Consider the following 72,089-nt stretch of genomic DNA (forward strand, 5'->3'; position numbering starts at 1 on the left):
AATGCAAAATTATAAGGATGTAGATGGTGACATTATAAAATTAAAATTGTTTCCTTTCTCCTTAAGAGGAAGAGCTAAAGATTGGTTGCTATCTCTGCCTAGAAATAGTATTGATTCATGGGCTAAATGTAAGGATGCTTTTATTGGTAGATATTATCCTCCCGCTAAAATTATATCTTTGAGAAGTAGCATAATGAATTTTAAGAAATTAGATAATGAACATGTTGCTCAAGCATGGGAGAGAATGAAATCTTTGGTGAAGAATTGCCCTACCCATGGACTGACTACTTGGATGATCATCCAAACCTTTTATGCAGGATTGAATTTTTCTTCGCGGAACCTATTGGATTCAGTTCCTGGAGGTACTTTTATGTCCATTACTTTGGGGGCGGCAACAAAACTTCTTGATGATATGATGATAAATTACTCCGAATGGCACACGGAAAGAGCTCCACAAGGTAAGAAGGTAAATTCGTTGAAGAAACCTCCTCCTTGAGTGATAAGATTGATGCTATTATGTCTATGCTTGTGAATGGTAGATCTAATGTTGATCCTAATAATGTTACTTTAGCTTCATTGGTTGCTCAAGAAGAACATGTTGATGTGAACTTCATTAAAAGTAATAATTTCAACAACAATGCTTATAGGAATAATTCTGGTAACAACTATAGGCCATATCCTAATAATGGTAATGGTTATGGTAATTCTTATGGTAGATCTATTTCGCCTAATGAGGAAAAGATGTTAGAAATTGAAAGAGCTACTAAGAGCTTTATGCAATCACAATATGAGCAAAATCAATTGTTTACTAAAACTATGAATGAACAATCTGCCTTGTTGAAAAATATAGGAAATCAACTTGAAAATTTAAATATGGAGATTTCTGGTTTGCAAACTAAGCTTTCAAATGCTGAAAACCGAATCTCATACATGTCTGCATCACAATCTTCTTTAATTAATAAAATGGCTGCTAAACCTGAGGATAATGATAATAAAATTGTTACTACAGCAAACGCCATCCAAGTTCGAATTAATGAGAATATTAGATTGATGGCTGAATTGCATGCTAGGTGGGAAAGAGAGGAAAACGAAGAACTAGCTAAAGAGAATAATGTAGCTAAAGTTTGGACTATTACCACCACTAGTAATGATAATGCTTCACATGTTGCTACACCCCCTACTATCGATGGTAAAATAATTGGTGTTGGCAACGTTTCTACTCCTAGTGCAAAGCGTGCAAAACTGCCTGAAACTGCTAAAACTGCTGAAACTGTTTGTGATAAAACTGCTGAAATTTTTCAAAATATTGGGGACAATGATCCCATTGCTGTAGATCATAATGGTTTAGATTTTGATGATTGTCACATCTCTGAAGTTATAAAGTTCTTAGAAAAACTTGCTAAAAGTCCCAATGCTAGTGCTATAAATTTGGCCTTTACGAAACATATTACAAATACTCTCATAAAAACTAGAGAGGAGAAACTAAAACTTGAAACGTCTATTCCTAGGAAGTTAGAAGATGGTTGGGAGCCCATCATTAAGATGAGGGTCAATGATTTTGATTGTAATGCTTTATGTGATCTTGGTGCAAGTATTTCTGTTATGCCTAAGAAAATCTATGATATGCTTGACTTGCCTCCATTAAAAAATTGTTATTTGGATGTTAATCTTGCTGATAATGCTATAAAGAAACCTTTAGGGAGGATTGATAATGTTCGCATTATGGTTAACAATAACCTTGTCCCCGTTGATTTTGTTGTCTTGGATATTGAATGCAACGCATCTTGTCCCATTATATTGGGAAGACCTTTTCTTCGAACTGTTGGTGCTACCATTGATATGAAGGAAGGTAATATTAAATATCAATTTCCTCTTAAGAAAGGTATGGAACACTTCCCTAGAAAGAGAATGAAGTTACCTTATGATTCTATTATTAGAACAAATTATGATGTTGATGCTTCGTCTCTTGATAATACTTGATCCACACTTTCTGCGCCTAGCTGAAAGGCGTTAAAAAAAAGCGCTTATGGGAGACAACCCATCATTTTACTTCTGTACCTTTATTTTATATTTGAGTCTTGGAAGTTGTTACTAATGTAGCAACCTCTCCTTATGTTTATTTTATTGCATTGTTGTGCCAAGTAAAGTCTTTGATAGTAAAGTCAATACTAGATTTGGATTACTGCGCAGAAACAGATTTCTTGATGTCACGAAATTGAGCAGCTCCTGCTGTAGAAAATTTAGAAACATCTGCCAATTTACGTGCGTGATCCTCAGATATGTACGCAACTTTCATTAAATTTGGGAATTTTCATCTGAGCAAGTTAAGTGCCCCTGAAAAATTCGTCTTTACTGGACTGTTCTGTTTTGACAGATTCTGCCTTTTATTTCGCATTGCCTGTTTTGCTATGTTTGATGGATTTCTTTGTTCCATTAACTTTCAGTAGCTTTGTGCAACGTCCAGAAGTGTTAAGAATGATTATGTCACCTCTGAATATATGAGTTTTCGATTATGCACTAACCCTCTAATGAGTTTGTTTTGAGTTTGGTGTGGAGGAAGTTTTCAAGGGTCAAGAGAGGAGGATGATACAATATGATCAAGAAGAGTGAAAAGTCTAAGCTTGGGGATGCCCCCGTGGTTCATCCCTGCATATTTTATGAAGACTCAAGCATCTAAGCTTGGGGATGCCCAAGACATCCCTTCTTCATCGACAACTTATCAGGTCACCTCTAGTGAAACTATATTTTTATTCCGTCACATCTTATGTGCTTTACTTGGAGCGTCTGTTTGTTTTTATTTTTGTTTTTGTTTGAATAAAATCGGATCCTAGCATTCTTTGTTTGGGAGAGAGACACGCTCCGCTGTTTCTTATGAACTCATATGTTCTTAGCTTTACTTTTAATGTTCATGGCGAAGGTTGAAACTGCTTCGTTCATTGTTATATGGTTGGAAACAGAAAATGCTGCATGTGGTAAATGGTATAATGTCTTGAATAATTTGATACTTGGTAATTGTTGTGCTCATATAGATCATGTTTAAGCTCTTGCATCACGTACTTTGTACCCATTAATGAAGAACTACATAGAGCTTGTTATAATTGTGTTTGCATGATTGGTCTATAGAGTCTAGATATTTTCTGGTTAAGGTGTTTGAAAAACAAGTAGACAATGTAAAGTCTTATAATGCTTGCAATATGTTCATATGTAAGCTTTGCTGCACCGTTTTATACTTGAGTTTGCTTCAAACAACCTTGCTAGCCTAGCCTTGTATTGAGAGGAATCCTTCTCGTGCATCCAAATCCTTGAGCCAAAAACTATGCCATTTGTGTCCACCATACCTACCTACTACATGGTATTTCTCTGTCCTTCCAAAGTACATTACTTGAGTGCTACCTTTAAAATTTCATTCCTTGTCTTTGCAATATATAGCTCATGGGAAAATAGCCTTAAAAACTATTGTGGTGAAGAGTATGTAGCTATGTATCTTATTTATTAATAAGTTGCTTGTTGAGCGGTAACCATGTTTCTGGGGACGCCATCAACTATCACCTTTGTTGAATATCATGTGAGTTGCTATGCATGTTCGTCTTGTCTGAAGTAAGGGCGATTTTCATGATCAAATGGTTTGAGTATGCATATTGTTAGAGAAGAACATTGGGCCGCTAACTAAAGCCATGATCCATGGTGGAAGTTTCAGTTTGGACAATTAATCCTCAATCTCTTATGAGAATACTATTTGTTGTTGAATTCTTATGCATTGAAGAGGAGTCCATTATCTGTTGTCTATGTTGTCCCGGTATGGATGTCTAAGTTGAGAATAATCAAACGAGAAATCAAATGCGATCTTTCTCATTAGACCTTTGTACAGGCGGCATAGAGGTACCCCTTTGTGACACTTGGTTGAAAAATATGTTATGCAATGATAATCCATGTTAATCCAAGCTAATTAGGACAAGGTGCGAGCACTATTGGTATACTATGCATGAGGCTTGCAACTTATAGGATATCTTATACATAACACATATGATTTATTACTACCGTTGACAAAATTGTTTCTTGTTTTCAAAATGAAAAGCTCTAGTTCCCTCTGCGAAGGGCCTATCTTCTACTTTATGTTGAGTCAGGTCACCTATTCGTTCTATCTCAGAAGCAAACACTTGTATCAACTGTGTGCATTGATTCTTACATGTTTACCTATTGCACTTGTTATATTACTTTGTGTTGACAATTATCCATGAGATATACATGTTGAAGTTGAAAGCAACCGCTGAAACTTATATCTTCCTTTGTGTTGCTTCAAAGCTTTCTACTAAGAACTTATTGCTTTATGAGTTAACTCTTATGCAAGTCTTATTGATGCTTGTCTTGAAAGTATTATTCATGAAAAGTCTTTGCTATATGATTCAGTTGTTTGCTCATTGTCTTCACCATTGCTTCGAATCGCTGCATTCATCTCATATGCTTTACAATAGTATTGATCAAGATTATGATAGCATGTCACTTCAGAAATTATCCTTGTTATCGTTTACCTACTTGAGGGCGAGTAGGAACTAAGCTTGGGGATGCTTGATACGTCTCAAACGTATCTATAATTTCTTATGTTCCATGCTACTTTTATGATGATACTCACATGTTTTATACACACTTTATGTCATATTTATGCATTTTCCGGCACTAACCTATTGACGAGATGCCGAAGAGCCGATTGCTATTTTCTGCTCGTTTTTGGTTTCGAAATCCTACAAAGGAAATATTCTCGGAATTGGACGAAATCAACGCCCAGGGTCTTATTTTTCCACGAAGCTTCCAGAAGACCGAAAGGATTACGAAGTGGGGCGACGAGGCGCCGCCACGCAAGGGCCCGCACCTCCCTAGTGTGTGGGCCCCTCGTGACGCCCCCGACTCTGCCCTTCCGCCTACTTAAAGCCTTCGTCGCGGAAACCCCAGTACCGAGAGCCACGATACGGAAAACCTTCCAGAGACGCCGCCGCCTCCAATCCCATCTCGGGGGATTCAGGAGATCGCCTCCGGCACCCTGCCGGAGAGGGGAATCATCTCCCGGAGGTCTCTTCATCACCATGATCGCCTCCGGATCGATGTGTGAGTAGTTCACCCCTGGACTATGGGTCCATAGCCGTAGCTAGATGGTTGTCTTCTCCTCATTGTGCTATCATGTTAGATCTTGTGAGCTGCCTATCATGATCAAGATCATCTATTTGTAATGCTACATGTTGTGTTTGTTGGGATCCGATGAATATTGAATACTATGTCAAGTTGATTATCAATCTATCATATATGTTGTTTATGTTCTTGCATGCTCTTCGTTGCTAGTAGAGGCTCGGCCAAGTTGATACTTGTGACTCCAAGAGGGAGTATTTATGCTCGATAGTGGGTTCATGCCTCTATTGAATCCGGGACGTGTGACAGAAAGTTCAAAGGTTGTGGATGTGCTCTGTTGCCACTAGGGATAAAACATCGATGCTTTGTCTAAGGATATTTGTGTTGATTACATTACGCACCATACTTAATGCAATTGTTTGTTGTTTGCAACTTAATACTTGGAAGGGGTTCGGATGATAACCCTAAGGTGGACTTTTTAGGCATAGATGCATGTTTGGATAGCGGTCTATGTACTTTGTCGTAATGCCCTGATTAAATCTCATAGTACTCATCATGATATATGTATGTGCATTGTTATGCCTTCTTTATTTGTCAATTGCCCAACTTGTAATTTGTTCACCCAACATGCCATTTATCTTATGGGAGAGACACCACTAGTGAATTGTGGATCCCGGTCCATTCTTTACATCTGAAATACAATCTACTGCAATACTTGTTCTTTACTGTTCTTCGCAAACAAACACCATCTTCCACACTATACATCTAATCCTTTGTTTACAGCAAGCCGGTGAGATTGACAACATGTTACGTTGGGGCAAAGTACTTTGATTGTGTTGTGCAGGTTCCACGTTGGCGCCGGAATCCCTGGTGTTGCGCTGCACTACACTCCGCCACCAACAACCTTCACGTGCTCCTTGACTCCTACTGGTTCGATAACCTTGGTTTCTTACTGAGGGAAAACTTGCTGCTGTACGCATCACACCTTCCTCTTGGGGTTCCCAACGGACGTGTGTCTTGCACGCTATCAACAGGGTCCGTGAACATGTTTTCGATACGGCTTAAGTACTCAGGAATACTCATACCAGCTGCATCTGCCTCATCTTTGTATAGTTTTACCATCTCCGGATAAAGGCACTGCAGGACATCGGGATACACTTGGAGCGGGGGGCACGAGTTTTTCTGGGCTCCAAGCTGGGGAACTGGTTTCCCTTCTTCCTTACTTTTTTGCCACCGCACTCTTGCTACCACATTTGAATTGCGAATAGACCGGTCATAGTTCGACGAAAGACTTGGCTCAGGTTGATGAAGGCTCTTCAGCAGTTTTGACTTCTTTTCCTTGGATATAGCTGGCTCGGGCTGATGCTGGGGCTTTTTCTTGCCAAACATGGATTTCATGTGTTGTTCCTCTGCGATCTTGTCATTTTCCTCATCTGTATAGTCATAAGGTCTCTTGGGAGGAACCTTAGGCACTCTTGGGAGGGGCTCTTGTTTGCGTTTCGGTGATCGGTTACGACTCAATGCCGTAGCGGTCCGCCTTTTGCTCTTAGACTGAGTGGTGGGCTGCGGAGAAGGCTCACGCGGTGGCGGAGAAGGCTCACGCGGCGGCGGAGAAGGCTCACGCGTTGGTGGAGAAGGCTCACGCGCCGGCGGAGAAGGCTAGCGCACTGGAGACGGCTGCATCGGTGGAGAATGTTGGCTGGGTGGAGACCTTGTTGGCGCCTTCCAACCCGGAATCACAATGAATTCCTTTCGCCATAGAACTATAGTGTTCTTGGCTTCTCCCAGCTCTAGCAAATCCCCTTCACCGGCAGGGTGGTCAAGCCTCAGTGGCCCATACCCATCCATAACTTGATCCACCCCGGCAACAGCGTAGCCAGGTGGAACCGGGTTGAAGTGGTATCTTTGATCAGGTACTGGCGGTAAAACATAGCCGATCGCCTCCTTGAGTGTTAAGTAGCCCATCGTTTTGAAATGTAGCTCACAAGGTGTCGACTCTGTGATATAATCCACAGGGTAGAGAGGAGCCATCTGCGGATCCACAGGGGAGGGAGGAGCCATCTGCGGATCCACAGGGGAGGGAGGAGCCATCTCGCGGATCCACATCCGCATCATCACCCGGCAGCTCCGTGGAAGCCACGCCGCTTTCCGCTGAGATCCCTGGCCGGTAGCATCGAATGCAACTTCTTCTATCTGCTGATTAGCTTGAGGTTGGGTGACTGAGCCTGACATTATCATCCTCACTTGCTCCTCTAGCTTAGCAACGCGATCTTGAACCACATCTTTTTTCCTCTAACGGCTTCTATCGGGATATTTCTTCGTTTCTGCAGGAAACCCAATACACCACGGCTTGCCACCTGGTATGGTTCGTGTTCGTCCTGGGTGCTCAGGATTCCCAAGGGCGCGTGTGAGCTGGTCCTTCTCTCTTTCGGGACGGAACTTCCCCTCTTCAACTTCCTTTGCAACAGTTCTAAAGGCTTCGATAGGAAATGGGTTTTCCTGATGTCTTCGTGTATATATACAGTTCCCTTGTGCATCGAACGTGCCCCCATGCGCGTAAAACCAATCCCTTGACCGCTGGTTCCATTTTCGTACATCTGGCTCGATCCCCTTTGCAATTAGGTCATTCTCCCATTTTTCCCACTTAGGTCTGCCAGCCTTGTAGCCTCCTCGCCCCATGGTATGGAAGTACATCTTACTAGCAGCATTTTTCGCATTGGTGACTGACCTTGTCTTTGCCCTCTCCGATGTCTTGTACTTCACAAATGCCTCCCAGTGGTCTTTTATCTTCTCATCGGGGCCGTTGAAATCCGGAGTCTTCTTTTTCTTGACAAAGAAGTTGTCCAATTTATTCTTGTAGTCGTTGAACTGCAGTGCCATCTTCTTAAGAGCCCACTTCTTGACTCTTTGTTGTACGCTATTCAACTCGGGATCCTCAGGGTCTGGCCTGTCATTCTCACTATCAGAGTCAGCTGGCTCCTGAAATTTTAAATTTACCAGGAGTTTCCTAAACATCAGATTTTTGGATCTCGTATCGACATAAGTAACTCCTTCGTCCGCCTTTGCAGGTTTCTTCCATTCTTGAGTGGTGATCGGGATGGTGTCCCTAACAATAACTCCGCATTGACTTACAAACTTTTTTGCGTGATCCTTGGGAGAAATCGGTTCGCCATCTATAGCGATTTCCGTGATGGTGCACCTTTCATGGTCTTCCATCTTTCTGGTCGCGCCTCGTTTAGTTCTACCGGTAGAGTGTGTTGATCGGGAGGTCTAAAAGAAGAAACAACGTTAAAATATGTATATGCACAAATCTGTAGGCTTGGTTAATTAATATATATACACCTCGGCGCCGTGAGCTTCCCCCTCGTAGTCGTCACCTTCTCCCTCACCGGAGCCGTATCCACGATGGTCTTGCTCATCTTCCTCATCGGAGCCGTCTCCTCGGGTTCGCTCGTCTCCCTCGCCGGATTGGTTTAGGTAAATAGAGGTGATATCGTCATCATCACGGATAATCTCCTCGACGAGGTATTATTTTTCTAGGTGTCTTTCCATAGTTTCTGCAAAGACTTACAAGTTATTCTAATGCTATAAACACAACGAAGCAAGTTTCTGCAAAGACTTACAAGTTTCTGCAAAGACTTACAAGTAATTAAGAATAATGCTCAATACATGATCAAAATATTAGAGTTACACATATATATAGGTACTAATTAAGGATAATGCTCAATACATATATAGTTCTTAACTAAGGATCGATTATATAGTGCTGAAAGCAGATAGTGCAGTTACATGCATACATAGATCAGGTTCATGTTTATTTAAACCTAATACATCAATCACTACTACAACCTCTCAACCGCGCCGACCGGGTCCTATAACGCACCGACCGGGTCCTGAGCCGCGCTGGGTGAACCCCCAAAGCCACGGAACAGTAACGGAAGCATAGCTAACATTGATCCCTGCATAACTGACCATCCGGTCCTATACATGGTGTCTAACGCATACATGTAACGGTGAATGTGCTCGTCCTCTGCTGCAATGCGCTGAGCTACCTCCTCCGGCGGGGTCGGCTCCCTCTGAAACGACCGTGGCCCATAAGACCTCCACCAGAGAATATCCGGGTGAACGACGGGACCCGGATTCCGCAACAAGGTGCGCGCCCCGGAAGGTAACACCTCCCAGTGCCACCGCGGCGGAGCCCAGTCCCGAACTTCCCCCATCTGCTGCATCTCCTCTAAAATTGTCATAGCTCCAGGACGCGGAGGGCGCGGCATCGTATGCAAACTAACAAATACATTATAACAAATATTACTAGAGTACTTTTTTCTAACACATACTAATTTATAAAATAAATCTAACTAAAATTTCTAAATTTCACTACTAAAATTTTGCTAACTCTAAAATTTTCTAAATTTCACTACTATTTCACTAGTAAAATTTTCCTAACTCTAAAATTTTCTAAATTTTACTACTATTTCACTACCAAAATTTTGCTAACTCTAAAATTTTGCTAACTCCAAATTTTATTAAATAAATCTAACTAAAATTTCTAAATTTCACTACTATTTCACTATTAATTTTTCTAACTAATATTTTCTAACTACAATTTTCTAAATAAATCTAACTAAGATTTATCTAACTAAAATTTATCTAACAAAAATTTATTAAATAAATCTAACTAAAATTTCTAAATTTCACTACTATTTCTCTACTAAATTTTCTAACTAAAATTTTCTAAATAAATCTAACTAAAATTTATCTCACTTAAATTTCTAAATTTTCTAACTAATTAAAACAAAAAAACTAAAAAAAATGGAGAAGAGGGCGGCCGGGGCTCACCTAGCTGGCTGCTGGCCGGAGAAGAAGGGCGGCGGCGTGGGCGGAGGCGACGGCGCGGGCGGTGGCGGCGGTGCGGGCGGTGGTGCGGGCGGTGGCGAGGCGGCGGGGCGGCGGCGCGTCGGCCGGCGGAGGCGAGGCGGCGGGCGTCGCGGGCGGGGCGGTGGCGCGTTCAACGGCGGCGGCCGGCGTGAGGGCGGCTCGCGCGAAAATTGGGCAGAGCTTCGCTGCGATTTTGCTCCTCGCGCGAATGGAGAAGAAGTGGTGGGCGCGGGGCAGTTATAGGACCTTTCGCACCGGTTCGTGGCTGGAACCGGTGCAAAAAGTCCATTTTTTGGTTGCATTTTGCATTTTTCCCGCCTTTTTTTTGGGTGTTTCGCGTGTGATAGGTTCCCGCCACGACGCCGCGTGTGGTAGGTTCCCGTCACACGACTCCGCGCGAGATATTTTCCCGCCACGCGACGATGCCGCGCGGGATATTTTCCCGCCACGATGCCGCGCGAGATATTTTCCCTCTATAAATAGTACATCCCTGTCTCTCCCACTTCACTCATCACCGAACCCTAGCAAATTTCACAATGCCCCCAAAGCCGCACCCACCGTCGGTGGAGGTGGACCCGCAGCTCGCGGAGATAGAGGAGTGGGAGGAGCTGCAGCTGCGGCAGGAGGCGGCAGCCAGGAGGGCAGCAGCGGATTAGGTAGACCCGCAGCTCGCAGAGATAGAGGAGTGGGAGGAGGCGACGCTAGCGGCTACCATAGAAGCATTTGAGAGGCAGAGTCTCCAGGAGCTGCATAAGCGGCCGCGTGTGGCGGATCTGGATAGTGAGGAGATGCATAAGCGTCGTCGTGAGGAGGAGCTGCGACAGGAGGCGGCAGCCAGTAGGGCAGCAGCGGATGCGCGGAAGAACTAGTAGAAGTTGTTATTTTAGTTTAAATTTAGTTAATGTTAAATTTCAATAAAGCCGTGTTATCGTTGTTTTAGTTTAAGTTTAGTTAACGTATCTTGTTAAATTTCAATAAAGTCGTTGTCGTCTTATCCCGGTTAATGGCTGGAACTGGTGCTAAAGATGGTTGATTAGTTTATATACCCCTTTTATCCCGGTTACTGGCTGGAACCGGTGCTAAAGATGGTGGATTAGTTTATATATCCTTTTATCCCGGTTCCTGGCTGGAACCAGTGCTAAAGATGGGGGGGGGGCTAAATCTGGGGGAGGCTTATCTGGTGTTTGCCTTATCTGGGGTGGTTTCATCTGGGAGAGGGGATTATCTGGAGGCACACACCGCTATATATAGCCCCTCCGGGGAGAGTAGAGAGAATAAAGAGAGAAGAGGCAACGACCAAGAAGGAAAGAGCCTCTCCGGTGAAGTTTCTCGAAGATGTCTTAGATGGCCGGCCGTCTTAGACATCTTCGGAAGCTTCGCCCGAGAACTCTTCCCGCAAGCAAGCTAGGAGTCCCGCTCGCAAGCTGCTAGTATACACCCAACAAACAGTAGCTCAGCGTAAGGAGGGGAGAGCATAGAGAGCTTCCAGGGAGCTGGTATATAACCCGACGACGGCCGTCATATTATGTGTCATACTTGCAAGGAAAAATAATAAACTTGGATAATTGCACGCATCACAAAAAATCCTTCACAATATGGGCTATCGTGTTCGAGGTTTAATGGCATTTAGGGAAAACGACCAATGTTACTGATAGACTCGCCACATAGTTTGTGATAATGTATCCATATTGAGCACAATGTGTATCTTGGGATGTCTTACAATGTTGCAGGAGGAAGTTTTCCTTTTCATCGCACGAAAAATCCATTTTCCATTTTCGAGGTGCCGAAAAGGGGGTGTTTTGTGAAGGAACCACAAAATTACAGTTTCACATTGGTACCAACACATTTTTCAAAAATAGTAGACCACCTAAGATGGATAATTTCCCAACCATGTGTATCTGGAACCTTTCCGTCCACCCCTCGTGAAAAAGACAAATTCCTGCCGAATCGGTAGGAGGCCGGCCAGATTTGAACTACAGGCACATGATATAATTCTCAACATTTTTCGTAAAAATATTTATTGGGTTCACAACATGCTATTTCATCAGAGATCCAGTGAAAGTTTAGCGAAACTCTGATACGTCTCAAACGTATCTATAATTTCTTATGTTCCATGCTAGTTTTATGACAATACTCACATGTTTTATATACACTTTATATTATTTTGATGCATTTTCCAGCACTAACCTATTAACAAGATGCCGAAGTGCCGCTTCCGTTTTCTCGCTGTTTTTGGTTTCAGAAATCCTACACAGGAAATATTCTCGGAATTGGACGAAACAAAAGCCCACGGTCTTATTTTCCACGGAGCCTTCCAGAACACCGAAGAGGAGACGGAGAGGGGGCAAGAGGCGGCCACACCATAAGGGGCGCGGCCCCACCCCTGGCCGCGCCGCCTTATGGGGTGGGACCCTCGAGCGTCCCCCAACTCTGCCCCTTCGCCTATATAATCCTTCCGTCGCGAAAACCCTAGTACCGAGAGCCACGATAAGAGAAAAGTTACTGAGACACCGCCGCTGTTGTGGTGACCCAGCGTACCACTGCATGGTGTAGTACACAAGTCGTTGACATAACACAAGTGAAACACCGTTCCACTCATATTACATCTCTCAGAGTGGTACAACAGAAACATATGCGAGTCCAAGGTATGTCTATAGAAGTACACAAAGCTGTTTACATAAGATCAACACAACCTCCTACTTTACGTTGAGGTAAATCTTCAAATAAAGCTCCGTAAGAACGACTCGTAGTCTATCTTATTGCTAACTCAAGCTTAAGAGCTACTTGGCTTGCTATAGAATTCTAGCTACTTAGGTGCTAGGATTAGGGAAAGGTTCCCTTCTATTACTAGTCTAGGTTTCCATTATAGCCGATGCGAAGTTGACTCCATTGACTTCTTTGATTGGATTCTTCTTCTTGTTGCAGTTGACTCCTCTGTCTTCGAGTTCCACGGTAGTTTCTCCTTCGGTGCCTTGATCTAAGAAGGGGGGTCAAATGGGATAGAATGAGTACGAGCGTACTCAGCAAGTTCATATTAGGAAATATGTGTATCATGCACTAGCTACAGCCATAGACCAGAAAGTCATAGGCCAATGCAAGTTTTCATAAACATTTCTTCAAAAGGTTTATTTTATTCTGAAAACTATGCCCGTCAGTCTTCACAAGTTGACTAGAACTTCGTGGAGTTCCTTTCCTGCCGCGTTCGCAGTTCCCTTCCCGGAACAGGGAGTGACAATCACAATTCTTGATACCCTCTCGCAGAGGTGCGTTACTTTACCCCACAAGAGATCTTAACCATGTTGCCGGCCGAGAGTATGTCCCCGTCCACACTTCCTTTGGTGTGAGGCCCAGCATAAGATCCAAGCCAATCACTGCCTTCTCCGCGACCCTGCAAACCCACCCTTTTGTCCGACCCTACACCCCCAGTAGACTTCTCCCGACAATACGGCTTTACTCACGGTGTACTCCGGACAATCCATCATAGATCGTAGAGCTTATCATCACTAATGGATGGGGATTTAAAAGGCTATCCCAACCTATTATGGCGGTGCCTCCAACACCCCACCGGCTCTCCGATCCGTTGGCGTGCGTAAGGGAAAAGATACAACTGACTTCCCCAGAGACATTATAGATCTTATGGATAACGCGATATGTACGGCGCTAGAATCACTCGACGGCATTGGTACTTAGTCCTAGATGAGTAGTACCCATGCAATGGAACCTCCACCACATCAACTCATACCATGGTTCCATTGCCCACCACATAGTCATATTCATAATTGTAAAATAATACTTTGCTTTTCAATGCATGAGTGATAAGTATAGTACTTTGCATATAGTTTGATACAAACAATCAAATGACATGAGCAAGCGATGAACTTGCCTTTCTTGACTCGCAAGATTATGCAGCAAAAGCTTCGATACGTGATAACTCCAAATGCTGAAATACCATCATCGTCCGGTAAGGACAATGTTTAAAGAACTGGCAATAATGCTACAATGCATAGTATGAGATGCAATTGTCCCGAGCGTAACCTAATCTCGATGATTTAGGATGGATGAGTTGTAAAGATTTCTTTAGGGTTGGTTGCACTTTTAGAATGGTTCTCAAACAAGGTTCTTATTAGGGTTTGGTTATATTAGCATCATAATCAAGTGATATAAGACATCATAACAATCATACACATAAAGAATAATGGTGGAATAATAGGTGAAGAACAGTTGTTAATTTTAAGTTCTACAGAACATGGTTGATGATTACTTATACTATACTTCAAAAGAATAACTTTTGAAGAACATGTTGTTTAAGAAATAAGAAGTATTTCAAATAAGAACTATGGCTTCTATGGTTTGATTGACATCTGTACTTCAAAAGAATAACTTTTGAAGAACAGGTTAAATAAGAATATGAACTACTTTAAATAGGAGCTAAGTGCTATTAGGGTTTACTAATAGGGCTGGTTGGTGCTTAAGTAGAAGTGATCTACATGTAGCAAGTATTAGTAGGTTTATTATTATGGTTTCCCCTAAGCATCATATCAAAGGATGGTTATCAAGGTGTTGCTATGAGTTAGGGTTTACTATGACTTCATATTTGCTTTACCAGATAATCTCTAATAGTTTCTAAGCTAAGTGGCTTACCATTTCCTAAGTAGGGTTTAGTTGGATAGGAGCATGTAATGTGAATTACTACACAAGGTTGATACTAGGGTTTATCATTATGGTTCTACTAGGGTTTAATGATTGAGGTTGATCTTAATGGTATGGTATATAGGAGTGGTGATCAATGGTACTAATCCAATTAACAAGTTAGGGTTTATACCTAGGTGATATTAGTGAATCATATAGGTTTTTAATTGAAATAGAAACATGGAATGATAATCTCATGTGACTTGGTTTATGCTAGTGGATCATAAGCATGTATTCAATTGTTGCTAATTAGGGTTCTATATGTCAAGTAAATCTCCCATGATCATATGTGATACATATCTAGGGTTTTAGAGTTTGTTCTAAGGTGGAATGATCACATGAAATAATGGGATCCAGGTCTTACTCAATTTGAAACTAGGGTTTCTAAATCATGGTACAACTCCTAAAAAGGATAGTTGTTGTTTGATTTCACCAAGGCATGATCATATGAGTTTCAAAATACACATAGTTAGTTTTATTCAAATAGTTTGAACTATAATTCGTAATGTAAATGGATTTAGTTTTATGATATTCCATATACTTAATAAGTTATGATTTAAATAAGAATGTGTGGCTTTTATGCACTTTAGACCCTGTGGTTTAACTTATTTATAAGTGAATTAATTTACACACAAAGGTAGTTGCTAAATTTCAAGTGTTAATAAGTTAAGGTTTGATTCTTAAAGAATGTGTTGTTGTAAATCTAATTCCATTTGATCTAATCCATAGATCAAATCATCTCTACCCAAAATAAGGTTTTTAGCAAAGATCACAGTGAAGTTTATAGCGCTTGACTTGATGATCTACTTCAATTCCAGCAAGTCAAGTGAAACTTCAGTTACTGTGGTAAGTTTTATTTGAAGCGCGAAAATTCCCCGGATTTTCTATGCATTAATGCAATGCACACTTTGGTGTTCTCTCATTTTATTGCCTCTAAACCTGGGATATTACACTGTCAGTCTAGAAGCTACTAAGATAGAAATCATCCAGATACAGATCTTGTGCACAGAAGCTAGAAATCATGCACAGATGCACACACTAGCAAGATCTCATGCACAGATAGCACCAGTAGATGTATTGCAAGGTTTAGCAAGCTAACCAAGACAACACGAGAAAATCCTAAGCATGCAACCATCAGGAAACCCTAGATTTCTTCACAAGCAAGCATATTGGCATTCATATTTATTATGATCCCCAAATATGCAAGCAAAGATGAATAGCCAACAAGATCCAACCAACCATGTGAGCAACCAGTCAGTAGCAAGGCTACTGAGGTCACAGAGACACTTAGAACCATCCCAAGGTCAAGCCAAATACAAAGCATCACTATCCGTAAATGGATTCAGTACTCTAATTGCTTGTAAAAGAATCATGAACAACAACTTCAGATACAAGCAAGTAATTTAATCATCACTGCATAAGCAGTTCATCACAATTTAAGTAATACAAGCATGAATTTATCACAGATCCATGCTAAGCATTGACAGTAGCATACTATTAAGCAACACAGTTTAATCCATAGCTGATACGTCTCCGACGTATCGATAATTTCTTATGTTCTATGCCATATTATTGATGATACCTACATGTTTTATGCACACTTTATGTCATATTCGTGCATTTTCTGGAACTAACCTATTAACAAGATGCCGAAGTGCCGCCTCGTTTTCTCGCTCGTTTTTGGTTTCGTAAATCCTAGTAACGAAATATTCTCGGAATTGGACGAAACGAAGACCCAGGGCCTATTTTGCCACGAACCTTCCGGAAGACCGAAGAGCATACGAAGTGGGGCCACGAGGTGGCGACACCACATGGCGGCGCGGCCAAGGGGGCCCGCGCCGCCCTATGGTGTGGGCCCCTCGTCGTGCCCCCGACTCGCCCTTCCGCCTACTTAAAGCCTCCGTCGCGAAACCCCCGATGCGAAAAACCACGATACGGAAAACCTCATCGAGACGCCGCCGCCGATCCCATCTCGGGGATTCTCGAGATCTCCTCCGGCACCCTGCCGGAGAGGGGATTCATCTCCCGGAGGACTCTACACCGCCATGGTCGCCTCCGGAGTGATGAGTGAGTAGTTCACCCCCGGACTATGGGTCCATAGCGAGTAGCTAGATGGTTGTCTTCTCCTCATTGTGCTTCATTGTTGGATCTTGTGAGCTGCCTAACATGATCAAGATCATCTATCCGTAATACTCTATGTTGTGTTTGTCGGGATCCGATGGATAGAGAATACCATGTTATGTTAATTATCAAGTTATTTCATATGTGTTGTTTATGATCTTGCATGCTCTCCGTTATTAGTAGAGGCTCTGGCCAAGTTGATGCTAGTAACTCCAAGAGGGAGTATTTATGCTCGATAGTGGGTTCATGCCCGCATTGACACCTGGGGAGTGACGAAACCCCTAAGGTTGTGTTGTGCTCGGTTCCACTAGGGATAAAACATTGATGCTATGTTCGAGGATGTAGTTATTGATTACATTACGCACCATACTTAATGCAATTGTCCGTTGCTTTGCAACTTAATACCGGAAGGGGTTCGGACGATAACCCGAAGGTGGACTTTTTAGGCATAGATGCGATTGGATGGCGGTCTATGTACTTTGTCGTAATGCCCAATTAAATCTCACTATACTTATCATGACATGTATGTGCATTGTTATGCCCTCTCTATTTGTCAATTGCCCGACCGTAATTTGTTCACCCAACATGCCTTTATCTTATGGGAGAGACACCTCTAGTGAACCGTGGACCCCGGTCCATTCTTTTAATACCGAAATACAAATCTGTCGCAATACTTGTTTTATCGTTTTCTCCGCAAACAATCATCTTCCACACAATACGGTTAATCCTTTGTTACAAGCAAGCCGGTGAGATTGACAACCTCACCGTTTCGTTGGGGCAAAGTACTTTGGTTGTGTTGTGCAGAGTTCCACGTTGGCGCCGGAATCTCCGGTGTTGCGCCGCACTACATCCCGCCGCCATCAACCTTCAACGTGCTTCTTGACTCCTACCGGTTCGATTAAACCTTGGTTTCTTATCGAGGGAAACTTGCCGCCGTGCGCATCACACCTTCCTCTTGGGGTTCCCAACGGACGTGTCAACTACACGCATCAAGCAAATTTCCGGCGCCGTTGTCGGGAGATCAAGACACGCTGCAAGGGGAGTCTCCACTTCTCAATCTCTTTACTTTGTTTTTGTCTTGCTTTATTTTATTTACTACTTTGTTTGCTGCATTATATCAAAACACAAAAAAATTAGTTGCTAGTTTTACTTTATTTACCGTCTTGCACTCTATATCAAAAACACAAAAAAATTAGTTTACTTGCATTTACTTTATCTAGTTTGTTTTATTTACTACTGCTAAAATGGCCAACCCTGAAAATACTAAGTTGTGTGACTTCACTAGCACAAATAATAATGATTTCCTATGCACACCTATTGCTCCACCTCGCTACTACAGAGAATTCTTTGAAATTAAACCTCGCTTTACTTAATCTTGTCATGAGAGAGCAATTTTCTGGTGTTAGTTCCGATGATGCTCGCTGCCCATCTCAATAATTTTGTTGAACTATGTGAAATGCAAAAATATAAAGATGTAGATGGTGAAATTATAAAATTAAAATTGTTCCCTTTCTCATTAAGAGGAAGAGCTAAAGATTGGTTGCTATCTCTCGCCTAAGAATAGTATTGATTCATGGACTAAATGCAATGATGCTTTTATTGGTAGATATTATCCCCCCGCTAAAATTATATCTTTGAGGAGTAGCATAATGAATTTTAAACAATTAGATAATGAACATGTTGCTCAAGCTTGGGAAAGAATGAAATCTCTAGTTAAAAATTGCCCAACCCATGGATCGACTACTTGGATGATCATCCAAACCTTCTATGCAGGACTAAATTTTTCTTCGCGGAATTTATTGGATTCAGCTGCTGGAGGTACCTTTATGTCCATCACTCTTGGTGAAGCAACAAAGCTTCTTGATAATATGATGATTAATTACTCTGAATGGCACACGGAAAGAGCTCCACAAGGTAAGAAGGTAAATTCTGTTGAAGAATCCTCTTCTTTGAATGATAAAGTTGATGCAATTATGTCTATGCTTGCGAATGATAGGACTAATGTTGATCCTAATAATGTTCCATTAGCTTCATTGGTTGCTCAAGAAGAACATGTTGATGTAAATTTCATTAAAAATAATAATTTCAACAACAATGCTTATCGGAACAATTCTAGTAAAAACTATAGGCCATATCCTTATAATAATGGTAGGAATTCTTACAACAATAATAGGAATACACCCCCTGGACTTGAAGCCATGCTTAAAGAATTTATTAGTACACAAACTGCCTTTAACAAATCTGTTGAGGAAAAGCTCAATAAAATTGATATTCTTGTTTCTAGAGTTGATAGTCTTGCCTCCGATGTTGATCTTTTGAAATCGAAAGTTATGCCTAATAGGGATATTGAAAATAAAATTGTTACTACAGCAAATGCCATCCAAGTTAGAATTAATGAGAATATAAGATTAATGGCTGAACTGCGTGCTAGGTGGGATAGAGAAGAAAATGAAAAACTAGCTAATAAGGAAAATGTAGCTAAAGTTTGGACTATTACCACCACTAGCAATGCTAATGATTCATGTTGCTGCACCTCCTACTATCAATGGTAAAATAATTGGTGTTGGTAATGTTTCTACTCCTAGTGCAAAGCGCGCAAAATTACCTGAAACTGCTAAAACTCGCTGAAACCGCTTGTGATAAAACTCGCTGAAATTTTTTCCAACCTTGGGGATGATAATCCCATTGCTTTAGATTGTAATGATTTAGATTTTGATGATTGCCACATCTCTGAAGTTATAAAGTTCTTGCAAAAACTTGCTAAGAGTCCCAATGCTAGCGCTGTAAACTTGGCTTTCACAAAACATATTACAAATGCTCTCATAAAAGCTAGAGAAGAGAAACTAAAACTTGAAACTTCTATTCCTAGAAAGCTAGAGGATGGTTGGGAGCTCATCATTAAAATGAGAGTCAAAGATTTTGATTGTAATGCTTTATGTGATCTTGGTGCAAGTATTTCTGTTATGCCTAAAAAAGTCTATGATATGCTTGACTTGCCACCATTGAAAAATTGTTATTTGGATGTTAATCTCGCCGATAATGCTAAAAAGAAACCTTTGGGGAAAGTTGATAATGTTCATATTATGGTTAACAATAACCTTGTCCCCGTTGATTTTGTTGTCTTGGATATTGAATGCAATGCATCTTGCCCCATTATATTGGGAAGACCTTTTCTTCGAACCGTTGGTGCCACTATTGATATGAAGGAAGGTAATATTAAATATCAATTTCCTCTCAAGAAAGTTATGGAACACTTCCCTAGAAAGAGAATGAAGTTACCTTATGATTCTATTATTAGAACAAGTTATGATGTTGATGCTTCATCTTTCGATGTTACTTGAGTTACACTTTCTGCGCCTAGCTGAAAGGCGTTAAAGAAAAGCGCTTATGGGAGACAACCCATGTTTTTACTCCAGTATTTTTGTTTTATATTTGTGTCTTGGAAGTTTTTTACTACTGTAGCAACCTCTCCTTATCTTAGTTTTGAGTTTTGTTGTGCCAAGTAAAGTCTTTGATAGTAAAGTAAGTACTAGATTTGGATTACTGCGCAGTTCCAGATTTCTTTGCTGTCACGAATCTGGGTCTACCTCCCTGTAGGAAGCTCAGAAAATTAAGCCAATTTACGAGCATGATCCCCAGATATGTACGCAACTTTCATTCAATTTGAGAATTTTCGTTTGAGCAAGTCTGGTGGCCTAATAAAATCCATCTTTACGGACTGTTCTGTTTTGACAGATTCTGCCTTTTATTTTGCATTGCCTCCTTTGCTATGTTGGATGAATTTCTTTGATCCATTAATGTCCAAGTAGCTTTATGCAATGTCCGAAGTGTTAAGAATGATTGTGTCACCTCTGAACATGTGAATTTTTATTATGCACTAACCCTCTAATGAGTTGTTTCGAGTTTGGTGTGGAGGAAGTTTTCAAGGATCAAGAGAGGAGTATGATGCAATATGATCAAGGAGAGTGAAAGCTCTAAGCTTGGGGATGCCCCGGTGGTTCACCCCTGCATTTCTCCTATAAATGATGCTAGACTACCCTCTCAACCAGGCCATGTGAGAGGGGCACATTGATCTGGATCGTTCGTTTGCCCAGCAACAGTAATCTCAAGTCCCACTTTTCACCACAGCCGTTCGATCGATAAATATTTTTCTCACTTGTTCAGTTTCCGACTAAGTCAGTGACGCAAGGGGCCAGCTACGTGCGGGGCCCGATTGCCGGAGACTGCGACGCTGCTCGTTTCCTGTCACCTTTTTTCGCGTCCACGGTGAAACCCTAGATCGAGAAAAGCAAGCAGCCAATCCCCCGTCCTAGAGCCCAGCACCATTCTCGTCTCCTCTCCCCCGCGGTGAAAACCAGATCGAGTCGTGGTGCATCCTGCCGGCGGCCGCGCGGCTCGGGGATGGCGGGATTTGGCGCGGGTGAGACCAGAAGCAGCGACGACGCATCGGCCGGCTGCGGCGACGACACATCCGCGGCTCCGATTCCCCTGCCAGTGCGGCGGCGGGGAGCGCGCGTTGAGCGATGCCGGCCGCAGGCGACGCGCGCCGAGCTGGCGACGGCGATCTTCTGCGTGGCCCCAAGTTGCGGCGTCGAGTTTGGGTGTGGGGAGGCTGAGGAGTTGGTGCGGGCCGTCAGGGGAGAGCGCGGGGATGAACATGATGAGGGTGGGGGGTGAGTGGTGGGCGAGAGCGGCGGCCCGCCGGCTCAGAGGTCGAGCTCGCGCCGTCTCGCCCTCCTGGCCGGGCGCGCCGAGGCGGTCGGCCGCGCTTGAGGCGCGCTGGAGGAGGTCGGCCGCGTGGGGAGGCCACCGGGCGCGTCAGTGGGGTCCCGCTCCGGCCCGTCCGCATTCTTCTCGCCGTGGCGAGCTGCTCCTCCCTAAGTACGAGCGCTGAGATGACCTCCCCTTCAACCACGAGCCTGGCCTGTGCGGAGCGTCCTGGAGTGCGCCGAGTGCGGAGCCTGGCCATGGCTTTGTGCGCAGCCCCGAGTGCGGTGCTCCTTCCCGACCATGAGCAGCTAACCGCCTTCTCCGCCCTCCTCCCATCCACGAGTGGCCGTCAATCTGGAGCTACACACTGGTGAGCACTAGAAATCGTGACTCCATTTTGTGATCCCGTCCATCCCATCCATCCCTTTCTCTGAATAATTGTTTTTGCAGTTGAGGGCATTAGAGGGTTGTTAGTGTGATGTATGGATCTGGAGGTTGTTGATGTACTGCAAGAATGTAGATGCACTACTAAAAGATTTAGCAAAAGGATCTGTTCTAACACTTATTGATCTATTGGTGCAGGTTTGTCGTTTCTCTGTTGGTTTGCTTCCGTTGTGTTTTGGTTCTGCGTGCTGGCGTTTCATAGGTGTGCAGCCAAAGCTGCAATCATGGTAAGAGCTAGCCTAATTATATTCTCAAGACATCCTAAATTTTGGGCACCTAGCACTAGCTCATGCAATTGCTGAATTGTTTGCTCCCCTATTTTGGTCAGAGGTAGGTTATGCCAAATTTGTTTGTCTCAATTTATTTTTCATTTTTATCTTGTATTTGGTCAATAGCATGTTGTAGCACCTAACCTTTTTGAGTAAAAATGTGGAATCTGAGTGATATGCACAAACTAACTTTTATTCACTTCCATCTGCTTGTCAGACTGGAATTATTTTGCTTGGGAATTAGCAGAAGGGGACAACACGGGGCAAGGGGTCTGGTGTCAGCATTCATGTCCTGTTCTACCCCAACCCGGAGCATGGCGACGACGGTCTATTCTGTGGCGCTTTCTACCCCCCATCAGCCTTACTTCCAGGAGTAGCAGCTTGAGGTATGCCAGTTTACTCGACCTGTCAGCCGTGGAGATGACGAGGTCATGGCATATTTGTGACCTAAATAAAAATGTTGTTTGATCCTTGGTTAGTTTCATGGTTTTCAAAGCATTTATAAAAGCATCCATCTTAATTATTTTGGCACTGCCTTGCTTGATAGTGCTTAATAGTATGTATAATACGTAATGAGAAACATATTAGCCTGGTACAGTGTTTGGCCTGATTTGAATCAGGTATGATCGATAGTCATCATGGCTCTAACCTAAGAAAAATACCAATGGGCTTGATTTTGTGACTCGTAAAGTTAAATGATGCTTATACATGTTATACGGGTATGGTGTTTTGCTTTGTTAAGAGCTTCTCTGGTCAATAATACCACCATGTTTCTGTTGACCATATGCTTACATGAGGGCTGCCATGAAGCATCTCCATCTTGTACTCGTTCTGGTTGTAATTCTGAACTTTACTGCCTATAATATAATTTCTGTTGTGTTTTCATGGGTAGAGCAGGGCCAGAGTGCGTCACCGCCTTGACCAGATTTCGTCAACCTCCCTGTCAGCTTCCTACTGGAGATGCTTCACCAACTTAGAATCTTGCTATTATTTCTTGTATGGGTTCTTACGGTCGGGTGCCGAGCAACACACCCGAGCTGAAGAAAGACCTTGAGATTTTGCAGGTATGGTGGCATCTGGGTGAATAGTTTGCAGTGGTAGTACTTTTGTGTGAGGCTGCATTATGTAACCGTGGAAAACAGAAATATTTAATTGAGCATGTAGGAACAAGGTCCTAAATCCTGATGAGAAAGCATCAGCATTTTATTGGCGTGTACTAGGATGTAGAGCATATATACTCATGGATTTGTCTTCTGCTTGTGTGTTATTCTCGTAATAATAGCATGTTCCACCTGGACTAAATACAATTGTTTTCTTTACTTTGATCTCGGTAGCAGAGAAAATAGCAATTGAGGAAACATGAATGGTTTGGTGAACACTTAGTACCATCCATATTTTATTGTCAACATGTACAGTCTTTGGAGGCTTATATGATAGTACTACAATCTGGTCTAACTGTGTTAATTCTAAGAAGAACTGAATATTATCATATTGCTTATCAAATTGTATCCGTACATGCTCCATTTTTTTTCTTTAGATGCAAAAATGCCTTTATGTCCATGCAGTTTATATCATAGCTTACAAGCTTGTGAGCTGAATCTATTCAGCTCTAATGAGCACAAAGTGGCATGTGGTACTAATTTTATCTCTTCTAGATTTACCTGGATTGTGTCTCAATGCTTATGTGATAAAGTGGGTGATTTTCAGAATATAGGTTGGTTGCAGAATTGGCTTATTAAAGTTTATAAATTAAAGTCCATGACTCCCTGATTACTATAAGAATTAGATTTAGTTGAAATAACGGGATTGTGGCTCATTTAGAGATTTTGTTGCATCATCATTATTTGTCTGATGTTATGTGGTGGATTCATCTATCGTGTTGCATAGTCAGGCCTAATATTGGATGAATTCGATGATGCAGTGTGGAGGATGACCGACGAGCGCGACGGAGGCGGACGAGACAATGGCGGTGGCGGGTGAGAGGAGGCACCCGTTGAAGGGTGGCGATAGCCAGTCTTTGCACAAGGTCAGAGAAGAGCATCCCATTTTACGCAGCTGACCTCCTTCTCTCCCCGTGGGAGCATCATCGTCTCTATATTTTTACTGACTCCTCCTTCTGATTCCTTCCTCCCAAATTTTATTTCATTCCACAGATAGAGTTTGGATGTCCAGGAGATTCACCGAGAGCGACAACAACCACCATTGGCCTTCGTGGACTCCGTCGCTGCCCCAGGTTGCTCATCCTCTTCTCTCTTTTCCTGTTTATTCTCATGTACTCTGTCCAACTCCATATGCTATTTCTCAAATATGTGCACCCTCTCGTCAAGCTATGGAATCCTTCAAATAAATAACCACAGTATATGGTTCTCATCCTCCCTCAACTCAGGTTTGTCTTTTTTTTTGCATATTTTTTGATTTCAACATAAGCCATGCATTTAAATTCCCCACATCGTAATAGCGTAGCCCTTGAGTTCGCACAATATCTTGAAACTTTCAATTTTTTTTTTGCATCTGGATATGTGTTCTGCGATTCTTGTTGAACATGATCACGATGTTAAGAAACACCTACTCGTGTAATATAAAGAACTGAAGCTAACTGATAGATGGCTGAATTAAACACCTACTCGTGTACAGGTTACAGTTGCTGTATTGTAGTTACCTTCTTGGGCAGCTCTACCTCTGTCGTGAACTGTGATGGTTTTCCCTTGCTCCATTTGAGGTGAGAATGCTTCCATACAAGATACAACTACACGCTACATTTTATAATCAAGGGAGTTATAATGCTGCTGTTGTTTTTGTATATTTAAGTCAAACAATACGATGCCATAGTGTGATTTTTCTTTGGCATTACTATGTTTTTGAATTTCTTGGCAAGCTTACTTCCTTTCTTACAGATCAGGCAATATAGCTATTGTGTTTTTTTTTGCTTTGGCGTCAGAGTTATTTGTGGACACTATGCATTTGGGCTTATGCCATTAGCGGTTTTGGTTGATATATTGGTTTGCTTTCTTCATGGGTGTGGGGTTCCAGAGTTAGAGCAGAGAGTTCAGCAGTGGTAGCGAATTGCACAGATGCCTTCAATTTTCAACTCCCTTCTTCCATACATTTATTTAGCCAATTGGATTGCCTCCATTGAGGGGATACTTTATCTCCATAGGTATAGCTATTTTTTGTTTGTTTTGTCAGTATCATTTCGGGCTTCAGTTTGCTGAAAAAGATAATACAATGAGCAATTTTCTACCATGAGATTATAGCATTGATGTCATAACGAGCAGGATCTCTCTTGTTTACTATGAAGAATGCTCTACTTATATACTCGATTTCTTCGATTTTAGTGGTGGTATGCTTATCATTTCTCCTTATCATTTGAGGTTTCAGCAACGACGAGCATGGCCAAGCTAGACACCAAGGTGAGCTCCTCCTAGCCTTTCTCTCTCATTTTCGATTCTCTCTGCCCTCGATCTCATTTCTCCTGTCCCCTTTCTGTGGTGGTATGCTGAAATTTAATTAGTGCGGTCTTTTGGGAGACGCAAGCTGTAATCTTTCGACACTATCAGATATAAGAGTACCTGATAAGGTGATGGGTTTCTTCTCTTTTCTCTTAAAATTTGGGTGGTACATTTTTTTGTGGTAAATCTCCGTGAATATATAACTGAATAATTGAAGAAGCATTCAGAAGTTGTGAAATACAATATGAGTTATTTTGGGGTAAATCTGCATGCTAGAAAGTCCATGCCATATATTACTCCGTCCATTTCATTCAGCAAGTTCTTGCATCTCTTGCTTGCCATGGTACACAAGATGCCATTTGTTTTGAGTTAATATGTCTTAAATTAGAGTGGCTGGGAGCTTAGGAGATGCTAAAATCGAGCTTATTTGCCAAAAAAAGGATTACTTTTCTTATCTGCCTAAGAAAGAGTTTCATATAACTAACCTCTCTTGACACAACATTGACACGACTAACCTTAGTGTGTACTGAAGCAGGAAAGCATTTGCCCCTCTTTTACTTTAGAACGATATTCAGTGCTAATTTCGAGTGGAAGAAGTGGGAAAATTTCAGGTGCTTACTATCAAGGATTGTAAATATGTATGTATCTTAGAAAATATGGTTTCACATATTGCTGCTTGCTCTTCCATTTCATTGTTTTATTTCTTCCTTGATCTGAAGCGAGGAGGACAGATATGTTGATCTGCTCTGATGGTGGAGGCCGGCGCTGGCTTGGGGTTTCACGATCATGATGGTCATCCTTTCTGCCTTTTAGCAGCACTGCATGGCGTCGACAGTGTGCTGGAGAAGCTTCAGCAGCAACCCTGAAGTAGCCTGTGTGTAATTTCTCATGTTCTCTGCATGTTTTGTGTCAGATTTCATTTCCTTTTTGTTTTCAAGGTCATTCACATCCCTATTAATTAGTTACTGATGAAGATATATTTTATTATGTCTCTTTATGATTTCTTCGCAAACTGCTTAGTTTTACACATCCAGTTGTACTATTTTGTTATGTCCTCTTCAGGTTCATGTGCATGTACTCTTCAGTTTTACACATTGACCGTTTTCTGCAGGTTCATATGCACAATCGATGGTGCGCTCACGGCATGGCAACCATGGTCTACGGGTTGGAGCAGTGGTACCAGCCACATGGCGTCCAAGGCGCTGCTCGTGGTGGTGGAACCTCAGGTGGTGATCATAAGAGAGTAGAAGGAGAGGTGTGTATGTGTGTGTGGCCGCGAGGCGTTCAATTCATATTTCATGCTATTTTCATTTCTTGCTTCAAATTTATCACCCTGCCAGGCAAATTAGCATGGCCAGAAAAACTAAAATGATTCAGTTGGGACTTGGCTACCAAAGCTACTGCCCTCAGTTTCCTCCGAAAACGTGAAATGCTAAAATTTACATGTTGAACTTGGCTGCCAAAGCTACCGACCTCTGTTTCCTCTCAATTTCCTCATTAAACTCGGCCTCTGAATTGCAGCCTATATAATGCTGATGAGGTTTATTGGTATATCCTTCCACATACATGAATAATATACTCTCACTTCACATGTAAGCATCTACCTTTTGCAGTATGGTGCCAAACATGGAGGAGCCCCTTGTTGGGGGCAACGTTGAGAATATATAGGGACAGGAGATAGGTTGGTACTGATTGAGGTCAAGAAGAAGTTGTACTCGTGTCCGGGCATCTCGCTGTTGGATTTCATGAATTATTATAGATGTATGAGTAGAAGAAATTCAAAAGGGAAGCATAGTTGAAGAATGCTGATGATAATGAGCGCTCATTGTGGTCGATGTGAACACCGAAAAGATGGGATGCATTCAGGTAAAAGTATGGGTACCTTTCGGTATGCTGTGATCGGTGTTCAGTCCTAGCTGTTTTTTTTTTGCTTGGCTCGTGTAGGAAATGGGGTTGAAGATATTCCGTCTGCTGTCACATTCAATGTCATCGCAAATTATACATCACCAAGCATAATCTCGAATGGTATAGGAAATGGATCTATTGTTGAGCCGGTTGATTCTTTTTCCTGGATATGTTTCCCCTTTTCTTCATAAATATCAATAACTATCAATAGAAACCCATAAATAGATATTAAGTACTCTTATAAGGCACACTTATTTATATTTTTCATGAGACCAATCTTTACAATTTTGCGTATATTAGCAGCTAAAGTTTAATTTTGGCAAGTTTGATTACACACATTGAAATGGTTGTAATGGGACAATAATATGTTTTTTTGCCACCCTCACTGTAATGGGACATTAGTAACGTCATAATTCTTAAGAAAAATATCATATGGATGCTGGCTGGCTGTCTCACATGATTACCGAGAAAGAGATCATAGGGACCCCACTTTTTTTATGTTTTTACTGCCAAAGATAATCAAATAATGCAATGTTGAAAACAGTAGCAGCATACATCTTTCCCATGAAAGAAAAGGCTACACAATGTTGAAAACAAACCATGGAACCAATCAAGGGATCAGATTAAGAGGTTAATTTAGCTACCTGGTGCGTACCAATATACTTTCTTATAGTTAGTATTCCTTCAGAGCTGGAACTATACTTATGTCACTGAACACTACGATTGTACTGCTATCTTTCGCAACGGAAAGGCACAGATGTGGTTAGCTGCAGCCTCAAGCCCCACTGGACAGGGTACAACACAAAACAAACTAAAATGAAGATAGATACCAAGTTACATGATACTAGCACCCAATATGATATGAACTAACTTTAACTTTTATTATGGTTGACGTGTTGGGTCAATTCCTTGATGATATTAGGATTTTATGTATTTAAGGTGTCCATATTCCAAAGCATTCAATCATTTTACCGTCTTTATATACGCTTGTAGCTTTTGCTTCCTTTTTACTGTGATTTTTTTTGTCTTACTGAGATTACAGTGGAGCATATTGCCCTCACAATCTTCAGAAAAAAATGCTCTCCGGTTTACTGCCACCAAAGATCATTGTCTCCTTAAGAATTTGGACCTGTTATTTTTTTTGCCATGGAAGCTGAACTTCTTCTGTTTGGCATTTCAATAGTTTTCTGTCATGTTTTATTAGTTCGACATGATTTCGTTAAATGATACATTTTTTCCTTTATGTACATTGAATACTTGGAGTGGTATGCCAAGCATGATATCTGGCTTTTTCAATAGTATACTCTCGCAGATTTTTTTTAGTTGGTCATGATTTTTTAGCTATTGTCCTTTCTTTGACCACCACCCATCTTCAGGTGCAAGTGGAGCTGCGGTGAGATGGCTGATCCAAAAATGGAGGGGTTGTGCCCTGCAAAATTTCAATATTGTTTCACTGACGTGATCGCCTTGTGTCTAGGTAGATGATGTTTTGTTTCCCTCCCCAGAATCTTTGTTCTTCATTGGTGATCATCATTTGTTCACTTGCATCTGCAAGGTATCCACTGCATGGTCTCGTTAGGAAGGGAAGTAGACTGGGGTTCACTTTTATCTGATTTAGTACTCCACTGCAAGGTCTCGGTCAACCCACAGTAACAATAAAACAACATGAGCAACTTAGTAACTTTGTCTTGCTAAATGGAAGTTGTTAATGCTAAAGTTCGTCAAAAGACTTCTGGGAATACTGGTCTGGACAAACTCTGTAGTTCCCATATTATTGTTAACTCTTTGTTTCATTATGTGCTACCCTTTTTATGTTGTACTTCTAAAAATGCCAAGATTTCTTTGTAATGCCCATCGTAAAAATACTTAGCATTGTTTATGTCAGATTGCACTGTATGGCCTTTTTTAGGGCCGTATGCCCTTCACACTTTTGTTTCTGTGGTATGCCTCACTCCAATTATTGGTGTCATCTTTCCTCCTGAACTCACTATTTTCCTATTTGTAGGTGCTTCGGTAAGGTTGCTGGCTGCTGATCTCGAAGTGTTTTTGTTCTGGGTACTTGTATGATTGAGGAAGAGTGTGTTATTCCTAAATGTGCTATTGCAGATCCAAGGTGAGATTATCATATTTTCTATATTCAATCTCAGGCGAAGATTCATCTCCCGTTCATTAACATTCACTTCATTGATCTGTGGCACTGGCCATCCTCTGAACATTTAACTTGCTTTGCTGCTAACTATGATTTCCTACATCTGTGCATTTAGGTTGCAATAGTATACGCGCCGGTCCATTTCGTTGTGGAAGTTATTCTGCTATTCAGATAGGTGTTATTGGTGCTTGATAATGTACAATTAACCGTGTTGATGTTATGCTTATGTGAAGATTGTTTTCTATTTGGTATCGACAAAAAACATTTAGTCCTTTAGGGTTGCTTCCTACTGGTTATCAATAGGAAATCAACAGGAAAAGTAAGTCCTTTGATGTTAGACATTTTGTTGTGTTTGGTTCAAAAACATTAGTATGCTTGCCCAGGTCAACTATCTGGTTGACCAGGTCCAGGTCCAATGTCTCCGATTAGTAACCATCTATCGATAGCTAGGATTCTGATGTTCAATTGCTTATATGATGTACTCTTGCTCTTAACATGTTTCTAGCATCCATTTATTTTAGTATTATGTAAATTAGAATGGAACAATGTCAATTCTTATGGTTACCAGAAAGTGCTTTCATGCTCAAATAACTAAAAGCTGATTCCGGTCTTGGGCCTGTGGACAACACATTATTCTACATATAGGCATGGGGTTTGCATTTGCTGCTGGAACCACAGATGACCCTGGAGCTTTTGATTTCAAACAACCAGGTGACAAGATTTACTTGGACTTTTCTGTATGTTTGACATGGATGCTTACCATCCAGGAACATCAGTAGATATTAAGGGGTACAGAAGCATTGTATGCGCTGACCAAAAAAAGAAGGTGTTCCTTCCGTTATTATCGTGTATGTAGCACCAACGTTCTATGAAACCACGATAGTATCACTTAAGTTATGTAATATATTTGTGAAAATATTCATATGATGGTTACAGTATTGTCTCCCTTATGCGTTTGCACCAAAATACCATCCTATATGTTAGCATCTATTAGCATGTTATTAATACTTTTTTGTTCCCACTGATTTAGGCATTTCTCTCATGTATTAATTCTGCCATTTGCGCGATAGCGCAACGGGTCATCTAGTATTCTAAGAAGACTCAAGCGTCTAAGCTTGGGGATGCCCAAGGCATCCCCTTCTTCATCGACAACATTATCAGGTTCCTCCCCTGAAACTATATTTTTATTCCGTCACATCTTATGTACTTTGCTTGGAGCGTCGGTTTGTTTTTGTTTTTTGTTTTGTTTGAATAAAATGGATCCTAGCATTCACTTTATGGGAGAGAGACACGCTCCGCTGTAGCATATGGACAAATATGTCCTTAGGCTCTACTCATAGTATTCATGGCGAAGTTTCTTCTTCGTTAAATTGTTATATGGTTGGAATTGGAAAATGCTACATGTAGTAACTCTAAAATGTCTTGGATAATTTGATACTTGGCAATTGTTGTGCTCATGTTTAAGCTCTTGCATCATATACTTTGCACCCATTAATGAAGAAATACTTAGAGCTTGCTAATTTGGATTGCATATTTGGTTTCTCTAGAGTCTAGATAACATCTAGTATTGAGTTTTGAACAACAAGGAAGACGGTATGGAGTCTTATAATGTTTACAATATGTCTTTTATGTGAGTTTTTCTGTACCGTTCATCCTTGTGTTTGTTTCAAATAACCTTGCTAGCCTAAACCTTGTATCGAGAGGGAATACTTCTCATGCATCCAAAATACTTGAGCCAACCACTATGCCATTTGTGTCCACCATACCTACCTACTACATGGTATTTATCCGCCATTCCAAAGTAAATTGCTTGAGTGCTACCTTTAAAAATTCCATCATTCACCTTTGCAATATATAGCTCATGGGACAAATAGCTTAAAAACTATTGTGGTATTGAATATGTACTTATGCACTTTATCTCTTATTAAGTTGCTTGTTGTGCGATAACCATGCTTCTGGGGACGCCATCAACTATTCTTTGTTGGATATCATGTGAGTTGCTATGCATGTCCGTCTTGTCTGAAGTAAGAGAGATCTACCACCTTTAGGCCTTGTTTATTTATCTGGTATTTTTGGGTTTGGGAGGGTAAAATACCGGTCCACGACCGAATCCCGAAAGTTACCCGATGGGCTGTTTACTTCTCTGGTTTTTTTGTGTAACATCCCGGCCCATCCCGGATCATCCCAACCCGGTAAGCTTCGACCTCCGGTTTTCTCACCCACGAGGTTGACCCCGTGTATTTGGTCGTGAAAAGGGGAGACGTGAGACGGAGGCGACGCGACGGAGGCGACCGGCGGCGGGGAAAGGCGACGGCGGCGTGGACTGAACGAGCGAACCAGAACGGCGACGACGAGATCCTGCTCCGGCGATTGGTCCCCTGTAAGTCCTAGCGCCTCCTCCCCTTTTCCCTGCTCCGTAGCTAGGGTTTCTTGGTGTCGCCGTCGTCCTCGACGGAGCTCGGGAGCTCGCCGTCGCCTCCCTCGAGATGGTAACCTCCGCCACTGGTGAGTCCGTGCCAGATCTCGTCCGTGCGCGCAGACATGACGGCATCAGCGACTATGCAGTTACAGGCGTCGTTGTGAGTGTGCAGTTCGTTTCTTCCAAGAGGGGCGGAGAAGCTAGTGTATACTGGATGTCAGTAGCCAGTAGTTGCAGGGCCGGCCGATGTACAATGGATCCTTGTGGTGATTTCCAGTGAGAACTAGTAGTACATCTTATTCGCTGAAACCAATCAAAGAACAGTAAAGCCAGTAGTTGCAGGGGCGGATAAGCTAGTGTACCTGTACATGTTTTAGCTAATCAACTTGTAGTTTGAACTTTGTAGAGACATGTATAAGCGTGGATGTTGTTATTGGAAGTTATTATATAGATTTCATTGTATGGCCGAGAGCTTTTGCATCTCCTGTAGAGTTAAATTTAATGGATACCTGAAATTTACTAGGTATGGCACAAAAACTGTTGAGTTAAATTGGTCTGGATTGCCAAATGGTATTCCAAATAGGATGTTAGCTCCTGCTGCTACTTATCTGACAGTAATTTGATGCCTGCATACTTGAGTTCAAAATAGGTAGAGAGACCAATTTATTCTGCCTTGTTGTTGCTAGTTGTGGTTTATTTTATTTAGCTGCTTGCACTTTATTTGTAAGACGAAGTGATTACTCCGTATTCGAAAATGGCATGGTGTGGATCGCCAAGTGGTATTCCCTGATAGAATCTTAGCTCCATCCATGCCTACTTAAATAGCTTCTACTACTTTTACTTTGATTTTTCACATCTGATATGTGCAAACTTACAGCATGTATCATTCACTGTGCTTTTCAGTTTTGCCTTTAGTTGCTCATGTAGTATGTCGAGTAGAGTTTGTTGGTGCAAGGAATTGTAAGCAGTATCTGGATTCCACTGCATGGAACTCATCGGTGGGATAATGCACATGTAGTAGTACCCTCTCATCAACCAAAAGTAAATAAAACTAGTGTGCATCATACTCTTACTCCTTGTCTCCATGTACTCTGGATTCCAGGTTAGTCGACACTTCATGGGTTTTCAGGTTTAGTAAGCCCTAGTTTGGGAATTTGGTGTTGATTGCAGTTTTGTGCATACGAGAGAACTCTGTCCGTTGCGGTTGCCTTTGCTCTCAGTATGTCTACAGCGTTGCCTTTGCTCTCAGTATGTCTACAGTGTACTTCCTCTGTCTTTTTAAAACTGAATTTCTTATATGCATTCTGCTAGAAAAAAAGTATCTGTCAGTCATTCTCTTTCAGATATACTTTAGAACACGGTAACTAGGCATAATGCTCAAAGTTTTTGCTGTATAAATAAGATTTTGAAAGCATGGTTGATGTTATTAAGATTTTGAAAGTTTTTGCTAGCATGCTATCTCGGTGTTCTTGTCCTTGAACTGTTAGTAATTATCATGGTGTCCTGGTGGGCTTTGTGTTTTACTTTAATTTCCAGCTGAAGTACAGAATGAAGGAGCTCCTAACTTTTATGTATTGTCTCTTATATAACAGGTTGATCTTGATGAAAACATTTGGAAGGATATGAACAACGAATGACCCACCAACTGCTTTTAGAACTGGCATTTGAGAGCAGCATAATTTATTTATTTTTGCCACCGAATAGAATATTCCATGAGATCGAATTGATGATCCGTTTTTTTTTGTATTACCATGCAACGTTTCATAAACATTCTTGTATATTTATTGCAAATATATGATTTTTATTTGAGTGACTTTGTCCAGAATCATCTTGCGGGTGTAAAGTTTCTATTTTTTTATCACTAGATCTCAATCCTCTTCCATCCCCTCCCATCCCCAAAATCAAAGTAACTAGAAGCTGTGGGGGAGGGTGTGGGGAAATGAGGGAAAATTACGGGGAAAATGGGGATCGGGTGAAAGGGGGGTTTTCACCAAATCCCCTCTCATCCCCAAACCCCTAGGGGATGGAAATACCCTAGGAGTAAACAAGGCCTTATGGTTGGAGCATGCATATTGTTAGAGAAGAACTTTGGGCCGCTAACTAAAGCCATGATTCATGGTGGAAGTTTCAGTTTGGACATATATCCTCAATCTCATATGAGAATAATAATTGTTGCCACATGCTTATGCATTAAAGAGGAGTCCATTATCCGTTGTCCATGTTGTCCCGGTATGGATGTCTAAGTTGAGAATAATCAAAAGCGAGAAATCCAAAATGCGAGCTTTCTCCTTAGACCTTTGTACAGGGCGGCATGGAGGTACCCCATTGTGACACTTGGTTAAAACATGTGCATTGCAAAGATCCGGTAGTCCAAGTTAATTAGGACAAGGTGCGGGCACTATTAGTATACTATGCATGAGGCTTGCAACTTGTAAGATATAATGTACATAACTCATATGCTTTATTACTACCGTTGACAAAATTGTTTCATGTTTTCAAAATAAAAGCTCTAGCACAAATATAGCAATCAATGCTTTCCTCTTTGAAGGACCATTCTCTTTACTTTTATGTTGAGTCGAGTTCACCTATCTCTCTCCACCTCAAGAAGCAAACACTTGTGTGAACTGTGCATTGATTCCTACATACTTGCATATTGTACTTGTTATATTACTCTATGTTGACAATTATCCATGAGATATACATGTTACAAGTTGAAAGCAACCGCTGAAACTTAATCTTCCTTTGTGTTGCTTCAATACCTTTACTTTGATTTATTGCTTTATGAGTTAACTCTTATGCAAGACTTATTGATGCTTGTCTTGAAGTACTATTCATGAAAAGTCTTTGCTTTATGATTCACTTGTTTACTCATGTCATTACCATTGTTTTGATCGCTGCATTCACTACATATGTTTACAAATAGTATGATCAAGGTTATGATGGCATATCACTTCGTAAATTATCTTTGTTATCGTTTTACCTGCTCGGGACGAGCGAACTAAGCTTGGGGATGCTTGATACGTCTCCGACGTATCGATAATTTCTTATGTTCTATGCCATATTATTGATGATACCTACATGTTTTATGCACACTTTATGTCATATTCGTGCATTTTCTAGAACTAACCTATTAACAAGATGCCGAAGTGCCAGCTCTCGTTTTCCGCTGTTTTTGGTTTCGTAAATCCTAGTAACGAAATATTCTCGGAATTGGACGAAACGAAGACCCGTGGGCCTATTTTGCCACGAACCTTCCGGAAGACCGAAGAGCATACGAAGTGGGGCCACGAGATGGCGACACCACATGGCGGCGCGGCCAAGGGGGGCCGCGCCGCCCTATGGTGTGGGCCCTCGTCGGCCCCCGACTCTGCCCTTCCGCCTACTTAAAGCCTCCGTCGCGAAACCCCTGATGCGAAAAACCACGATACGGAAAACCTTACTGAGACGCCGCCGCCGTCGATCCCATCTCGGGGGATTCTGGAGATCTCCTCCGGCACCCTGCCGGAGAGGGGATTCATCTCCCGGAGGACTCTACACCGCCATGGTCGCCTCCGGAGTGATGAGTGAGTAGTTCACCCCTGGACTATGGGTCCATAGCAGTAGCTAGATGGTTGTCTTATCCTCATTGTGCTTCATTGTCGGATCTTGTGAGCTGCCTAACATGATCAAGATCATCTATCTGTAATACTCTATTTTGTGTTTGTCGGGATCCGATGGATAGAGAATACCATGTTATGTTAATTATCAAGTTATTTCATATGTGTTGTTTATGATCTTGCATGCTCTCCGTTATTAGTAGAGGCTCTGGCCAAGTTGATGCTAGTAACTCCAAGAGGGAGTATTTATGCTCGATAGTGGGTTCATGCTCGCATTGACACCTGGGGAGTGACGAAACCCCTAAGGTTGTGTTGTGCTTGTTGCCACTAGGGATAAAACATTGATGCTATGTTCGAGGATGTAGTTATTGATTACATTACGCACCATACTTAATGCAATTGTCTCGTTGCTTTGCAACTTAATACCGGAAGGGGTTCGGACGATAACCCGAAGGTGGACTTTTTAGGCATAGATGCAGTTGGATGGCGGTCTATGTACTTTGTCGTAATGCCCAATTAAATCTCACTATACTTATCATGACATGTATGTGCATTGTTATGCCCTCTCTATTTGTCAATTGCCCGACTGTAATTTGTTCACCCAACATGCCTTTATCTTATGGGAGAGACACCTCTAGTGAACTGTGGACCCCGGTCCATTCTTTTAATACTGAAATACAAATCTGTCTGCAATACTTGTTTTACTCGTTTTCTCTGCAAACAATCATCTTCCACACAATACGGTTAATCCTTTGTTACAGCAAGCCGGTGAGATTGACAACCTCACCTGTTTCGTTGGGGCAAAGTACTTTGGTTGTGTTGTGCAGGTTCCACGTTGGCGCCGGAATCTCTGGTGTTGCGCCGCACTACATCCCGCCGCCATCAACCTTCAACGTGCTTCTTGACTCCTACTGGTTCGATTAAACCTTGGTTTCTTACTTAGGGAAACTTGCCGCTGTGCGCATCACACCTTCCTCTTGGGGTTCCCAACGGACGTGTCAACTACACGCATCAATAGCCACTGGAGCAAGTCCAGTAGCTTAAGTAAGCAACAGCATAGTGATGTTTGAGCATCAACATCACAAGATAATGGAATCATTTAGTCACAGTATTAACCAGTAAGCTATCACTGATAATTGAATTGATCAAATGGATCAATTATAGCAAGCCAAGTTACACAGAGAGGTTAGCCAACAAGCAAGGAATGATCCAATGGATCATTGGCTTGCATAGGAAGCACATAAGCATTTCCCAAGCACCACTGGCACTCACAAGTGTCACTGATGAACCACAACACACCTAGACAAGTAAGTGTAACATGCCAGTAAGCACAAGCAAGCCCATAAGCAAGTACTGCATGGATAGCAAGTTCATAAGCAAGCACAACAGAGCATAGCCAAATTAGAGCAGGCTAAGAGCAACAGTTAAGCAAACAGAGCATGTACAGCAAGCAAGGCAACACTGGCCAGTACCAGAAATTGGTGATTTGGCCATGAGCTTGCAGCAAAGGGAAGCATAGGAGGATTAAGCAACCATGGCAGAGTTCTGTGTGATCACGGGATCACCGAGAAGCAACGAGCATAAGGAAGAAGAAGCACAGTAGCTTGGAGAGGCGCACAGGCATGGAGAGGAGAAGGAGATGGAGAGGATCACTTACATGCGCCTGGTGGCAGAGGCTATGGCATGGCGAGGCAGTGCTCGTGCGGCCATAGCAGCTGCAAAGCCAGGGAAGGCGCCGGCGTTACGCCGACGAACACCACCACAACAGCACGGCACGAGAGACGACGGCACGTGTACGCAAGCGAGCACCCGCGCCAGGTCGGTCTCGGAGGCGCACACGTCGACGGTGAGGGCGAGAGCTCGTCGGAGATCACCCAGTCGCCCAAGGCGATTCTCCACGAGATCCGGAGAGGAGGCGATTCGCCGGGAGAGGAAGCAATCGAGGAAACCACGCGGACAGATCGATAGATCGTCTCGCGGCGGTCCAGATCAGGTAGGTGGCGAGGTCAGGGAAGCACGGCGATGGCCGGAGCGAGGCGGCGGCCATGGCGGCGACGCCATCGCCAGGGCGTCGCGAGAGAGATACATAACAATCACACACATAAAGAATAGTAGTGGAATAATATGTAAAGAACAGTTGTCAATTTTTAAGTTCTACATGATATGGTTGATGATTACTTATATTATACTTCAAAAGAATAACTTTTGAAGAACATGTTGTTTAAGAAATAATGAGTATTTCAAAGAAGGATAGGGCTTCTAAGGTTTGATTGACATTTGTACTTCAAAAGAATAACTTTTGAAGAACGAAGTTAAAATAAGAATATGAACTACTTTAAATAGGAGCTAAGTGCTATTAGGGTTTACTAATAGGACTGGTTGGTGTTTAAGTAGAAGTGATCTACATGTAGCAAGTATTAGTAGGTTTATTACTATGGTTTCTCCTAAGCATCATATTCAAAGGATGGTTATCAAGGTGTTGCTATGAGTTAGGGTTTACTATGACTTCATATTTTCTTTACCAAATAATCTCTAATAGTTTCTAAGCTAAGTGGTTTATCATTTCCTAAGTAGGTTTAGTTGGATAGGAACATGTGATGTGATTTACTACACAAAGTTGATACTAGGGTTTATCATTATGGTTCTACTAGGGTTTAATGATTGAGGTTGATCTTAATGGTATGGTATATAGGAGTGGTGATCAATGGTACTAATTCAATTAACAAGTTAGGGTTTCTACCTAGGTGGCACTAGTGGATCATATATGTTTTACTAAAAGTAAAGACATAAAATGATGATCACAAGTGAATTGGTTTTATGTTGATGGATCATGATTATGCATTCATGGGTTACTTATTAAGATTCTACAAGTAAAGTTGAAGTGGCTATGATCACATGGGCTAAACCCCTAGGGTTTTAGGATTGCAACTATTAAGGCTGAACACATAAAATAATGGGTTCAAGGTCTTGCTTATATTAGAACTAGGGTTTCTAAATTATGGTACAACTCTTAAAATTATAATTGACAATAGAGATGTGGTCACTAATTATTTTGAAACAAATTAATAATGGTTTTAGCATTTTATTAATTTTCACAAGAATTAATAATTAGGGTAACTCCTATTTAGGTTTAATTCAAAACTAGGGTTTAACAATTGTTATTAGGTTTTAAAATATGTAACTTATTAACTAAAGATGTTCAAGTAAACCAGTTTTGAATTACCAAGATAATATTGGCTTTTAATATTTTCTTGAGTTATTATTATTTAAAGAAAATAAAAATAGTAATTTGCAAATTAGGGTTTATGAATTACCACTAATAATTAAATTAATGCAAATATGGTAAATAAATTAATCTTAACATTTTACTTAGTTACTGAATAGTTAAAATTTAATTTTGGAACTTCACTAATTATTGAATTCAAATTGTATTTTAAATAAATGAAAAGGCATAATTAATGAAGTTAAAAATAAATGGATTTTTATTTTGACACACATTTTTGTTTTATATTTTATTTGGATAGAGTTTATTTTCGTGAGCATTTTGATATATTATTTATATTTTTCTGAGTTGAAATGAAATTTCTATGATTTTACAAAGTTTCAACTATTTACTAGTTTTTTAAATTAAACAACAAATGCTAATTGTACCGAGACAGATCTAGCCCTAGACACTGACTGGTGGGGCTTGTCTCCACGTCGGCTGCCACGCAAGCATAGACCGGTCAAAGTTGACCAGGACCTTTGACTTCACCGGCGGTTAAACGCCGGCGGTCAGCACCTGGTGGCGCCGCCGATTTACGGCCATCCGGGATACGCGATTAGGGTTTTCGGAACCTCCTCGACATGCTGAGGCTAGTGGTGGTGATGGTTTCATGAGGGGATCACCGGAACCATGTCGGAAAACATGTCCCGCGGCGGTGCTCTCCGGCGAACTATCGATCGAAGGCTACAGAGGGTTCTAGGAAGCGAGATCTAGCTCTACAGAGGCGTATGCTCACCACGAACATGATGGCGTGGTCGGCTCCGGCGATGGTCGACGGAGACGACGGTGATTGGCGATCTCCCGACGAACTGCTGCGGAAGGGAACGTCGAAATTGAGCCGATTCCCTGCTCCCCTTGATGCTCTGCTCCTCCAGGGTGCTCCTTGAGTCCAGGCGCTCCTCCTGGACCACGCGCCGGAGGCTGGGGTGGCCTCCTCCGTCGGCTTCGTCTTCGACTCCGGCGACAGAGAGTGGATGCGTGTGAGAGATAGAAGGTGTTTGAGCAGGAATGGAGTGGCGGAGGTGAACAAGGCGTGCACGACGATGCTCTCCACCTATTTATAGGCCAAGGGAAGCTCTGTGGCCTCGACACGGTGACGGCCATGGTCGGAGAGGTGGCGGTCTCTGGAAGCTTCTATCTGGCACGGATCTTCTCGTCCGCGGATAAGCTCGGACGCGAAAGAGGTTGGGCGTGATTCTGAGTTCTTCTGCGGCGTCCGGGGCGTGCTTATCGTCGACGAGCTCGACGTCTACTGGCGATGCCGCGCTGTCGACGCCGGGGAATAAGAAGAAAGGAACGTCTGGCTTCGCACGATTTTTGACGCAACCGAAACGGTATTTGGCTTTGGGCTGGGCTGCTTGTGGGCTTCGACGTGGACTGCTACTGGGCTGCGATGGCCTGCCAGGTATGCTCCTCTCTCTCTCTATTTTTCTGTTTTCTTTTCTATTTTCTGTTTTTATATTCTGGTTTGTATTTGCTTTTTGAATTCAAATTGATTTCTAGTTTGTTTTGCAGGTTCTAAAATACTTGAATATCAATATCACTTCATGATAATACTCACTGCATAGTTCTTTTATTTAAACAACTATTTAATAGATGATTAACTTGGTGTTCTTGTGAAGTGCATTTTAATTTGAAAATGGATATGGTTTAAATGTTTATCTCTATTCCTTTTTATTAAGGAACAAAATTTGTCTAAATTATTTAAAATTTAGATCATGTGAATGGTGAAAACATTATTAGGCCAAACTAGTGTGCTTAACAATATTGATTGTTTTCATGCATTTATTATGGCTAGTATTTAAAGTAAATGGTAATAAGGATGGATTGGATCATGATTTTATGTGGAGAATTATTCCTAAGGTTTTAAGAAGATGGTTAAGAAAGTTCTATAATCACTAATCTGGTTTTAGTAAACTTTAGCTTGAACTAATTAAGATGGATCCTATGTTTATAATTAGCAATGCATTTGCTAATGATGGTTTAATTTATAGAACACTACTTCATTTGGTCTACTAGGATGGAAAGGTAGGGTTTAATATTTTATGTGAACTGATTCCTAGGTGAAAGGTTTATAGTTTTGGTGATGCTTCACTAATTGAAGTATAAAATAGGCATGAGGCATGGCAGGGTTTAACTACTAGTGAATGGCCCCACTCGTCAGTCGCAGTAGCTAGGGTGTGAACCGGTACATCTAGTATTTAGGTTTATTTCAAATTCCAGAAACCACATGAACACAACTACCCAGTACATGATCTAGAGTTAGCGGCAGTTGTGTATGCTCTGAAGAGTTGGAGGCAATTTTTATACGGATCCAAATGTGAGTTATACACCGATCACAAAAGTTTGAAATATTTCTTCACTCAGAAGGAATTAAACATGAGGCAGAAGAGATGGTTAGAGTTGATTAAGGATTACGACCTTAAGATCAACTATACACCAGGCAAAGCTAATGTAGTAGCAGATGCCCTAAGTAGGAAGAGTACGGAGAATCAACCTACGGAATGGGAGATTCCAAAGGAACTTCGGAAAGAGCTAGAGGAGGCTCAGCTTCTGTGCACAAGATCTGTATCTGGATGATTTCTATCTTAGTAGCTTCTAGACTGACAGTGATCCTTGGTGAAACAACAACAACCAAAGCAAGCCAGGCTTGTGTGTCATTGCAAGAACAGAAGTAGAGTTCATATAAAAGGGGCACAAACCCTAGAACCAGTGCACAGTCGACCAGATAAGATCACCAGGTAAGGGTGAAGCAAGAACAAGCACCGGGAAGGGAACTACGAACGCGGCAGGAAATGAACTCCACGAAGTTCTGTTCAACCTGTGAAGACTGACGGGCATAGTTTTCAGAATAAAATAAACCTTTTGAAGAAATGTTTATGAAAACTTGCATTGGCCTATGACTTTCCTGGTCTATGGCTGTAGTTAGTGCATGATACACCTATTTCCTAATATGAACTTGCCGAGTACGCTCGTACTCATTCTATCCCATTTGAACCCCCTTCTTAGATCAAGGCACCGAAGGAGAAACTACCGTGGAACTCGAAGACAAAGGAGTCAACTGCAATAAGATGAAGAATCCAATCAAAGAAGTCAATGGAGTCAACTTCGCATCGGCTAGAGTGGAAACTTAGACTAGTAATAGAAGGGAACCTTTCCCTAATCATAGCACCTAAGTAGCTAGATTTCTATAGCAAGCCAAGTAGCTCTTGAACTTGAGTTAGCAATAAGATAGACTACGAGTCGTTCTTCTGGAGCTTTATTTGAAGTTTTACCTCACTGTAAAGTAGGAGGTTGTGTTGATCTTATGTAAATAGCTCGTGTGCACTTCTATAGACATACCTTGGACTCGCATATGTTTCTGTTGTACCACTCTGAGAGATGTAATATGAGTGGAACGGTGTTTCACTTGTGTTATGTCAACGACTTGTGTACTACACCATGCAGTGGTACGCTGGGTCACCACAGCCTATTTTGAGTCTATCCCGGATCACCTCGATGACTTCTTGTCTCTCCTTGATGTAGTCCGGTGTAAACTCCTTGTTTTCTCCGGTTTCAAACCAACAAATTGGTGATCGACATTTTCTTTCGTACAATGCTTCGTACGGTGCCATCTGTATGCTACTCTGATAACTATTGTTATATGAGAATTCTGCTAAAGGTAAATGGTCTTCCCATGAACCTCCAAAGTTCAGAGCACAGGCTCTAAGCATATCTTCAAGTATCTGATTGGTTCTTTTCTTGATCAAGAACTGGATGGATTGTGCTTGTTCTTGCTTTGACTTTCCTGATAACGCCTCCTATCTTCCTCCATTGCTCTCATATACTGTTGAAAGTCTGGGTGCATCATTGGGTGTGGTGGTGGTGGTGCATTCTCCGCTCTAGCTGCTGCATCAGCCTCCTCTTTTTCTCTCTCCTCCCGCTCTCGTCGATCCTCTTCAGTTTCAACTAACGCCATGTCCCCCTAGTCCTGTAACAAAGAGCGATTACTCATAATTACACCATGCAAATGTTTTCTGAGCTCAACTCATTGCCCAGAACTAGTCACACAATGAAATCAAGAAGCAAATCCAAAACAAACATTTATTATGCATATACTTTGTATATTACATAACATACACACTTATATTACATGTGGTACATATAAACCACTTATTTGGCTCAAAGCCCAAGCCAACGGGAATTTAAAATACGTTCTATTACAATACCACCTAGATTACTTTATTCTTCCTTGGAGCTCTACTCCTCGTCATCATAGCTCGCCTCCGCGTACATCCCTGGGGTCCATCCGCATACGCGGTTTGTCTTCCGGACCCCGTCCGGAATGAAAGTCCTTCCGGTAGGTATGTAGTCCGAATCGGACGAAGTGCCGAGACAGAGATCTGTCATGCCAAAGTAGCTGGATAAAGACTCATATGTATCCCCAGTGGGATACAGCTCACCTTCTTCTGCCATCCATGGAGGATTCCTATTCACTTGACCCCTCATCTTCTTCTTCTTCTTTTTCTTTGTTCCAGAACTCTCACCTACGACGTACTGGGATGTTTTGGGTAACCCCATCTCCAAATCTAAAGAAATGGAGTTGGTGTCTTTCTCTTCCTGCCCAAAGCTTTGGTTAACATTCTGGTTAACCGCGCCTCCTTCATCCCCTGACTCACAAGTGATGGGTTCTCCTTCATCCCCATATGGTTCCCCGAAACGCCAACCAGTCGAATTCTCGATTGGTGACTCCGAGCAGTTTAGGTTCCTGGAATCATCTCCCCCATATCCAGATTCATATGATGTCGACACATGTGGATAATGTGGAACAAAGTTGGGTGTAAGTGGATCTTTATGGGACAATTGGTCACTCAAATCTACATAGCTATCTAGGCTAAAGAAAGGTGTAGTATGTTGTGGTTGTGCTCTCAGATCACGCATCCGAGTTTGGACTTTATCAGGGTCCGTGAACTCAGCTAGCATGTGGTCAATCTCACCCCTCATTTTCATGTGTAAAAGGTACATCGTGGTCAATAAAGACTTAAAGCTATCCATGTGTTGTGCTGCAGCTTCAGGACTTCTGTGTGCTAACACCAGATGATTTAGAGTGGGATCCTCATCTTCCTCGGCATGAGGTATATGAGAAAACTCTGAACATAGCAGTTCTACTGACTTGTGCTGCCTTATCTCAAGTATTGCCTTGAATAGGCCCATGTGGTAGGCTGTGGTGATAGTTTTGGCTTCTCCGTATGGCATTATACGACTCATCAGCAGTTTTGTCGGTAGTTGGACCGATACTCTGCACTTGGCTAGGATTTCCCCATCATAGTAGGTATAGTTGATAACAGGTATCCGTGGATCACAATGAAGTTCCTTCAGCATCCCACACAGGAGAGTTGTTATTGGTCCATCATAATCACCAAGCCAACCCTCAACCTTCCTCAAAGTCCTTTTAGGAAAAGTGTTCGCCATTATGGCTGTATACAAAAGCAGAATATTAGTAGTGATAATGCATCATAATAGCTATAATAAAGAATTATCGCACTAAAATATATGGTTTTGCTATTCTCATGTGAATAATCACCATATTTCTAGAGAATCCTTTACTATTTCTACTAGAGTCCTACAGGTTTCTTCCCTATACTAGGTTTTCCAACCTAAGGTCGCAACATTTGCTCTGATACCAGCTGTGGTGACCCAGCGTACCACTGCATGGTGTAGTACACAAGTCGTTGACATAACGCAAGTGAAACACCGTTCCACTCATATTACATCTCTCAGAGTGGTACAACAGAAACATATGCGAGTCCAAGGTATGTCTATAGAAGTACACACGAAGCTGTTTACATAAGATCCACACAGACCTCCTACTTTACAGTGAGGTAAAACTTCAAATAAACTCCAGAAGAACAACTCGTAGTCTAACTTGTTGCTAACTCAAGCTTAAGAGCTAACTGGCTTGCTATAGAAATCTAGCTACTTAGGTGCTAGGATTAGGGAAAGGTTCCCTTCTATTACTAGTCTAGGTTTCCATTATAGCTGATGCAGAAGTTGACTCCATTGACTGCTTTGATTGGATTCTTCATCTTGTTGCAGTTGACTCCTTTGTCTTCGAGTTCCACGGTAGTTTCTCCTTCGGTGCATTGATCTAAGAAGGGGGTTCAAATGGGATAGAATGAGTACGAGCGTACTCAGCAAGTTCATATTAGGAAATAGGTGTATCATGCACTAGCTACAGCCATAGACCGGAAAGTCATAGGCCAATGCAAGTTTTTGTAAACATTTCTTCAAAAGGTTTATTTTATTCTCGAAAACTATGCCCGTCGGTCTTCACAGAGTTGACTAGAACTTCGTGGAGTTCCTTTCCTGCCGCGTTCGCGGTTCCTTCCCGAACGGGGAGTGACGAGTCACAATTCTTGATACCCTCTGCGAGAGGTGCGTTACTTTACCCCACAAGAGATCTTAACTTTGTTGCCGGCCGAGAGTATGTCCCCGTCCACACTTCCTTGGGTGTGAGGCCCGAGTATAAGATCCAAGCCAATCACCGCCTTCTCCGCGACCACCGCAAACCCACCCTTTTGTCCAACCGTACACCCCGGTAGACTTCTCCCGATAATACGGCTTTACTCACGGTGTACTCCGGACAATCCATCATAGATCGTAGAGCTTATCATCACTAATGGATGGGGATTTAAAAGGCTATCCCAGCAGTGCCTCCAACACCCCGCCAGCTCTACCAATCCGTTGGCGTGCAGAAGGGAAAAGATACAGCTGACTTCCCCAGAGCCATTATAGATCTGATGGATAACGCGATATGTACCGCGCTAGAATCACTGGACGGCATTGGTACTTAGTCCTAGATGAGTAGTACCCATGCAATGGAACCTCCACCATATCAACACATACCATGATTCCATTGCCCACCACATAGTCATATATACCCTATATAAAAGATAATCAGTTTACCCGTCCCAGATTAGTTTGGGTACTGTAGATGGCCAATTTTTCATGTTTTTAGTACATCCGTTGAGCGACACGTAGCCTCATATTTATCTCTTGGTAAGTTTGACCCGTCTTTTCTTTTTCTTCTCCTCTTTATTTGGGTGAGATGGGTTACCGGCAACCGGTTGGTCTTTTATTTCCTTCCTACTCTCCCGGTGATCACGATAGAAATTAACGGGGTGGTTTCTTCTGAGCACTTCTACCGTATCTCTTATCAGGAAATATCTAATTGTAGGCCCCACCTCCACCTCCACCGCTTTGACGGTTTGACCAAACAATCCACGAGGGCCCCAAGATTCGGGTCGGCCGAGTTCTTGCCGCACTAAACGCGCACGCCTCTCATGCTCCACCGCTCAGCGCCCTGTTGCCGCTGTGGATCCCGGGATCCCTTCCGCCGGCGCACGAGGTGGCGCGGCTCACCGCCCACATATTGCCGGCGCATCGAGCTGATGGAGCGAGTGCCTCCGCCCAGAGGACCGCCATGGCCGGAGCGTCGACCCGGAGGCTCTCAGATGGAGCTGCTGGCACCTATGAAATCCGAGGAGAGTGCAAGCGGCGGACTCCCCTGACTCCTCCCTCCATGCCCCATTTTCGGCCTACCTCTCCCCATCGCCGGCGGTCAAGGTGGCCCGAGGTGAGAGGAAGGAGTTTCTGCCTCCAGGTGGGTTGCTCCCTCAGCTGTCTTGCCATCTATCAAGGTTATCCTCTCTGTGATGACGCGAAGGAGGAACATGGGCTCTACTCTTCTTCCGAGGCGGCTGCCGGGGCGGCCGCTTTGACGACGTCCCCGTCGTCGTACAGGATCATTATCTTTTTTAGCACCATCCGTGTTTTCCTTGCATGATCTCTTTCGTCCTTTAATTGTATTTCCCTTACTCCTTTTTCAGGTCTTTCTATGACTGCGTTACCGGAGGCCGGCGAGATAGGCCACCTTCTGCATCGCCTCCTTTGGTCCCGCATCGGTGTTGTGTTGCTCCGAATATTACTTCTGCATCGGCTTCTGTCGGTGGTGGATCCGAGAATGGCGTGGATCTTTTCATGGATGATTTTGCGGAGCTGCCGTCGTCATCGGGATACCTCTGGAGCGGAGGAGCTCTCTAGAGCCAAGGGGCGGGAGGTGGGAGAAGATGGAGCCGAGGGGCGGGAGAACATGGTGTCCATGCCGCTGGGCCGCCGGGGGAGTCGACATGGATGATGGGAGGTGGAAGTGCGGATGGGGGAATTTGGGGAGAAGAAGACACGGATGGCATCGAGGCAGGATGTGTGCCGCTGCTCAAATCGGCTGCCTCCAGGTATTTTTCTAGATGCCTTTCCTTTCCTATGCCCACAAATCATGCACAAATCATGGATTGGCTTGACCGTGGGCCTCCAACCTTCATCCTCTAGCTCCTACATCTCTGGTGGAACCGGAGCTCGCGGGCGGCGGAACCCCTGCGTATAGAGACGGTCCAACTGAGCCATTCACCCCTCACAGCCCCAGGACAAGGCGACACCCTTCCTGCTTTGCTACTTCGCGACCTCTCTCAAATTTTATTCATCATAAATATATCCTCTTTTGTAGAGCAACCATGTCCAGATGTAAATGAGCACCACTAGCTAATCCTGATTTTATATGTAGATGAATTTGCGTTGGAAATGTCAGTACTTAACGGTGTTGCCATACTAGCCTTGCAAACATCAGTTTCCGCTGTCGCCCAGGCCGTTTCCCCTGTATCCGCTATCCTTAATCCCTGTTGTTTCTTTTCTTTTGTTGCTTCTTAGTATTGTCTTTTTTGAACAGCATGAATTGGTCACCAGAGAGGAGCAGACTATTATGTGGTTAACGGGGGCGTGCGGATTTGTAGGTCCAATGAGAGTAAGGAGGGCATGCGCGACCCATTTGGCAGCCAGGCCGACTAGCAGGAACCGCCGTCCACGAGAATGGTGAGGTGGTTGTCCGTGATGCTGTGCTGCTGCGAGTTAGCTGAACGGTTCAGTTTATTTTGCTGGTGAGGAACCCATCTGACTGATCTACCTATGAAATTTGCAGATACTGATTTTGGAACATGTGTCTGTGGATGATCCAACAATTCAGGCTGATTTGATATCTTGCAATGCTATTGTTGATCAGGGATATCCAGGTTCTTCTACAAATGCTAATTTGGTTTTGAATCATCTGTCCTCAACTCCTAATGCACTATGAAGATCTTTGCATGAACTGATCATATCTGTCCTCAGCTCCTAATGCACTATGAAATGCTACTTAGGTTAGCTAAATAATTACTCCCCTTCAGTAGTTTTGGAAAACAGAATGATTTTCGATAGAAGTAAACAGGTTGGTTGTTGGACATACAACTGAAGACCACGCTAATATTTATGCAGATATTTCCTGTTTCACAGATTTCTGTTCACTTTATTTTAGGTTGTGTTTATATGAAAGGAAACTCAGTTCTGTTTAATGTGGATGTGAGATGTTCTTAGCTATAGTGTAATATAAAAAGTAGCTCAGCTACGTTACATCAACTGTTTATTTGGTGAACATGTTTACCGATAACCACTAAAATTTTCTTCCATATGTATCTATACTTTTATCATATTTTCTATTTGCACAATGATTTTTTGGGTTGTTAGTGCAAATGAGGTCAACTATCTTTTGCTTGCTGCAAACCTTTCCTACGGGAATCTTAGCTGAGGAATCATTTAGTTGACAGTGTTGTGAATCTGTTTAGTTGATAGCCTAAGGTACTACTTGGCCAGAGAAGAAAAATTCCCATCTTATTGAATGACTCCCCAGCTATATGAATCATTTTTGCCAGTACGTAGACTATTTTGTAAAATTCAAGTAGTCAGTTATCTCAAGATTAATATTCTATTGCTTCCTGCATTTTTTTTCTTAGGGTAGATAGATATATTCTTTGCATAGAATCTCCAATTTACGTTCATATGGATCAAAGCAATAATACTTTTGCCAAAAAAATATAATACTTACATTTTGGAAAAAGTTGTTTGTTACTTCGATTTCTCACAGGATTCCTTCACAAAACATATCTAGCAATTCTGGTCACCCAAGGATGTCAGCTCCATGTCTGGAAAAAAGAGAAGGCAAAAACACCTACTACTACACCAACCAAGAAGCATATCAGGTAAGAGGCTCTTCCCACGCAAATAATGGTTTCACCACTTCCAAGTAAACACCAGATTTAGATAAAAATTAACCAGCTCCAATGCAATTGCCAAAATTAATGTTAATTTGCCCTCTTTTTTTCTTTTAACAGCAGGAGCCAAGATCCGCCCACAGAGATGGAGAAACTTAGCTTAAGAATCTAAGACAAAATGGGAGTGGAGCTGCTGAAACAAAGATTGAGCACACTGTTGCAAATCAGATACCTGCACACTGGTGCCAACCAGTTATGTATATATCACGGACCTGCTTAGCCAGCAAGTACTTTTGACGTATTGTAATACTAGATAGGAGCTGCTGAAACAAAGATTGAGCACACTGTTGCCAATCAGATATCTGCACACTGGTGCCAACCAGTTATGTATATATCACGGACCTGCTTATCGTTCTAGCCAGCAAGTATTTCTGACGTATTGTAATACTAGATACGACTTAAACATCTATGCCTAATTATCTCAGTTGTACTGTCCTATTCACGCAGAGTGCTCCGTAGCAAAATGAACCACCACTTCAAAATGCAGCAAGCAAGAACCTTACGCATGACCCAGAACTGAACACCTCCCGGCCAACTATATATATAACCATCTTACCCGTGCTCCCCTACTTCTATGCAGTTTTGCGTGCTAAAATTTAGCAGCATTTTGCTTCTCAGCTACTGTGCTTATCAAGGCCGCACGCTGTAATGATACCAACGAATATATTGAGCAAACTTACTCGATCAGGACCAACATACCTCCACGTACATAGATATGAAAAAGGCAATCATTAGGTTTAGACAACGTATGTATGCTGGCAGTACGGCTATTGGTTCAGAAACTCAGACTGATCGTAGTCTCGACATGATAAATAATCTGTCCTACCACATGCCCCAAGTTCAGATGCACAACTCTGCGCACTATCAAAAGCACACTCCAAAATAGTTGCGATTAACATTCATCCCCAAAAAAATAGCACCACGGGCGCGGCGTGCCGCCGCGCATATGCTTCCTAGTATTCATAATTGTAAAATAATACTTTGCTTTTCAATGCATGAGTGATAAGTATAGTACTTTGCATATAGTTTAATACAAATAATCAAATGACATGAGCAAGCGATGAACTTGCCTTTCTTGACTGCAAGATTATGCAGGCAAAAGCTTCGATACGTGATACCTCCAAATGCTGAAATATCATCATCGTCCGGTAAGGACAATGTTTAAAGAACTGGCAAAGATGCTATAATGCATAATATGAGATGCAATCGTCCCGAGCGTAACCTAATCTCGATGATTTATGATGTATGAGTTGTAAAGATTTCTTTAGGGTTGGTTGCACTTTTAGAATGGTTCTCAAACAAGGTTCTTATTAGGGTTTGGTTATATTAGCATCATAACCAAGTGATATAAGACATAATAACAATCATACACATAAAGAATAGTGATGGAATAGTATGTAAAGAACAGTTGTCAATTTTAAGTGCTACAAATCATGGTTGATGATTACTTATGCTATACTTCAAAAGAATAACTTTTGAAGAACATGTTAATTAAGAAATAATGAGTATTTCAAAGAAGGATTAGGCTTCTAAGGTTTGATTGACATTTGTACTTCAAAAGAATAACTTTTGAAGAACAGGTTAAAATAAGAATATGAACTACTATACATAGGAGCTATGCTTTCTAGGGTTTACTATTGGGTTCATTTAGTTCTTTAATAGGAACTAGTTGGTTCTTAAATAGAATTGGTCTATATGTAACAATTATTAGCAGGTTTATTACTATGGTTGATTATGGTTAGCATATCAAAGAATGATGGTCTAGGTGTTGCTATGAGCTAGGGTTTACTATAACTTCACAATTGCTTTACTAAGTAATCTCTAATGGTTTCTAAGCTAAGTGGCTTATCATTTCCTAAGTAGGGTTTAGTTGAATAGGAGCATGTGATGTGATTTGCTAGACAAAGTTGATACTAGGGTTTATCATTATGGTTCTACTAGGGTTTAATGATTGAGGTTGATCTTAATGGTATGGTATATAGGAGTGGTGATCAATGGTACTAATTCAATTAACAAGTTAGGGTTTCTACCTAGGTGACATTAGTGGATCATATAGGTTTTAATTAAGAATGGGACATGAAATGATAATCTCATGTGACTTGGTTTTATGCTAGTGGATCATAAGCATGCATTCGTTGGTTTCTTACTAGGGTTTTATAGGTATAGGTGAAGTGGATATGATCACATGGGCTAAACCCCTAGGGTTTTAGAGTTGGTTCTAAGGTGGAATGATCACATGAAATAATGGGATCAATGTCTTACTTAAATTAAAGCTAGGGTTTCTAAATTATGGTACAACTCCTAAAATGATAATTGATAATATAGTTGTGGTTACTAACTACTTTGAATTAAAATTAGTGATGGTTTGACCTTGATTAACTTCCACAAGAATTAATAATTAGGGTAACTCCTAATTAGGTTTAATTCAGAGATAAGGGTTTAACAATTAAAATAAGTACTAATTAGGGTTTAATTGGAAATCAGGGTTTCCTAATTATTATTAGGTTTTAAAATAATAATAACTTGTTAACTAAGAATGCTTAAGGACATAAGTTTTGATTTACCAAAATAATATTGGCTTATAATATTTTCTTGAGGTTTTACTATTTAAAGAAAATGGTGAATGGTAATTTGCAATTTAGGGTTTATGAATTACCACTAATAATTAAGTAAATGTAAGTATGATAAATAAAATTGATCTTAACATTTTACTTAGTTACTGAATAGTTAAAATTTAATTTTGAAACTTCACTAATTATTGAATTAAAATTGTATTGTAAATAAATGAAATGGCATAATTAATAAGGTTAAAAATAAATGGATTTTTATTTTGTCACACATTTTTGTTTTATATTTTATTTGAATAGATTTTATTTTTGTGAGCATTTTGATATATTATTCATAATTTTCTGAGTTGAAATGGATTTTATACAATTTTGCAAAGTTTCAGTATTTTTCTGGAATTTGTAATAAGTAGAAAATACTAAATGTACCGGGCTAAACCTAGCTACTGCTACTGACTGGTGGGGTCTTGTCCAGATCCTTCCTGCAGTCTTCTGATGTCTGGCACTGATACTATCTTATATTCTATGATTTCTTCCAACACTCTAAGCTTATAGGCTTACTATCCAAAAATTCTTGGATTAAGACATCTTATTGTGTTAATGGACTTTCCTAATGGTTGTGGTGACATCTTCCTATTTGGGTACTCAAAGCTTGGTTCCACCAGCTGCGGTAATCCAGCTGCGGTGTAATATGGCACTACGATTTACCAGCTGCGATACTCAAACCTTAATTTTAAAAGATTTATTTAAGGTAGGGTATTGTTTTCCCTTACTACCATAACGAAAGTAATGGTACTTGGTAAGGTATTACGATAGGCATGGTCATGGTTGTTTAGTCCTATGAATAGATTAGACTCATTTAGTCCATCCAATCATGACTTCTAGTTTTAAGCTAGTTATCTTCCTTTTGGGTTCTTTAGGTTCCATGAAAGGAATCTTTCTAATAATCATTAGTTTTGGTATAGTCAAACCCTTCGATCTTTTGTTTTCTTAGGCTTTGATTGTCCTCCGATATCTTCTTCATCCAACCTCATTTTCTAATACTTACTTAAGTTCTCTTGGTTTTGAGTAATTACAATTACCCACTTAAGTTAAGGTCTAACCTTTACTTCCTCGAGATATGAACCTTGGCTTCTGGTCTGACAACCTCCTGAGAGTACTTTTATATGGGTACTTCCCAACAACCTTATAAAAATAAGATCGGACTTCCTCTCAGTTCAGACCTTTTTCTTGGTCCATCATACTCCAAATCATATTTTAATACTTCTCCTTCAACCTTCCTCTCCCCCTTGGAGTTTACTAATGATCTTCAAACTTCCTTTCTTCTAATCATTAAACTCCAAGGTTAGAAGATTAGTCTTGGTCTAACTTGTAGTTTGTACTTTTCTAGAGTCTCACGAAGAACTCTTTGTGGTGTATCCACTCATTTGTGGGTATCCATTATGAATCCTCCAATTAAAAAATTACCAGCTACGAGATACCAGCTGTGAAATACTAGCTGTGGAATCCCCCTTTTTTTAGGTAAAGAAATGTTCAGGCTGTGGCTATCTGGTACCAGCTGCAGACTACCTAGTACCAGATGTAGCTTATTGGATACTAGCTGTGGCTATGTTGTGGTTGTCAATATCTACCTACCAGACTGTGGCTACTTACATAGCTTTAGTTAAGATATACCTCACTTTACATTCTTTCTCTTCATGGTTATCCTATATCATCTAGCGGTCCGATGATACCGAGTGCGACTTCACTTGTCTATTTTCCTTCTTCTAGGGTTTGTTTTGCAAGATAACCACTTGTTGACACTATGAAAATAGTATTGTAAGTGACTTCGCTTGCATTCCCTTCTTCCATAATGAATACGGCTCCACTTCTACTACTCCATATTCACTATTTTTCTCGCTTTTATGGTACTTCCATGTTGAAATACTCCTTGATTAAGGATAAAAGTGAGTTTTGATTGGTCTTTCCATCAGTTTGTTGTGGTTACTTATTAAGATTCTACAAGTAAAGTTGAAGTTAACCTAGTTTTCTTTGGAAGTACTAACAGAATAGTATACCATATATATGTGCTATTGAGGACTACTTCCTATAATACAATTAGTTCTAACATGTCTACTCTAAACACATGATTGTTTAGAATATACCACCTATAACTCTAGGATTTCTCTATGTGATATGCTCTAAATAAGCCTTCTTTAAATTAAGGACTATGGTTCTAACATTCTTGACACAGTTTCCAGGATTTTAAGGCCTAAGCTTTCGAGCTATTCCCTAAATCCTACTCCTTATCATCCTTTTGTTATCGTACTTATGATGTTCTACTCCCTCACATCATGATTCTCAAGTGAATCATATATGATTACCAACTTTATCATGAAAAGTAGACTTAAATACTCCTATCACTCTTCCTTACCTCTTATGATTGACTCATCATAGACATATACTACATTATATAACTTATCTCCCTTACTTAACATCAGTCATTTGACATTTTAAATGACTCTTACCTAACCATAATATGTCTTGGTATACATCTTCCAATAGGATATCTTCCTTGTGGTTTTATCCTCTCTTTGGACTACCATGTGTTGTATACCAACTGTGGTCTACTACCACCAATTATCTTAAGCTCCAATGGTGTTCTAATTATTTGGAATGAAGCAAGATAACTAACTAACTTTACTTACGGAAGATAGATAAGAAAGATTGACTCAAGTGTGTCAGGATTATTCTCAAGTGAATACCCATCTCAAGTCAAAAGAATAGTTGGTTTAACTAAGATACTTCCTATAGACACTACCAAACCTATAGGTCTCCTTTAAAGGGTTTTAATCCTAGGGTCAAAGCATTTGCAGCTGGTATCAGAGCTGCGGTTGTTGTTGTTTCACCAAGGATCACTGTCAGTGTAGAAGCTACTAAGATAGAAATCATCCAGATACAGATCTTGTGCACAGAAGCTAGAAATCATGCAAAGATGCACACACTAGCAAGATCTCATGCACAGATAGCACCAGTAGATGTATTGCAAGGTTTAGCAGCTAACCAAGACAACACAGAAAATCCTAAGCATGCAACCATCAGGAAACCCTAGATTTCTTCACAAGCAAGCATATTGGCATTCATATTTATTATGATCCCCAAATATGCAAGCAAAGATGAATAGCCAACAAGATCCAACCAACCATGTGAGCAACCAGTCAGTAGCAAGGCTACTGAGGTCACAGCACACTTAGAACCATCCCAAGGTCAAGCCAAATACAAAGCATCACTATCCAGAAATGGATTCAGACTCTAATTGCTTGTAAAAGAATCATGAACAGCAACTTCAGATACAAGCAAGTAATTTAATCATCACTGCATAAGCAGTTCATCACAATTTAAGTAATACAAGCATGAATTTATCACAGATCCATGCTAAGCATTGACAGTAGCATACTATTAAGCAACACAGTTTAATCCATAGCCACTGGAGCAAGTACAGTAGCTTAAGTAAGCAACAACATAGTGATGTTTGAGCATCAACATCACAAGATAATGGAATCATTTAGTCACAATATTAACCAGTAAGCTATCACTGATAATTGAATTGATCAAATGGATCAATTATAGCAAGCCAAGTTACACAGAGAGGTTAGCCAACAAGCAAGGAATGATCCAATGGATCATTGGCTTGCATAGGAAGCACATAAGCATTTCCCAAGCACCACTGGCACTCACAATAAGTGTCACTGATGAACCACAACACACCTAGACAAGTAAGTGTAACATGCCAGTAAGCACAGGTTCTTCGTAGACCAGCTCGTAACTTCCTTCTGGTGCTCCATCGTTGATGGCCTCCACTTCCGGATCACAGTCTAGCAAGGGTACCTCTGTACTCACTTTCTTTCGACACCCTTGCTAGACTGTGATCCGGAAGTGGAGGCCATCAACGATGGAGCACCAGAAGGAAGTTACGAGCTGGTCTACGAAGAACCTGAATTTTCCTTTTTCATTTCTGTTTATTATTGATCAATTCTTGTATCAAGAATACTGTAAAGACAATGTATTCTGTGTTGATTATCAATAAAGCTCAAGTTTTTGTTTATGAGCTTTTGCTTTATGTAATGTTTATATTCTGAATTAAATATTGTATTTAATATTCAATTGTGAAATTCAAAGTTATTTGAATTCATAAGTTGTTTTTGTATTGAGAATTCATATTTATATTGTTCAATGCTTATTGTTAAATGTATTAACACTTGTCTAATGAAATCATTCCCCAAATCAATAAGATACAAAAGAGATCATGTCGAAATTTCCCTAACTCACATTGCCTAACCCTAAGTGCAAAATGAGAGAGAACCTCGATCCCTCTTAGGTTTAGTTGCAATAAGGCGCGAAAATTTCCCCCGTTTTGCGATGAAATGCACATCCCATTTCTAAATCTACCCTTCGTTGTACCTATGTTCCGGGTTATTACAACCTCTCCCCTTAACAGAAACTTCGTCCCGAAGTTAAGATTGGTACCTGAACATCTCGGGATAAGACTTCCTGAGTTCTTCTTCTGCCTCCCAAGTGGCTTCTCGCTCAGGATGATGTTGCCATTGCACTTTGCAGTATTTGATTGCCCCGTTTCTTAACTTCTTCCATTGTACTTCTAAGATCTTTTCAGGCCTTTCCACATAAGTTAAATCAGATTGCAATTCTATTTCCTCATATGTGATGGGATCATCCGGTGCCTTCAAACACTTCCTGAGTTGTGATACATGAAATACATTATGAACTTGACTTAGTTGTGCCGGTAATTCCAACTCAAAGGCTGTTCCTCGATTCTGACTGATTATCTTAAATGGTCCAATATATCGAGGACTTAACTTTCCTTTCACTCCGAACCTCTTAAGTCCTTTCATTGGGATCATAAACCCTAACTAGTAATTATTTTAATTCTTAAATCCTCTAAAAATTAATAGCATGTTAAAATTATTAATAACTTTATTCCAAGTACTTAATCACATTAATTCTAGTACCAAGTATTACTTTAAGAATTGGATCATAATTTAGAAACCCTAGTTTCAAATTGAGTAAGACCTGGATCCCATTATTTCATGTGATCATTCCACCTTAGAACCAACTCTAAAACCCTAGATATGTGTCACATATGATCATGGGAGATTTACTTGACATATAGAACCCTAATTAGCAACAATTGAATACATGCTTAGGATCCACTAGCATAAAACCAAGTCACATGAGATTATCATTTCATGTTCCTATTCTTAATTAAAACCTATATGATCCACTAATGTCACCTAGGTAGAAACCCTAACTATAACATTCTGGTTAACCGCGCCTCCTTCATCCCCTGACTCACAAGTGATGGGTTCTCCTTCATCCCCATATGGTTCCCCGAAACGCCAACCAGTCGAATTCTTGATTGGTGACTCCGAGCAGTTTAGGTTCCTGGAATCATCTCCCCCATATCCAGATTCATATGATGCTGACACATGTGGATAATGTGGAACAAAGTTGGGTGTAAGTGGATCTTTATGGGACAATTGGTCACTCAAATCTACATAGCTGTCTAGGCTAAAGAAAGGTGTAGTATCTTGTGGTTGTGCTCTCAGATCACGCATCCGAGTTTGGACTTTATTAGGGTCCGTGAACTCAGCTAGCATGTGGTCAATCTCACCCAGCATACCACTGCATGTTGTAGTATACAAGTCATTGATATGATCTTTGTGAAGGGACTTCTTCACAATTTGCCATATCCCTCAGAGTGGTACAACAGAAACATTGCAGGTCATAACACTCCATACTTTATTACAAACATTGTCTTAACAAGTTGGTATTCTCACAGGTCCTATGAGAACACCCTAAGATACTACTTAAGTACGATTACAACTTATAACCATATATAAAAGAGAGCTCAACAACTTATTTAGGTAAGTTCTACGTTGCTCGGCTCTATGATGCTAGGGTATGTCACTACTCCTCCACCTCCGTGTCATCTGATCCATAGACTATCCCATAGTCTACGCCTTCCACTCCGCCGGTAAGATCAGGTTCTTCGTAGACCAGCTCGTAACTTCCTTCTGGTGCTCCATCGTTGATGGCCTCCACTTCCGGATCACAATCTAGCAAGGGTGTCGAAAGAAAGTGAGTACAGAGGTACTCAGCAAGTTCTAAAAGAGTAAAAGGTGTTTGATGCACTAGCTACGACCATTGATCGGAAATCGCCGGTCAATGCATGTTTTGCAATCATTTCTTCAAAAGGTTGCTTTTATTATGAAAACTATGCCCGTCGAGTCTTCACGGAGTTGACTAGAACTTCGTGGAGTTCCTTTCTCTGCCGCGTTCGCAGTTCCTTCCCGGAACAAGGAGTGACAGCCACAATTTGATACACTCTGCAGAGGTGCGTTACTTTTCCCACAAGAGATCTCACCCTTTTTGCCATCCGCGAGGACTTGCCCCCGTTCACACTTCCTTTGGTGTGAGGCCAGGTATAAAGATCCAAGCCCACACCGCCTTCTCCGCGACTGCAAACCCACCCTTTTGTCCAACCGTACACCTCCAGTAGACTTCCCCCGATAATACGGCTTTACTCATGGTGTACTCCGGACAATCCCTCATAGATCGTAGAGCTTATCATCACTAATGGATGGGGATTTAAAAGGATATCCCAACCTATTGCGGCGAGTGCCTCCAGACTCCACCGGCTCTCCGATCCGTTGGCGTGCGAAGGGAAAAGATACCGCTGGCTTCCCAGAGCCATTATAGATCTCATGGTCAACGCGGTTTGTACGGCGCTAGAATCACCGGACGGCATTGGTAATTTAATCCTAGGGTGATATAACCCATTGCAATGGAACCTCCACCATATCAACACATACCATGGTTCCATTGCCGACCACATAGTCATATTCATAGTTGGAAAGTAACATTTCATTTGCGATGCAGGAGTGATAAGTATATAGCTTTGCATTAAAGTAATAGAAAATACTCAAGTTGGTATGAGCAAGGGTGAACTTGCCTGTGGACTGCGAGATAGTGCGGTTCAATGCGGTTGATGGAACCTGGACCTCGGGTTCCGTAAGAAGCATCATTGTCCGGTAAGGACAATGTTATAAAATCCAAATAATGCAATCATGGATGGATTATTTTATGTTGAATCCCTTTACCCCGTTGAGTTATAGCCATTTAGGGTTGTATTTAAGATTTATGTCTTTGACGGTAATTTACAATTGATTTAAAAGTATAAACCATTTTTAATTCACACAAAGTACAACAATTCAAAGTAAAACTATTTACTTGGTGATTCCCTTAATCATTCCAAAAATAATTGAAAATTATAGAGTTACCTCTATAGTTTTTGGAATAAAAAGAAGTATAGTATTTTTTTCTGGGAAAAATACCCTTTTTCAAAAGAAATGACTTGGAATAATAGAATTTCATTTTGAAATGTTTGAAAATAAGTATTTGAACTTATTTAAGATTTTTCCTTGAATTTTAGGAAGTACTAACAAAATAGTATACCATATATATGTGCTATTGAGGACTACTTCCTATAATACAATTAGTTCTAACATGTCTACTCTAAACACATGATTGTTTAGAATATACCACCTATAACTCCCGGATTTCTCTATGTGATATGCTCTAAATAAGCCTTCTTTAAATTAAGGACTATGATTCTAACATACTTGGTACAGGTTATTAGGATTTTAAGGCCTAAGCTTTCGAATTATTCCTTAAATCCTACTCCTCATCATACTTACGTTAACGTACCTAATTATGATGTTCTACTCCCTCACATCATGATTCTCAAGTGAATCATATATGATTACCAACTTTACCATGAAAAGTAGACTTAAATACTCCTATCACTCTTCCTTACCTCCTATGATTGACTCGTCATAGGTATATACTACCTTATATAACTTATCTCCCTTACTTAACATCAGTCATTTTACATTTTAAATGACTCTTACTTAACCATAACTTGCATTGGTATACTTCTTCCAATAGGATATCTTCCTTATGGTTGTATCCTCTCTTTGGACTACCATGTGTTGTATACCAACTGTGGTCTTCTACCACCCCTTATCTTAGGCTCCAATGGTTTTCTAGTTATTTGGAATGAAGCAAGATAACTAACTAAGTTTACTTAAGAAAATAGATAAGAAGAATTGACTCAAGTGTGTCAGGATTATTCTCAAGTGAATACCCATCTCAAGTCAAAAGAATAGTTGGTTTAGCATAGTTGGCTTAACTAAGATACTTCCTATAGACACTACCAAACCTATAGGTCTCCTTTAAAGGGTTTTAATCCTAGGGTCAAAGCATTTGCTCTGCATAATCTTGCAGTCAAGAAAGGCAAGTCATCGCTTGCTCATGTCATTTGATTATTTGTATCAAACTATATGCAAAGTACTATACTTATCACTCATGCATTGAAAAGCAAAGTATTATTTTACAATTATGAATATGACTATGTGGTGGGCAATGGAACGATGGTATGTGTTGATATGGTGGAGGTTCCATTGCATGGGTACTACTCATCTAGGACTAAGTACCAATGCCGTCCAGTGATTCTAGCGCCGTACATATCGCGTTATCCATAAGATCTATAATGGCTCTGGGGAAGTCAGCTGTATCTTTTCTCTTCTGCACGCCAACGGATCTGTAGAGCCGGTGGGGTGTTGGAGGCACCGCCGCAATAGGTTGGGATAGCCTTTTAAATCCCCATCCATTAGTGATGATAAGCTCTACGATCTATGATGGATTGTCCGGAGTACACCGTGAGTAAAGCCGTATTATCGGGAGAAGTCTACTGGGGGTGTACGGTTGGACAAAAGGGTGGGTTTGCAGGGTCGCGGAGAAGGCAGCGATTGGCTTGGATCTTATACTGGGCCTCACACCCAAGGAAGTGTGGACGGGGACATACTCTCGGCCGGCATGGCCGCCGCCTCGCTCCGTCCATCGCCGTGCTTCCCTGACCTCGCCACCTACCTGATCTGGACCACCGCGAGACGATCTATCGATCTGTCCGCGTGGTTTCCTCGATTGCTTCCTCTCCTGGCGAATCGCCTCCTCTCTGGATCTCGTGGAGAATCGCCTTGGGCGACTGGGTGATCTCCGACGAGCTCTCGCCCTCACCGTCGACGTGTGCGCCTCCGAGACCGACCTGGCGCGGGTGCTGCTTGCGTGCACTCGTGCCGTCGTCTCCGTGCCGTGCTGCTGTGGTGGTGTTCGTCGGCGTAACGCCGGCGCCTTCCCTGGCTTTGCAGCTGCTATGGCCGCGCGAGCACTGCCTCGCCATGCCATAGCCTCTGCCACCAGGCGCATGTAAGTGATCCTCTCCATCTCCTTCTCCTCTCCATGCCTGTGCGCCTCTCCAAGCTACTGTGCTTCTTCTTCCTTATGCTCTGTTGCTTTCTGGTGATCCTGTGATCACACAGAACTCTGCCATGGTTGCTTAATCCTCCTATGCTTCCCTTTGCTGCAAGCTCATGGCCAAATCACCAATTTCTGGTACTGGCTAGTGTTGCCTTGCTTGCTGTACATGCTCTGTTTGCTTAACTCGTTGCTCCTAGCCTCGCTCTAATTTGGCTATGCTCTGTTGTGCTTGCTTATGAACTTGCTATCCATGCAGTACTTGCTTATGGGCTTGCTTGTGCTTACTGGCATGTTACACTTACTTGTCTAGGTGTGCTGTGGTTCATCAGTGACACTTGTGAGTGCCAATGGTGCTTGGGAAATGCTTATGTGCTTCCTATGCAAGACAATGATCCATTGGATCATTCCTTGCTTGTTGGCTAACCTCTCTGTGTAACTTGGCTTGCTATAATTGATCCATTTGATCAATTCAATTATCAGTGATAGCTTACTGGTTAATACTGTGACTAAATGATTCCATTATCTTGTGATGTTGATGCTCAAACATCACTATGATGTTGCTTACTTAAGCTACTGGACTTGCTCCAGTGGCTATGGATTAAACTGTGTTGCTTAATAGTATGCTACTGTCAATGCTTAGCATGGATCTGTGATAAATTCATGCTTGTATTACTTAAATTGTGATGAACTGCTTATGCAGTGATGATTAAATTACTTGCTTGTATCTGAAGTTGATGTTCATGATTCTTTTACAAGCAATTAGAGTCTGAATCCATTTCTGGATTGTGATGCTTTGTATTTGGCTTGACCTTGGGATGGTTCTAAGTGTGTTGTGACCTCAGTAGCCTTGCTACTGACTGGTTGCTCACATGGTTGGTTGGATCTTGTTGGCTATTCATCTTTGCTTGCATATTTGGGGATCATAATAAATATGAATGCCAATATGCTTGCTTGTGAAGAAATCTAGGGTTTCCTGATGGTTGCATGCTTAGGATTTTCACGTGTTGTCTTGGTTAGCTGCTAAACCTTGCAATACATCTACCGGTGCTATCTCGTGCATGAGATCTTGCTAGTGTGTGCATCTCGTGCATGATTTCTAGCTTCGTGCACAAGATCCGTATCTCGGATGATTTCTATCTTAGTAGCTTCTAGATCGACAGGTGATCCTTGGTGAAACCAAGTGATGATCTACCCTTTTGAGCATCTGCTCAACCCATGCTTATTTCATGCATATGTGATGGATCCGATCCATTGGATCTGTCCAGGTATTTGGTATACCTTGTTCCAGCTCCTAGAAAGAAATGTTTTGTTGATGCAGACTTGTGGTTTGTGCCACAGCCCTTCACCTCCAGATCTTGGATGATCTTCTCAGGTCACGCATCCGAGTTTGGACTTTATCAGGGTCCGTGAACTCAGCTAGAATGTGGTTAATCTCACCCCTCATTTTCATGTGTAAAAGGTACATCGTGGTCAATAAAGACTTACAGCTATCCATGTGTCGTGTCTGCAGCTTCAGGACTTCGTGTGCTAACACCGGATAATTCGAGTGGGATCCTCATCTTCCTCGGCATGAGGTATATGAGAAAACTCCGAACATAGCGGTTCTCATCGACTTGTGCTGCCTTATCTCAAGGATTGCCTTGAATAGGCCCATGTGGTAGGCTGTGGTGATAGTTTTGGCTTCTCCGTATGGCATTATACGACTCATCGCCAGCTTTGTCGGTAGTTGGACCGATACTCCGCACTTGGCTAGGATTTCCCCATCATAGTAGGTATACTTGATAACAGGTATCCGTGGATCACAATGAAGTTCCTTCAACGATCCCACACAGGAGAGCCGTTATTGGTCCATCATAATCACCAAGCCAACCCTCAACCTTCCTCAAAGTCCTTTTAGGAAAAGTGTTCGCCATTATGGCTGTATACAAAAGCAGAATATTAGTAGTGATAATGCATCATAATAGCTATAATAAAGAATTATCGCACTAAAATATATGGTTTTGCTATTCTCATGTGAATAATCACCATATTTCTAGAGAATCCTTTACTATTTCTACTAGACTCCTACAGGCTTCTTCCCTATACTAGGTTTTCCAACCTAAGGTCGCAACATTTGCTCTGATACCGACTGCGGTGACCCAGCATACCACTGCATGTTGTAGTATACAAGTCGTTGATATGATCTTTGTGAAGGGACTTCTTCACAATTTGCCATATCCCTCAGAGTGGTACAACAGAAACATTGCAGGTCATAACACTCCATACTTTATTACAAACATTGTCTTAACAAGTTGGTATTCTCACAGGTCCTATGAGAACACCCTAAGATACTACTTAAGTACGATTACAACTTATAACCATATATAAAAGAGAGCTCAACAACTTAGTTAGGTAAGTTCTACGTTGCTCGGCTCTATGATGCTAGGGTATGTCACTACTCCTCCACCTCCGTGTCATCTGATCCATAGACTATCCCATAGTCTACGCCTTCCACTCCGCCGGTAAGATCAGGTTCTTCGTAGACCAGCTCGTAACTTCCTTCTGGTGCTCCATCGTTGATGGCCTCCACTTCCGGATCACAGTCTAGCAAGGGTGTCGAAAGAAAGTGAGTACAGAGGTACTCAGCAAGTTCTAAAAGAATAAAAGGTGTTTGATGCACTAGCTACGACCATTGATAAGGGAAATCGCCGGTCAATGCATGTTTTGCAATCATTTCTTCAAAAGGTTGCTTTTATTATGAAAACTATGCCCGTCAGTCTTCACAGGTTGACTAGAACTTCGTGGAGTTCCTTTCCTGCCGCGTTCGCAGTTCCCTTCCCGGAATAAGGAGTGACAGCCACATTTGATACACTCTGCAGAGGTGCGTTACTTTTCCCACAAGAGATCTCACCCTTTTTGCCATCCGCAGGGACTTGCCCCCGTTCACACTTCCTTTGGTGTGAGGCCAGGTATAAAGATCCAAGCCCACACCGCCTTCTCCGCGACCGCAAACCCACCCTTTTGTCCAACCGTACACCTCCAGTAGACTTCCCCGATAATACGGCTTTACTCATGGTGTACTCCGGACAATCCCTCATAGATCGTAGAGCTTATCATCACTAATGGATGGGGATTTAAAAGGATATCCCAACCTATTGCGGCAGTGCCTCCAGCACCCCACCGGCTCTCCGATCTGTTGGCGTGCAGAAGGGAAAAGATACGGCTGGCTTCCCCAGAGCCATTATGGATCTCATGGTCAACGCGGTTTGTACGGCGCTAGAATCACTGGACGACATTGGTAATTTAATCCTAGGGTGATATAACCCATTGCAATGGAACCTCCACCATATCAACACATACCATGGTTCCATTGCCAGCCACATAGTCATATTCATAGTTGGAAAGTAACATTTCATTTGCGATGCAGGAGTGATAAGTATATAGCTTTGCATTAAAGTAATAGAAAATACTCAAGTTGGTATGAGCAAGGGTGAACTTGCCTGTGGACTGACGAGATAGTGCAGTTCAATGTAGTTGATGGAACCTGGACCTCGGGTTCTGTAAGAAGCATCATTGTCCGGTAAGGACAATGTTATAAAATCCAAATAATGCAATCATGGATGGATTATTTTATGTTGAATCCCTTTACCCCGTTGAGTTATAGCCATTTAGGGTTGTATTTAAGATTTATGTCTTTGACGGTAATTTACAATTGATTTAAAAGTATAAACCATTTTTAATTCACACAAAGTACAACAATTCAAAGTAAAACTATTTACTTGGTGATTCCCTTAATCATTCCAAAAATAATTGAAAATTATAGAGTTACCTCTATAGTTTTTGGAATAAAAAGAAGTATAGTATTTTTTTCTGGGAAAAATACCCTTTTTCAAAAGAAATGACTTGGAATAATAGAATTTCATTTTGAAATGTTTGAAAATAAGTATTTGAACTTATTTAAGATTTTTCCTTGAATTTTAATTACAAGGAAATAATAATTTTAAATTCCAAGTTATTATTTAAATTCTTAAAATTCATAATTTTGAATTTGTTTCATAAATTCCATTTCATATTTTATTCTTGTTAAGATTTATTTTTCATTCATTAATCCAATTTTTAATGGATTTTTAGGGTTGTATTTGATTTATTAAAATTTGGTAAAGTTCTGGCCTTTTATTAAATGTTAAAAGACCAAAATACCCCCTATACCCATATTGGGCCCAGCCCAATAACTTAGGCCCATGGGACAGCCCACTAAGGCTTGCCCCATAGCGGCTTGGTGGAGCCGAACGGCCCACCGCACTCTCACTCACTCGGCCCTCTCACTCGCTCGACCTAACCCTAATCTCTCTCGCGACGCCTCGGCGATGGCGTCGCCGCCATGGCCGCCGCCTCGCTCCGGCCATCGCCGTGCTTCCCCGACCTCGCCACCTACCTGATCTCGGACCGCCGCGAGACGATCTATCGATCCGTCCGCGTGGTTTCCTCGATTGCTTCCTCTCCTGGCGAATCGCCTCCTCTCTGGATCTCGTGGAGAATCGCCTTGGGCGACTGGGTGATCTCCGACGAGCTCTCGCCCTCACCGTCGACGTGTGCGCCTCCGAGACCGACCTGGCGCGGGTGCTGCTTGCAGTACCTGTGCCGTCGTCTCTGTGCCGTGCTGCTGTGGTGGTGTTCGTCGGCGTAACGCCGGCGCCTTCCCTGGCTTTGCAGCTGCTATGGCCGCACGAGCACTGCCTCGCCATGCCATAGCCTCTGCCACCAGGCGCATGTAAGTGATCCTCTCCATCTCCTTCTCCTCTCCATGCCCGTGCGCCTCTCCAAGCTACCGTGCTTCTTCTTCCTTATGCTCTGTTGCTTTCTCGGTGATCCCGTGATCACACGAACTCTGTCATGGTTGCTTAATCCTCCTATGCTTCCCTTTGTCGCAAGCTCATGGCCAAATCACCAATTTCGGTACTCGGCCGTTGTTGCCTTGCTTGCTGTACATGCTCTGTTTGCTTAACTGTTGCTCCTAGCCTGCTCTAATTTGGCTATGCTCTGTTGTGCTTGCTTATGAACTTGCTATCCATGCAGTACTTGCTTATGGGCTAACCTTTAAATATACCATGTCTCCCACTTTCGGTTCCCAATCTCTTCTCTTTAAGTCGGCGTAACTCTTCTGACGACTCTGAGCTATTTTGAGTCTATCCCGGATCACCTCGATGACTTCTTGTCTCTCCTTGATGTAGTCCGGTGTAAACTCCTTGTTTTCTCCGGTTTCAAACCAACAAATTGGTGATCGACATTTTCTTCCGTACAATGCTTCGTACGGTGCCATCTGTATGCTACTCTGATAACTATTGTTATATGAGAATTCTGCTAAAGGTAAATGGTCTTCCCATGAACCTCCAAAGTTCAGAGCACAGGCTCTAAGCATATCTTCAAGTATCTGATTGGTTCTTTCGGTTTGTCCTCCGGTTTGTGGATGATATGCTGTACTGAAATCCAATTTGGATCCCAGAGCTTCTTGTAGTTGTTTCCAGAATGCTGATGTGAAAATTGAACCTCTATCTGAGACTATCTTCTTTGGTACTCCATGCTTACTCACAATTTCCTTCACATATATATCCACAAGCTTTTCTGCAGTATCTTTTGTGTTTACGGCTATGAAATGAGCACTCTTGGTAAGTCTGTCCACTATTACCCATATCATATCCTTCTTCTTACTAGTCATTGGTAGACCAGTAACAAAATCCATTCCGATTTCATCCCATTTCCATTCCGGTATCTCTAGTGGTTTGAGTAATCCTGCAGGACTCTGATGCTCAGCCTTCACTCGTTGACATGTATGACATTCCGAGACATATTGTGCTATTTCTCTTTTCATGTTGTTCCACCAGAACATCTCCTTCAAATCCATATACATCTTAGTACTTCCTGGATGTATGGAATAAGGGGTTTCATGTGCTTCTTTTAATATGATTGACTTCACTTCTGGATCATCCGGTACACATATCCTCTTCTGGAAGTATAGTGAATCAAAATCCCCTAGATGGAATTCCGATGGTCTTCCTTCACCAATTCTTTTGATTTCCTCTTGTATGAACAAATCATCCGCTTGCTTTCGGATAATCTCATATTTCAAATCTGAATACATCTCATCCATAATCCTCATGGTTGCTATACTTCCCTTATCATCACCTTGAATAAACAAAATCTGAGCCTCCTCTAGCTCTTTCCGAAGTTCCTTTGGAATCTCCCATTCCGTAGGTTGATTCTCCGTACTCTTCCTACTTAGGGCATCTGCTACTACATTAGCTTTGCCTGGTGTATAGTTGATCTTAAGGTCGTAATCCTTAATCAACTCTAACCATCTCTTTGTTGACGTCAGAAACCCCCTGGCGGGCAGAGACGGTCAACACGGTAGAGCCGGGAACAACTAGGGCTGCGGCTGGCCCCAGTCCCTCAGAGCGACGGCCCGCAAAGCCTCCTGGTCGCACGCGCCGATGTTTATCACAAGGGCGTGCCACCTGACCTATACCCGGTCGGGAAGGTGTGGATGATGCCTCGCTTAGTTTCCTGCAGGGCACACACGTAAACATTAAATACGAGCCTCGATCGGCTCTCGAGTTATCCCGTGAATCGGCTCAAAGAGCCGATCCACCCATGATTCGGACGAGGTGTCCGAATATATGGTGGTCCTGCTTGATCAAGGTAAAGCTAATGAGATCTACGACGATTTAGGGTTTTCACCGCATAATCGGATCATCCTACTCAGGATTGGGCCTCGCGCTCGCGCACGGTGACCGTAAGCCGATCCTAGACAGGGCCTAAAACCAACACGAGGTTGATCCCCGGAACATCCGTTCTAGGACTAGAAAACGCCACCCTACACGCCGCTGGATCCTCCGACCCCTTGTAAGGCCTAACTATTGCGGATGTTAAACTAATCCTTGATGAACAAGGAGCAACCGTAACGGATCAGATCTACTAAACTATGATCAAGCGGGTGTCGCCCCTACACCTAAGATAGGTGTAGGGCGGCTAGACATGCAAGGGTTGCACTACGAAAGCATGTAATATGAAGAACAATGCTAACCCTAACATGTCTAAGATAACTACGTTGCTCGCCATCAAAAAGGCTTCAGTACGAGCAACGCATGAACAACGTAGGCAGGCTTGTGCTGCCTAGATCGCAAGATGCGATCTAGGCAGCATGATGCTTACCGGTAGAAACCCTCGAGACGAAGGAGTTGGCGATGCGCCGAGATTTGTTTGTGGTTGAACGTTGGTTGTTGTTTATTCCATAAACCCTAGATACATATTTATAGTCCAGGGACTTTCTAATGTGGGCGTGCACCAAACCGTGCACGAGTAAGATTCTAACTTCTAAACTAAGATGCGATCTAATATGTTACAGATAGATGGACATTTAAGCCCAACTTGGTAAAAGGCCGATTCACGTATCTCTTCTATATATATATATTCTTCACGCCCATCTTGATCGCGGCCCACCTCTGACTCGGTCAAATTCTGGTGATAACACATGCCCCCTGGTTTTGGAAATGACATTTCCAAAATCATTATGCCTTTCTTTCATCGGGTCATGTCGTGGCGGAACCGTCGCAAGTATCCGTCATCATGATGCCTTGCCTTCTCAACTTCTCTCGCGTGACTTGGCAGTCTTTTCTCTTTCTTTCAAGCACCACTTCCTCGGAAACTGCTCGTGGCATTGAATTCCCACTATATCCCCTTTTATTTAACCGTTCGGCACAGTTCAATCCTGCATCTCCTTCACATTAGCATTCCAAAAGCCGTCCTGCGCCACTATGTCTTCTTCCTCCTCTGCTTCATCGGATCTTTCCACCCAGTCCTCTTCGTCTCGCGCGCCGACGCCGGAGCCGAACCCGGCGGAGATCCATGCGGCCAACATCCGCCGTGCCATCGAGGCCGGGGAGGAGTCTAGCCATGACTTCTCCCTCTGGTCGGAGGACGACAAATCCTCGACAGACGGGGAGAGTGACCTCCGCTTCCTCGCCGACGGGGAATCGGAGGAGGAGAGCGATGACGATCGCTTTCCCGGGACGACTTCACCACCTCCGAGGAGGTGAAGGAGGAGGAAGAGGAGGACGACGACGACGACGGCCTTCCCCGACGAACCGCCGGCCAAGCGCCATTGCCCCTGGCCGGGGAATCTGAGTGACTTCGACAGCGACGACGACGACGACGAGGAAGATGAGGACAATGAAGGTCCTGCCGGCGGCCGCTGGAGCAGCGACGACGAGCCGGCCGGGAGCAGCGCCGACACCGGCGATGACGGCGATGATGAGGGCAGCGACGGCCCGTAGATAGGACATCTAGCATAGGACCCGATAGCGATAGATGGGGCCATGTATCCCCTAGTACTTCTTTTTGAGGGCCATCAGCTCCTTATGTAAGAAATCTATCAATGAAGAACTTTTCCCAATCTGATTTTGCCGATTCCTTTAGCTTATCTTAGCCGATTTCTTCTTATACTGATCTTGCCGATTCGTCCCCTTTGCCAATGCGTAACGAGCCGATAGCAACGCATCGGTCCTTCGACACTTACCCTTCCATTCTTCAACTGATGATTCTCTTCCCGGTAGATACTGTGGGATTTCCAAGAGAGCCCTTTAAATTCCTCCCACCGGTTTCAGCGATCCTTTCTAGCGAGCGCTCATTATTTTGTGAAGAAGGTTGCAACGAAGATCAGCCGACGGTACCCGAACCGGTTCCTCAATAGAGCATCTACCAGGCCTGTTGCCCCCCGAGTCTCAACCAAGGCAAAATAGAGACGAGGATACGCCAATTAGCTGTATGGACCCGGGCTTGATTATGCCTGAGGGAGCCTTTTATGCAGAACCAACCGATTTGAGCCTAAATCGGCTTCCCGAGCGAGAGAGCCTTCAAGGGGAGCTGCCCCCCGAGCTTCTTCAGTTCTTCCTGCACCTTGCCGGCTAGATCGGCTCCTTTCTTTTGGTGGATCTCATGCAATCCATCCTTGAGCTGATCCGCACGTCCAGGCTGCTCCTAGCATTGTTCTTGAAGAAAGGATCTGAGCCCTTAGACTACTCCATTGAGGAGTTCTTCCATTAGTGCCCCATTGACCCTCTGATCGTAACAGTTACTCCTCTTGAGTCGATAGCCATGCATCGGCTTTTATATCCTTAAGTCGATGTCTACTGCATCGGCTGTGCTCGAAAATTTTCGAATTTTCAGAATACCCATATTCCAATACCCATCACCAAAGGATGAGACGCTTCCATTGCATATCCTCGTGTTCTACCCACCTGGGTGCCCCCCCGAGCCGATTCTGTCAAGAGAATTGATGGTATCGGCTCTGTTGGATAACATGTTGAACCCAGGCAGAATGGTGGGTGAGGATAATTTTGGCCGATTGCTGGAATCGGCCTCCATGTTGCTTGTTCGATGAAAGGTTTTATAATGTCCCTTCATAAATTTTTGGGGCCGATCACAAGGATCAGCCTCGCCACGTTTGCTCATTGATGTGCTCTTGCTACTCGTTCAGGCCGGTAGATAGGACCAGCCCAATCTCTGACTTTATCATGTTGGTGCTCTTGCTGTCGCCCACCTTGAGTGCATCGTGTGATCGTGGAGCGCTAAGCTTTGTCGGAAGAACGAGCACCATGTTTGTGCCAGCCGATGTTTCATCATCGGCTTTTCTTTGCTTGGGGCGCCACTCCTTCCTTTGTGGCCGACCTTCTTCGTCCAGGGTTCGCCGGATTTTGGCGGCCAAATCAGGCCGTGCCTTCCTTAGCGTGTGCAGGTACAATCTTTCAGCTTCTTCCAACCCACGCAGACGCTGAACCCTTCGCTTTTGGGAATGGCTGAGCCCATCAGGGCACCACCTGGGCCGATGATATTTATCTTCTTCATCATCATCCTCTAGTTCCTCGAGATCTTCTACCCGAGCGGGCTCAACATACTTGCTCCGAGGTGGGAGAGGCCCTAGACGCTCGAACACGGACACGTTAGCGGCGTCCTTCTTCCTCTGTTTGCATTCGGGCGGTTCTCGATTGTTGGCAATCGGCTCATTCCCGAGTCCCGGCAATGTTTGAAGAACGGACAGCTCCGGTGCCTATCCATGTTATCCTGCCCCCTTGACCTTCCTTCAGTGCGACGATTGTACCCGTCGTCGCTTCTATCATGTTGACGGTACCTCCTGACCTCTGCATCAGACCGACAATTCCTCCCATCATCTACGTCGTAGCACCGACGTCGGTCGTGCTGCTGCTCATATTTGTCAAGGAGGCGCTCGGAGAGTGGACGTTGATACCGCACGCTTCTCATTCCCTCCCCGCCGGTACCGCTTCGTCATCATCTTGGGGCCGGTCGCGTGGATCGGCCTCCCTCTTCATCCTTGCCACGGGAGTGGCTGCTTTCTGCTTCATCTTTGTCATGGCGGCTTGCAAGCCCTGCCATGTTGACACCAAAGGAGCACTTTGGCTGGCCTATGGAGTGGCTGAGATCCACCATGTTGACGCCAGGCGACGGACTTGAGTCCCTACCGAGCTTGATATCGTGCGGCCGGGCCTTCTCAGAGGAGCCGATGAGTTCGGCTTCGAGGGTTGCCTTGATCTCGTCATGTTTCTTTTTTAGCTCCTCGGGCAGATCCTCGTACTTCAGTGACCTGGTGCGTTCTTCGACGGGGCGGACGAATCCACCCCATCGAGTGCGCCTTCGGGTGCGAAACCCTTCCACCGACGCCATGGGAGCGGGTTCGGTGGAAGGAGCCGATGAGTTCGGCTCGAGGGTTGCCTTGATCTCGTCATGCTTCTTCTTGAGCTCATCGAGCGAGATCCTCGTACGTGACCGGAGTGTCTTCCGCCATCTCGGATGTAGATGGCGATGTTGTGGATGTCGAAGGTTGTCCCACCGGCGTGCCGGAATGTGTTGACGTCGAAACCCCCGGCGGGCGGAGACGGTCAACACGGTAGAGCCGGGAACAACTAGGGCTGCG

At 42.4% G+C, this 72,089-nt stretch overlaps 3 long non-coding RNA genes across 32 annotated transcripts; all 3 read left to right on the plus strand.

Moving 5' to 3' along the window:
* The first annotated feature begins 21,621 nt into the window (after nucleotides 1-21,621).
* On the plus strand, nucleotides 21,622-30,675 carry LOC124702884. Of its 28 annotated transcripts, none has more exons than XR_007002782.1 (16): nucleotides 21,625-21,886; nucleotides 22,099-22,187; nucleotides 22,447-22,615; nucleotides 23,122-23,293; nucleotides 24,117-24,255; nucleotides 24,383-24,462; nucleotides 24,557-24,615; nucleotides 24,864-24,948; nucleotides 25,565-25,639; nucleotides 25,741-26,316; nucleotides 26,398-26,556; nucleotides 26,790-26,933; nucleotides 27,292-27,544; nucleotides 28,960-29,060; nucleotides 29,589-29,696; nucleotides 30,378-30,675. It is a non-coding gene; the product is annotated as an uncharacterized LOC124702884 (long non-coding RNA). The 28 variants fall into 28 exon arrangements; XR_007002776.1 differs by having other exon boundaries at nucleotides 26,398-26,552; XR_007002816.1 differs by having other exon boundaries at nucleotides 25,741-25,806; nucleotides 26,211-26,316; nucleotides 26,398-26,933.
* Nucleotides 30,676-32,018: 1,343 nt separating this feature from the next.
* On the plus strand, nucleotides 32,019-33,960 carry LOC124684725. The gene is made up of 2 exons (XR_006997132.1): nucleotides 32,019-32,112; nucleotides 33,744-33,960. It is a non-coding gene; the product is annotated as an uncharacterized LOC124684725 (long non-coding RNA).
* A 13,250-nt stretch (nucleotides 33,961-47,210) lies between these two features.
* Nucleotides 47,211-49,400, plus strand: LOC124702955. 3 transcript variants are annotated; one of them, XR_007002845.1, is made up of 4 exons: nucleotides 47,211-47,285; nucleotides 47,774-47,916; nucleotides 48,023-49,115; nucleotides 49,248-49,400. It is a non-coding gene; the product is annotated as an uncharacterized LOC124702955 (long non-coding RNA). The 3 variants fall into 3 exon arrangements; XR_007002843.1 differs by having other exon boundaries at nucleotides 47,221-47,285; nucleotides 47,380-47,916; XR_007002844.1 differs by lacking the exon at nucleotides 47,211-47,285 and having other exon boundaries at nucleotides 47,295-47,921.
* The last annotated feature ends 22,689 nt before the right edge of the window (nucleotides 49,401-72,089 follow it).

Source organism: Lolium rigidum, chromosome 1 (assembly GCF_022539505.1).
Source record: "Lolium rigidum isolate FL_2022 chromosome 1, APGP_CSIRO_Lrig_0.1, whole genome shotgun sequence".
NCBI classification, from domain to species: Eukaryota; Viridiplantae; Streptophyta; class Magnoliopsida; order Poales; family Poaceae; genus Lolium; species Lolium rigidum.